The 72,089-nt window shown below is 34.6% G+C and overlaps 3 protein-coding genes and 2 long non-coding RNA genes across 14 annotated transcripts; 3 read left to right on the top strand and 2 right to left on the bottom strand.

Annotated features, from left to right (window-relative positions):
• Positions 1–28,823: 28,823 nt before the first annotated feature.
• LOC112277715 (uncharacterized) lies at positions 28,824–29,721 on the top strand. The gene is made up of 2 exons (XR_016501220.1): positions 28,824–29,228; positions 29,546–29,721. It is a non-coding gene; the product is annotated as an uncharacterized LOC112277715 (long non-coding RNA).
• A 7,996-nt stretch (positions 29,722–37,717) lies between these two features.
• Positions 37,718–40,108, bottom strand: LOC112277718 (U-box domain-containing protein 25). Of its 2 annotated transcripts, XM_024510364.3 has the most exons (4): positions 39,832–40,108; positions 38,722–39,644; positions 38,243–38,588; positions 37,718–38,076 (listed from the first exon to the last, which is right to left on the bottom strand). In XM_024510364.3, the coding sequence occupies exons 1-4, from the start codon at positions 39,904–39,906 to the stop codon at positions 38,071–38,073; spliced, it is 1,350 nt and encodes a 449-aa protein (XP_024366132.1). In that variant the 5' UTR covers positions 39,907–40,108; the 3' UTR covers positions 37,718–38,070. The 2 variants fall into 2 exon arrangements, with proteins under 2 accessions (XP_024366132.1, XP_024366131.1); XM_024510363.3 differs by having other exon boundaries at positions 38,030–38,588.
• Positions 40,109–47,030: 6,922 nt separating this feature from the next.
• Positions 47,031–48,586, top strand: LOC112277770 (uncharacterized). The gene is made up of 2 exons (XR_016501206.1): positions 47,031–47,726; positions 47,926–48,586. It is a non-coding gene; the product is annotated as an uncharacterized LOC112277770 (long non-coding RNA).
• A 383-nt stretch (positions 48,587–48,969) lies between these two features.
• Positions 48,970–56,023, top strand: LOC112277913 (mechanosensitive ion channel protein 6). 8 transcript variants are annotated; one of them, XM_073531520.2, is made up of 12 exons: positions 48,970–51,042; positions 51,314–51,403; positions 51,539–51,715; positions 51,832–52,056; positions 52,182–52,623; positions 52,853–53,304; positions 53,574–53,711; positions 53,849–54,091; positions 54,213–54,428; positions 54,608–54,639; positions 54,877–55,153; positions 55,412–56,023. In XM_073531520.2, exons 1-12 carry the CDS (start codon positions 49,834–49,836, stop codon positions 55,571–55,573), a joined length of 3,663 nt encoding a protein of 1,220 aa, XP_073387621.1. In that variant the 5' UTR covers positions 48,970–49,833; the 3' UTR covers positions 55,574–56,023. The 8 variants fall into 8 exon arrangements, with proteins under 8 accessions (XP_073387621.1, XP_073387622.1, XP_073387620.1 ...); XM_073531521.2 differs by having other exon boundaries at positions 51,167–51,403; positions 51,933–52,012; positions 52,187–52,623; XM_073531519.2 differs by having other exon boundaries at positions 51,167–51,403; positions 53,574–53,609.
• A 12,073-nt stretch (positions 56,024–68,096) lies between these two features.
• Positions 68,097–70,982, bottom strand: LOC112277639 (uncharacterized). Of its 2 annotated transcripts, XM_024510188.3 has the most exons (3): positions 70,818–70,982; positions 68,977–69,809; positions 68,097–68,581 (listed from the first exon to the last, which is right to left on the bottom strand). In XM_024510188.3, exon 2 carries the CDS (start codon positions 69,531–69,533, stop codon positions 68,979–68,981), a length of 555 nt encoding a protein of 184 aa, XP_024365956.1. In that variant the 5' UTR covers positions 69,534–69,809; positions 70,818–70,982; the 3' UTR covers positions 68,097–68,581; positions 68,977–68,978. The 2 variants fall into 2 exon arrangements, with proteins under 2 accessions (XP_024365956.1, XP_024365954.1); XM_024510186.3 differs by lacking the exon at positions 68,097–68,581 and having other exon boundaries at positions 68,822–69,809.
• Between the last annotated feature and the right edge of the window lie 1,107 nt (positions 70,983–72,089).

The following is a 72,089-nucleotide window of genomic DNA, read 5'->3' as shown; positions in this document are numbered from 1 at the left end:
CTTTGCTCATAGTGCAAGCTCTATCATGGTTTACTCCTTTGTTTGAGAAAGGATTGTCAATTTTGAACAACTTTGAAACTTTTTTGGAGGCGTATGCGATAGTATTTGGCAAATATGACAAGGCACAATGGGCTATAATAAAGATTTGGTCACTGCGACAAGGGGCATGCTCCATGTCAGTTTATGCATTAGATTTCAGACAATTATCGTGCGACATCAATTGGGACAAGGAAGCATTGATGAGTCAATTTTATTGGGGCTTGAAGAACGACGTGAAAGATTTGTTATTATCTTTTTCTGATCCACGAATGCTTAATAAAGCCATTAGTCAAGTTGTGAAGTGCAGTAACTGCCTATTTCAATGTCACCAAGACCAACGTTCAAGACAACATACGGCTCACCACGCTCCAACTATATCAGCAAGCAGCCTGAATTCACATTCAGAGATAGAAGACATACAAATTGACACGGTATGTGTCAAATTCCTAACTCTAGAAGAAAAAAAAGCAGCGCATGGAAGAAGGACTATGCTTGTATTGTGGTGAAGAAGGCCACAGAGTTGAAAATTATTCCAAGAAGCAAAATTGACGCATCGTCAGGACCAGAGGCATGTTTATTCAAGAAAACAAAGATGCCCAATCACAATAGGGACCGTGCGGCTAGACAATTCAATACCACAACAATAATTAGGTTCCTCTCTTTCCTCTCAGTCTGCCCATTACTCTACCATTCTTCTATCTTTTGGCCTTCAGAAATTAAAAACCTTAGCATTATTAGATTCAAGAACATTTGCTTAGTTTTTAGATGAAGAATTTGCTAAGCGTCACGAGATTCTTCTAATACAAAAATCTAAACCCATTCATGTAGAAGTAATAGATGGACGACTTTTATTGTCTGGTAGTGTCACTCATAAATCAAAACCTATAGAGGTGACGTTTAAAGACCATAGTAGTTACATTATTTTTAATATTATTAGAACCCCATCAAATCCTATTATTCTTGATTTTTCTTGGTTAGAAATGCATAATCCATCCATAGATTGGAGATTACGAAAGATGACATTTCCTATAGAAAATTTTGAGAGTAAGCCTATTAGAAGATTTCAAATCAAAAAATCCTTATTTATTGGAGCAAGAGCGTATGTAACATCGTTTAAGGAAGGCACACCATTTGTCATTTATGTGACTCCAACTAGCGGAGAGAAGATTTCGACAGCAAGTATACTAGAGCAATATAAGGATTTCGAAGACGTTTTTCAAAAGAAGAATGCCAACATGCTACCAAAGCATCGACCATATGATTGTGCCATAGACTTGCAAGAAAGAGCACAATTATATTTTGGCCCAATCTACAATTTGTTTCAGATGGAATTAGTGGAGTTGCGAAAGTATATTGACAAAAATCTAGCCAAGAACTTTATTCAACATTCAAAGTTGCTAGTTGGAATACCAATCTTATTTGTGAAGAAAAAAGATGGTTTGCTGCAGATGTGCGTAGATTATCGAGATCTCAACAAGGTGACAAAGAAGAATCATTATTCATTATCCTTGATATCAGGTCTTCTAAAGCAACTTGGGCATGCAAGGATCTTTACAAAGATTGATCTAAGAGGAGCTTACAACCTCGTACAAATCAAGGAAAGAGACAAATAGAAGACAGCTTTCCGTACAAGGTATGGCCATTTTGAATATAATGTCATGCCTTTCGATCTTATCAATGCTCTGACGGTCTTTCAACACATGATGAATGACATCTTTTGAGAGCATCTTGATGATTTTGTTGTCATTTATGTAGATGATATTCTAATATTTTCCAAAAATATAAAAGAGCATGAGAAACATGTTCATCTGGCCTTTGAAAAACTCCACGAGTAAGGACTTTATGCCAAATTGGAGAAGTACTTGTTTAACCAAACTGAGATGGAATTTTTGGGATTCATTGCAACTACAAAAGGTTTGAAGATGGACCCTAAGAAGGTAGAAGCAATTGTATCATGGAAAGTTCCAAAGACGATTAGAGATGTATAATGCTTTCTTGACTTTGCTAACTTCTATCGAATCTTCATCAAGAATTATTCTCAAGTTGCTGCTCCGTTTACTCGATTAACATGTAAAGACAAGCTCAAATGGAGACCTCTAGCAGAAAAAGCATTTCAAGATCTTAAGACGGCATTTACTATGGCTCCAGTCTTGGTACATCTGGACTTTATAAAGGCCTTCTATTTGGAGACCGATGCTTCAGATTTTGCTATGGGAACTATACTTTTGCAGATAGGTACAGACGAGAAGCTTCATCCAATTGCATTCTACTCTCAAAAGTATTTTGCTACCGAGATCAACTATGAAATCCATGATAAAGAACTTCTTGCGATAGTAGATTCTTTTCAAGAGTGGCGTCACTTTCTCAAAGCAGTTGCGTATCCGGTGACCATATATATGATCACAAGAATTTAGAGTACTTCATATCGGCTTGAGTTCTGAATCATCATCAAGCTCGATTGAATATGTTGCTATCCAGGTTTGACTTTGTTATTACTTATTGGCCTGGAAAGCAACAAGAACTATCCGATGCATTATCAAGGAGATCGTATCTAGTGCCAAAGATTGGAGAAGCAACGTTTGATCAATAGTGTATAACATTATTGAAGTCGAAACAATTCAGGCTTTGCTCTGCTATAGTGCCAATTAATTCTGACTTCCTCAACCAGATACATACTGAAACTATTAGAGATTCTGTAGCCCTTAATATCATGCAATGTGTCAATAATGACAAGTTCAAGGTAGAAGGAGATCTTTTATATTTTGAGAAGTAGTTGTATATTCCAAAGGGACCAACACGACTCCGAGTTCTTCAATCTCGATATGACTTTTCCGTTGCGAGACATTTCGGATTCAATAAGACCTTGAAACTTATTTCTTGAGATTTTTGGTCGCTCCAAATGTGGAAGGATGTCAAGGATTTTATCCTCTCCTATGACATTTGTTCAAGATCTAAGAACCCTCAGCATCGTCCTTACAATCTTCTTCATCCATTGCTATTCCACGTCACTTATGATCTTTAGTTTCCATGGACTTCATTACAGACCTGTCATCATCAAATTCATTTGACAACATCTCTGTTGTGGTAGATTGGCTTACAAAGATGGCACACTTTGTCCCTTGCAAGAAAAAATCATCAAGCAAAGACACAGCAAGGCTCTTCCTTGATAGTGTGTATCGATATCATGGTTTATCAGATGATATCATATCGGATCAAAGAATCTAATTCGTGTCAAAGTTTTGGAGATCTCTCTTTGAGATATTGAAGGTAGATATCAAGCTTTCTTCTGTTTTTCCTCAAATTGACGATGTCGTATTACGTGAAGTCTTGCTTGAGAATGCACCAAGCACTTGGCTGTGGAAGGTAAAAGAAAATTGTAACAAAAGGTCCTAACAATCCAATAGAATTATAGAGAATTTACAATTAAACGTTGTCGTGTTGTAACACGTCTATATGATGAAAATATAAATGAAGAAGATTTATTAATATTTAGTCACCTTGGATGTTAGAAGCGACGGCCAATTCCAGTGTAAATATTGAGAGGCGAGGTTCAGTCACCCCATTACAGTCAGCTGGGGCATACTCACCAATAACGAAATGCTCCATTCGATTCCAGTAATGGGAGTCAACAAGAAGGGAAAGGACCAATTCAACATCGGGTGAGCCTGGTTCGGAGAGCCAATTGGATCCAATTTCAGAAGACATCTAATCCAGGTCCTATTACGGGCCTCTTATCTAGTATGAGACCTGACTTGGTCGAGCAACCCAATGTTGTCCAATTACGGGGCTTCAATTCCGTTTCAGGCTGTTCCATTCTTTGTGCCATTCCGAGAACGTCCTTTCTATAAAAAGATCTCTTAAAGGCAAAAATAGGGAGGAGAAAATGGGAGTCGGCTATTCCAATTTGGGGAGTCTAAGGCGGAAGAATAAGATCTTCACAGGATAAAAGAGAAGAGTAGGTTAAGATTTTTTTTTTTTTTTTCTTTGAGAATCAGTTTTTTAGGTTGGAAAGCTAGCTTCATGCTTTCGGAAAAAGACAGAGAATTGGGATTTTTTTTATATATAGGGTTTTGGGGAGACTGAGAGGGGGGGTTGCTGAAAGTCAGTGTTATATTGGTGAACTGGATTTTTTTTCGAAGGAGAGGAAAGGCTGGTACTCTTGATTGTTGATGGAATGGCAGATACTTCTGTGGTTGAAATTCAGAGTTGTCTAGAAGGTTGAGTATGCTGAATGCATGCGTGGTTGTGTTAATCTGATTGTACAAATAGAGGATATCTACCAATAGTTTAAAGAGGTATTGGGAGTTGGCAAATTGGGGGTTGTTTAGGATTTCTATGATAATTGGGGACCTACCGACAGGGATAAGAGGAATATCGGTGAGCAGCCAAGGGACATCGGTGCGGATTGCAGCATAGCCTTACAATCTATAAGCGGGGTTGAACTGGAACTTCTTGAGTATTTGAAAGGGCTTGCAGAGACACTAGCGATAGATGTTTCACAACAAGTCGGAAGGATAGATTGAGGATCACAGCTTGCCGAAGTTCACGGTCTAGGATTAAGATAATTAACGATAAGGATAAAATAAAAAAACATAAAATAAATAAAATAAAATAAAAATAACAAAAGAGATTGAAGTTATATAGGGTCTCTAGGTGTTTTATATTGGAATTAAGCTTTTACATTGCAATCCGATATAGATTGTATTTGGGTAGTCAAGAATCCGATAGACTGCTTGAGTACTAGCGAAACACCATACAACCTCCTACAGCCAGACGCCCGGTACATTCTCAAGCAAGATAGCATGTAATATGACAACATTAACAATCGTAATCAAACATTAAGCAAGCTCAATTAAATCTTATTGAAGTTATAAAAGAAACACAAGGAAATCCTAAAGAAATATAAAATAATATTAAAGAAAACTTAGTCAAACTCTAACAAAAATCTAATAGAATCTTAAATTCTAACCAAAACCTAATCCTAATCTAACCTTAATTAAATCCTAGACAAACCCTAAATCCTAAACCAAATCCTAATCAAATCTTAATCAAATCCTAAACCTTAAACCAATCCCTAATTAAATCCTAAATCAAATCCTAAACTCTAATCCAAATCCTAATCCAAACCATAATCCAAATCCTAAACCTTAAATCAAATCCTAAACCAAATCTTAAATCCTAAACCAAATTTTAAATCATATCCTAATCCTAAAAAATCCTAAATCCTAAACCAAATCCTAACCAAATCCTAATCCTAAATCCTAATCAAGCCCTAATCCAAACCAAATCCTAATCACAGATTTGAAATTCAAATAACTAAAGATTGAACCATTGATTCTAATTAAAAATTTGCATACTTCTTAGAGTTTAAGTTAGCAACCAGCACACAAATTTTGAAGAAAATCGCACTTACCAATTAGTCGATGATCTCAAAATTCTGCTTGGATGTCGACTAGTCTCTCCTTCTTCAATCTTGATGCCAAACTTCCAATGCTGATATCTCCCTTTTCCACCGTTCGATTGCTTCCAAATTTTACTTGCATATAGAAAATCAAGTCTTCTACTGATAAAACAAAAAATCTCTCCAATCCAACAAGCAAATTGCTAGATATCTAAGAAAACCTTATTAGTCTTCAAAACCCTAAATTTCGAGACCTTAGCCTACAAAAACCTTTATATGTATTGATCTAGCCATTCGATTGATTTCAAATATCTTGTACACATTTACAACAAGCATACCAATAATTCTCTAAATTTTCACCCGTAAAAATACTACAAAAGACACGAAATCCAAACATTTGTAAACCGGTTTTATTTCTCAAAGTTCTGAATTCACAGAGAACATCACTCGCTTTGAAAATCCCTCAAAAATCCAATACTGATCCAAATGACACGAAATTACCTCTCAAAAATCCCTCCATAAGTCTTCTCTCTAATTCAGCTCTCTGATCTCCCAAAGAACCCTTGAGTCGCCGTCAGAGTACGGTTTTGTGCCTCGGGGTCTGATTTCGACCTAGGTTCATAACCGGTCTTCTTCGGGTATCAACTTTCGTCTTCTTGAGGTAATTTTTACTAATTTGCACTCCTAACTCCTCCCTATATATGCCTATATTCTTTTTTTTTCTAATCTACCTTGTTTTGTCTTATTTATGGCCTTACAAAGTAAATAAAAGCATAATTTGTAAAAAAACAACATTATCACCTTTAATTTTTTTACCCTTTGACTAATATCTATTTTTCCAAGATAATTTGCTACAATATTTTTGAAGTGAGATTCTCAAAACATGATATTTTTTTCACCCTTTCACTTGTTAGCTATGTTACATCATGACAATGGCCAAACGAAACGAGTGAATCAAACTTTGGAGTAGTATTTACGATGCAGCATCAACTATCAGCAAGATGATTGGACTGCATATCTATCATTAGCCAAGTTTGCATATAACAACATCCTTCATGCATCGATTCAACAAACACCATTCTTTTTTAACTATGGGTATCATTCGAAGCTTGATTTATTGAGTCCGTCAACTAATAACAACCCGACAGCTGAAGGATTTGTGAAACAATTATCGAAGCTTCAAACTACATCGAAGCTTAAATTGCAAACCGCCCAAGAAGCTTACAAGGCATCCGTAGATAAATTTTGGAATCAGGCACTTACTTTCAAAATTAAAAATAAAATATGGCTGCTTCGACGGAATATCAAAACCAAGAGGCCATAAAATAAATTGGACTACTGGAGATTGAGACCATTTGTCATCCAGAAGCAAATCAATCTAGTGGCATACCGTTTGGGCTTACCGGTTGCTATGAAGGTACATCCAGTCTTTCATGATTCTTTGTTGGAGCCTTATTGAGAGTCATCTTTTTCTGAAAGAGTGCAATGTCCGCCACCTAGTATTGAAATTGAGAACCACAAGGAATACGAGGTGAAAAAGATACTAGATTTGAGGCGTAAGTGGAGTAAATTGGAGTACCTAGTGCATTGGAGTGGCTATGATATCAATGAGCATACATGGGAACCAACAAAAAATCTTATCAATGCGTCGCAAAAAGTACAGGAGTTTCATGGACGCTATCCTCAGAAACCTAAGCCCTTTCGATAAAAGTTTTTCAGTGAAGTTCCTTCTCCTTGAAGTTTTTAATTTTTGGCCTTACAAAGAAGGGAGAAAATGAACCTCTAAAAGACATAGTTAGAGACTATAAATCTATAACCTGAGCCCATTCTTCCAGGTTTAGTGCTTGTATTTTTTGGTCTAATATGGATAGCCAAGAGATAGATACCATACCAATCATGTCTTCTCAACCAAGTATGTCACGAAGACGACCTCCAAATAAAGAACCACCTGTACCATGAAGACGATCCCAAGGTAAAGAATCGCATGTACCATGAAGACGATGGATGATATCTAGTAATAGGTCACTAGTGATTAAATTTGAGGTAGAACTTGCCTATGGTGATATTTTCGATGGAGTGTTTGCAGGGCATTTTTACAATGAAGATACAGAAGTTCATGCTTGGTTGAAAATCGAAGGCATAGGTCACTATTGTTGGTTACAAAGACCAATGAACTACTTACCGTACGAACAACAGTTGGAGTATATTGCAGACACTATGCGACAAATTTTTAACTTCTTATGTTGGTATTGAATCGCCATAGGAGTGCTTTTCACAGACCTCGAAGCTAAAGAGAGGTGTGATGTCAAAGATATATACTAAGAAGTTGTAGAAGATTCTAGAAGGTTCTATAGAAGCTTTGTAGTTTGTAGAAGTTACTTGAAAAGTTTTCAAACTCGTGGAAGTTGCTTGAAAAGCTTTCTAGCTTGTAGAAGCTGCTTGAAAAGCTTCTTAATTCGTACAAGCTTCTTAAGAAGCTTCCTAATTCGTAGAAGCTACTTGAGAAGCTTCCTAACTTATAGTATATATAGGAGTCGAGACTGAAAGGATCCTCAGTCTGAACAACACATCTCTTAGAGCCCTAACTCCTCTCTCTAGTGTTGTTCTTGTACTCATCTGATTAATCTAATTCTTGCCGATTCTTCTTGAGCTTTTTATTTAGATTCCCAGTTAGTACTCTAAATTCGTGACAATTCTATTCCACTTAATTACTTTCAGTTTTCTTTTAGTATGTTTGGTCTTACATTGTATTGAGATCTTTGTTATTATGGATTTGCTAAGGTTTTAGACCTTAAGATATCTGATCTTATTTCATTGGTATCAAAGCAAATGTTAGTCTATTCTTTGTTAGTGTATTGATAGCCACCATTTAATTGAAAGTCAATTATTATAACCACATTGGATATTATTTTACAACTATAATGAGTTACTTTAAGTAATCGATTAGAAAGAAAGAAGGCATTGCAATAACAAAGTTTAGCAAGGAAATTATAGTATGGAAAATATGGCAAAGCAATCTTAGATGGAAACTTGGATACAACACTTCTTAGGCTAGATAGCTACTCGACAAGGGCAAATAGAAGCTTCTATGACAAGGAAGTTGACATTTGCTAGGTTGAAATTGAGCATGCTTGATACATATTCAGGGACCTCAAGGCAAGAAGATATATATCAATGGTTCTTGAGCATGCGACAGTACCTCCAATTATTTGAGGCAAACACTAGCAAAGGAATTATATATGCCTGTAGTTATTTGAGAGGTGCAGCAGTCATTTGGTGGTGACATGAAGCTCAAAGCTATTGAATTCAAAGTAGATTTGGTGACTAAGAAGAGTTTGAGACTAAGCTTAAGAGTCAATTTAGATCCATTAATGTAGAGAACTTACATAAAATATGATGAAATTGTCAAAAATGTCAAAGTTCAAGCATCATCAAATCACCATAAATTTATAAACTTGAGGGCTACTAAGTTGATAAAGAAGTCGAATAAGAAAACAAGGCTCTTCAATAAAGGTACCAAGGACCAATATTGGGAATATTTTTTATTTTTTAGAGATAAACAACATTGTCTTGATTAACTATCAAAAAGGTTGATTGGTGTATCTAATGGATCAACTAAGAGGACAGCCATGTCGAGTGCTTATAGATTGTAGCTCTACAAAAAATTACATCTTAACAATAATTGCCAACTAACTTAGAATTAAAATAGAGTTGATTAAAGAATGCAATAGATACATAACAGATGATTGAAAGAACAAGTTGAGCAAGACAAAAAAAGAAGAAATCCTAAGGTTAAGTAATACCTATGCCTTAAGGGAGAAGTTTAAAATAAAAAAGTTAAATATGATATTATTATTAATATGCCATAGCTAGAAGTGGAGAATAAACAAGTCAATTGGTTAGCAAGGATAATTTCTTTCAAAGATAGAGGATGCATAGTAACTCTTTATGCTCTTATATTGAGTGGGATAGTAAAAAAATATGTGGCTAAGAACTTATTTGTAGGAATAACCTTTATAAAGAAGTAAACATAGCATAAGCGATTGATATATGTGATAGTTCTGAACCTTGTCTCAATGGTGGAAAAGATAGCCTAAAGAGTAAAAAGAATAGAACAATTCATACGTGAATATCATAATGTCTTTTCAACTGACTTACTTAGTAGCGTACCACCTAATCAAGGTGCCTTCTTTCAAATAGGACTAGTGCCTAAGGCCAAACTAGCTAGTTGATCAATTTATTGACTAACATCAAATGAACTTGATGAGTTGTAAAAGTAATTGGATGAGCTGTTGAAAAAAGATCTCATTCAAAAAATCATGCTACTATGGAGAGCACATATATTCTTTGTACCTAAAAAAGGTAGTAGATTTCAACTTTACATCAATTATCAAGGCCTCAATAAGTAGATTGTCAAGAATGCATATTCATTGATATATTATTGTATTACATGAAGTCTTGCTTAAGAATACATTGGGCACCTAGCAAATAGAAGAAAAATCCTAAAATCTGCTTAGATATTGGTTGGCCTCCTATTCCAATGTAAATATTGAACTTCTAGTGCTAATATTTTCTTTTAAAATCATTTAATTCTTTTCAAATTTTACATTTGTATAGCAAATCAAGTCTATTATTTTTTTACATAAATTTTATCCTAATCTAATTTGTAGATTGTTGAAGATCTTAAAAATCCAAACTGCTTCTTTAAGTCAAATTTCTAAGATTTTAACCTACTTGAAATTCAATAACCTTCAATTCAACTGTTTGATCAAGTTCAAACTTATAGCATATAATCTAAAAAATTATTTTTATAAATCTTCAAAATTTGAGTTAAAGATCTACTATCAAATTTTAAAAAATTTCCAAAATATAATATCCTTTTTATTCCACAAATTCTAGAGTCATTCAAAAAAATTGTAACTTTGCAAAGCTCTTGTAAAGTCGTTATATATTCAAATCACTCAAAATCAATGTTTAAAGAAATCCTTTCAAGTTTTTTCTCTAATTCTATTCTTTGATATGCCTGGTTTTGTACCTTAAGATTTGATTTTGATCCAAGTCAATAACTGGTCCTCTCTAGATATCAAATTTTATCCTTTTAAGTCAATTTTTGCTAAAATCAACTCCTAATTTCTTTCTACATATGCTCATATTCTTTGTTTTTCTATTCTATCTTATTTTGCTTTATTTATGGCCTTATAAAGTAAGTAGAAGCCTATTTTGAAAAAAAGTAGGATTTATATCTTTAATTTTTTTTTTTTGGACTATTGTCTATTTTCTAAGATAAATTGCTACAATGCTCTATGAAGTAAGATCTTTTATAATATAATAATTTCTTTACCTTTTTTATCTATTAGTCATATTATATCACAATAATATGTAAATGATCTTCTTGACTAATTTTGAAGTGCAACCATCTTTAGCAAATTGATGCTTCAAAGTGGTTATTGGCAAATCTTTGTTACCAAAGAGGATATAGAAAAGATGGAATCTCATATGCATTGTCGATATTTTGAGTGGCTTGTATTACCTTTCAACTTGACCAATGCTCTAGTTTCTTTTATGGATTACATAAATAAATTATTTCAGGACCTCTTAGATAAGTATGTGGTTGTTTTTATTGATAATATCCTAGTCTATAGTAAAATACTTGAAGAGCATGAACAACATCTATGAAAAGTGCTGCATCAACTACAAAACAATTATTTTTATTGTAAGCAATCAAAGTATGAACTTTAGAAGTTAGAAGTCACATTTTTAGAGCATGTCATGTCTTCTCAAGGCATGCACATGGAACATGATGAGGTTAAAGTAGTAGAGGATTGGCCAACTTCTAAAGATACTTCTGAAGTCTATTCATTCTGAAACCTTGCTAGATATTATTGTCATTTTGTTTAGTGATTTGCACATATTACTTCTTCATTAATAAGCCTATTGGAGAAGGATGCTCCATTTGAATGGAAACTAGAGCGGCAAAGCGCCTTTGATAAGTTGAAGGAGGCACTTGTTACTACTCTAATATTGCAACTGTATCATCTCAATTCTTGCCTCTATATATATCAACTAGGAGCCATGTGGTAATATTTTATAAGACCTCAAATATATGTTGACTTTGCTAAATATATGCCTTAATTTGTAAGATAAGTTTTTTATATGTATGCTATATAGTTAGCTTGTTCCATAAGCTACCAATATATATAGCACATGATTAACTTATTGATCAAGTTTCTAATCTATCAATCAACTACAAACATGTGTAAAGTCAAAACCACATCTATAAAGCTTTTAAGAAGCTTTTTTAGAAGATATAATAAAATCAATCTACATTTAATTATTTCTATTTAATCATATAGGTAATTATTAGAATAAATATGTATATTTGTGACATTATCTTTCCTTCTAGTGATGAATTTTATAAGGTGCAAACATCAGCTTTTATAGATCTTACTATTCTTTATCTTGATTTTGATAGATGTCATTAATGAAAAGCCTCAACATTCTTTGTTGTATTTATAAGATTCTTTGTTCACTCCCATACATGTTTACTAATATCATATCGACATCAATGAACAAAATATTCTAATCTATTTTGGCATTGCCTTAAATTTAAGATCTCTTCTACCTTAAATTTTTTATTATTATTCACTTCTATAGGAAGAGGTAGCATTTGCCTTCTTTTTAAGATATTCCCTGTCTTACATAGCTCAAGAAGAGACATGTTGTTCTACTGTAACATGACTATATGGTGAAAATATGAACAAAAATAATATTATGATTTGTGCTCTATCATCGTAGTTCAATAATAATTCTAAATATTTAAATAAGGCTTTTATGAAAGCCTCTTGGTTTATTTTTTTTATTTTAATAGCTACTAGATTAAAGATTGGTTATCAAATTTACCTTTTAGGTTGTAAAAAATTCTTCTAGTGCCTTAAAAAAACCATATATTAATAAAAATAAAATAGATTAAGTAAATATTTAATATAATCAACTCTAAAATGAAGTTAAAGATAGGATTGTATTAAAAAATCCGTTTGAAAGATTGAATTGATATTTGGAAACAATCGTTTGTAGATTGGGGTCAAAATTAGACTTCTAGCCACTAAAACGGCCACTTAGGATAAAATAGGAGAGATTTTTAGAGATCAAAGAGTTAGATCAGAGAACTAGCTTTAAGCTTGTTTCAAAGTTGTAAAGCTTGTTTTCATAAGTTTTGAGATGACTTTGCAATTTTTGTATAAAATCAGGATTTGTATTGGTGACTTTGAATTTATACAATAAAATTAGGTCTATTATTATTGGCTGATTTGTAAGATGCTTACATTTACAATTCAAATTTTGTTAATGTATAGTTGAATGGATGTGGTAATTGTGTATGAAATTTTGTGTTATTATAACAATGTAATTGAAAGATATTTAGATATTAGTGCAAGGAGGTATAAGAAGTTGGCAATTTAGGATCAGATAGGATTTATGTGATATTTGAAGATCTATTTATTGGAACAAAGAGAAATTTGGCATGATTTTATTAGATTGACGTATTAAGCTACACACTAATTTGGAATTGAAGTTAACAATTGGAGATGGAGAAATTGTTGCTCAAACTTCATTATCAACCTTTAAATTGGTAGCCAAGGAACATTAATGTGGTTCTTTTATATTTTTTTCATAATTTGTAAGTTGGATGGACTTAAAAAATTTTGAGCATGTAGAAGAAAAATTGTTGTACTAGTGTGCAAGATTTCATACTAATTGGATGATTAGATTAGAAATTATAACTAATTGAGACTTATTTCCTTGAATTAGGATTTAGAGAGAAAATTGGAAGTTAGAAAAAATGGCAAATAACAAGACAATTAAGATTTATATTGACTTGAGGTAATTAAAAAGAGTGTTTTTGAGCACTTTTCATTGGTTTTAAATCTTTTGCATTGAAATTCAAATTATTTCTTTTTTAAAGGCTAAAATCTATTATGATTTTTTAGATGTTTTAGATCTTGTAGTTAATCTTAATTATTAAAAAATTCTTGGAATGAAAAACTACTAGGTAGAGCTTCTCATTTGCTTTCATTTGTGATAAAATATCATCTAAAACAAAGTTTGATGCATTTGTTTCTATGAAGAACACCTTCAAAAAGTCAACGCAATGTAAAATTGGTGCAAAAATAAATGCTATCTTCAAGGCTTCAAAAGATGCTTCAACTTCTTTGCTCCACTTGAGTTTGTTTTTACATGTCAAGTATGTAAAAAAAGCTACAATTTGAGATAAGTTCTTGATGAAGATCCAATAGTAATTTACAAATTTAAAAAATATTACACATCTCTAATTGTTTTTAGGATCTTTTAATCTATGATAATTTAAAAGCTCTTAGGATCCATTATAAGACCATCATTTGATATAATGTATCCTAGGAAGTCAATTTGAGTAGTGTGAATATATACTTTTTCATCTTGGTATATAATCTTGTATTTCTTAATTTTTATAACACACAACAAGCATGAACTTCTTATTCTTCTATGTTTTTAGAATAGATTAAGATATAGTTTAAATAACATACTATAAAATCATAAAGAAACTTACAAAAGATATCATTCATTAGATATTAAAAAACAACTAGTGCATTTTTTAGTCCAAAAGGCATGACATTATATTTGAAATGCTCATATTTAGTTTAAAATATAGTTTATCATTTATTTCTTTCTTTAATGCATACTAGATTATATGTTCTTTATGGATCTATTTTTGTATAGATCTTTGCTTACTTTAATTCATTAAAAAGTCTTGAAATTAAGGAAAGAGGATACATATTCTTGCAAATTCTATCTTATCTTTGATAGCTAGGTGCCTAGTGCATTCTCAAGCAAACTTCACAAAATACAACATCGAGAAGCTTGCCACTTGAATATAGACATTGTGGTTTTGTTGAGGTAGTACAAGTGGAGGTATTTGCACATTTTCTTCCTCCCTCTAATTTTTGGGTTGTGCTCCCTTGTGCCTCTGCTTTTGTCCCTTTATTACCATGGATGGATGGACATTCTCGGATAAAATGCAATGTAGCAAGATAGTATCATCATCTAATAGGCAGATTATATAATCTACTTAAATGTGAATCACAGCCTTTGTAATTGGGTTCTTGACTGCAAAGCCAAGGTCATAAGTTGTACCAACAATGATGGCCATACAAAACTTTTGGTCCATACTACCTTTGTTCTGCCTATCTCTCCCTAGGACAGGGTCAAAACACTTCACAATGTCCCACGCACTACTCAAGAATTCATCAAGGACAGCCTTAAGAGTGACTTAGGTTTAAGCTCTAATCATTTAATAAACTACTTGATTGAATTTTATCAAAGTAATCATTAAATCCAAACAGTTCTTCAAATTACTTATTTTTCATTAATAGAAAGTATATGGAGAAGTACATTAATGTACTTTCTATTAATGTACATTAACTCAATGTTGGAAATTTAGAAAGTATATGGAGAAATATACACATCTATGTTTTACTGTAGCATATTGGAAGAAAAAAGTAATAAAATAAAATAAAATAAAATATCTTCTGAATATGATATACATATACCACAACCCATGCTGCGTGGTACGTAAATCGCAGTTCCACTCTCAAAGTCTGGAATGGTCGCAGTTGGAGAGGAACGGCAACATGAAACACGGTGGGACCCACTATTTCCACACTCTACACCCCGATGCGGAACTTCGAAAGGCTGGTGTCGAGATTCATGTCCACGGCCAAAGACGAATCCAACTTGCCCAGTGTCGTAAGTCTCGCATTGAGCGAGTGAGTGAGTGAAAAAGTGAGTGAACGAGAGTGTAATAGTTCGGAAGAATGAAGGGACGCCCGGTGAGCTCGATCGAGATAAACCCAGAACAGTACCGATCTTCCTCGACTGGAACCTCCGGAGCTGCTTCCAAGGACGATCGACTTCAGCACCTTCCGACTTAAACAGAAACCCCCCTGCAAACTCCACCCGTCGAACTAGCACGAGCCGGATCGGCGTGGGACGGGGCGCCCTTTCAAGCGACAACGGCGACAGGGGCGGATGGTGGCTCCTGGTCGCTCTCTCGAAGGACCCGTGGGGTGCAAGTCCCTCTCCTGACTTGTCCGCACAGCAGCGTCGTCGTCGTCGAGGCTGGCTTTATATTGTCGTATCGACGAAGACGACTCGGTGTCGGCTTCTCACTTTTTCACGATGAGTTTGGAAAGTGCAGGAGGAGGAGGAGGATGGGGAGGGGGGGTTTGTGCAGCCAGGACAGGACAGGACAGGCAGTCGAACTGCAGTCCACTGCAACACAACGACACCGCACCAACCTCACCATATGATTCAAGGGAGAATTGTAACACACCACACAGTTGCAGCCATCCATCCAGCCAGTCCCTCTCTCTCTCCCTCCATTACCTTCCCTGGTAATGCGTCAACACCGATTCCGCATAGACAGAGCCTTGATACAGTGCAGCCTCCCTGCAGCCCCCTGGCTTTGCTTCAAGCTCTGCTATACATTTTGTACTGCGTTGCTTAGCTGCTGCAATTTCAGCATCTAGAATATTATTGCAACAAACACACACACACACACAGAGAGAGAGAGAGAGAGAGAGAGATATATACATGCATACATTCAGAAACCCATCTTGTCTGCTGCAAGTTTTTGTCTCTGTGTTTTGTTTTCGGACAGCCTTGTTGTTGTTGTAGTTGATTCTGTTGTTTTGATTTGAGGTTTAACGTGTTTTGTGTGAATGTGGTGGATTCGTTTGGTGACTATGTGGGTGTGATTTTGTTGACGTGGTTGTGATAATGGTCGTGGTAACATCAGAACTTTTAAATCAATTTTCTTTAGTATTCCATTTAAGGAGATTTTAATAAATAATGACTAGGCAAAAAAAACAAAAACAAACAAACAAACGAAAAAGAAGAAGAAGAAGAAGAAAGAAGGATAGGGTTTTGAGTGGAGTATAACATGTATGAGTTGAAAAATAATTTAATGTGCAATAGACTGTAAAGAAAGATAATATTTTGAAAGATAATATTTGTTAATAGAAATACTGTTGAATTGTAACTTTTCAATCCACAAGTCTACTTTTGATTGTTTATTTAGTAAGAAATCTACTTTCAAGTTCTATATGTTTCTTCCTTTTTCAAAACAGTTTTCCAGTTCCAGTATTGACATCTAGTATTTTCAAATCTAACTGTTATATTATATATCTGATTTTTCTTTAAATCACCTTTTAAATTTAATCATATTTATTTTTAATAAAATTGTATCATTTGACTAGATACACCAACAATAACTATTTTTTTTTTAAAATAACCAAACTAAAACTTCAACTAACCATAACCAACTTTAAAGGAATAATTTTATGTTCATGCACAACATAAATAAATAAATAAAATTATAACTTGATTTTATAACACATCTACTTTATATGGTTTAGTAGAGTAATAAAGTAGAAAAAATTGGAAGTTAACAAATTTTAATTAAACGACCACACTTATGGTAGATATTATATGATAAAATATAAAATATATATATAATATATAATATATATATAATATATATATAATATATAATATATATATAATATATATATAATATATAATATATATAATATATATAAGAAATAATATGTTCAAATATATAAAGAATAATTTTATGAATTACCTATAATAAAAAAATAATTGTGGGATCTCATAAAAATATTGATAGAGAGAATAAATCTTGCTTTTAATTAGAAATTATTAATAAATAAAAATTTATTAATAATTTAATAATATATAAATACATACATACATACATGCAATTCTTTTGCTAAAACATTTATTTTACAAAGATATTCTTATTATGTTTAAAAATACAAGAATATTTATTTTGGTAATCTATATATATATATATATATATATATGTGTGTGTGTGTGTGTGTGTGTGTGTATGTAAATAAAGGTTTTTAAAACAAGGGGTGCCAAAGACATATAATTTAATAAAATTCAAAAAATAAATACATAAATATATAAGACATTGATCTTGTATTGAATTTAAAGTTTTAAAAAACATCAAACATGTGATGAAATTAGAAACCTTGGCATAGTAATATAATATATAAGATCTTATAATTTAGTAGTAATATACTTTAATTTAAATTTTACTGTATCTAAAATTTAATTTATTTCTAAAATAATAAACTTTAAAATTTTTTAAAAATACATACAATTATATTTTTTCTCTATATAATTTTATACAATAATATGTATCTTAAGAAATTCCAACCAAAAAAAGATATTTATTTAATTCATAAACTTTAGAAAAAAATAAATAAAAATGAAAGGAACCACTTGGTGGACAGCTTTCTTTTACTACATACATCCCCTCTTTTTCAAATGTAATATATACTTGTAAATTTATTATAGAGGTTATAAGCAACAATAAAAAATATAATTAATAAGACCTACAACACACACACACACACACACATATATATATATATATATATATATATATATATATATATAAAATAATAACAACAATAAAATAAAATATTGTTACATTGCACTGGTCTACAAAGATAATAGATTAAATCTATATATCATTTATTGTAAGAATTGTGGCTATTGTAATTTTTTTGCTTGGACCTTTTATAATAAATCTAAAAGAATATGTTACATTTGTAAAAGGAGGGTGTTCACCTAGAAATTTCTAATATGTATGCATTATATATGCATAATCTACCATATATATATATATATATATATATATATAATATGATTATAGTATTAGTTTGAAATTAAATAATTTTTTCAAATTTTATTTTAATATGTTTATAATATTAGTTTAAATATTTTTATTTTATGCAATTAATAAAAAAAATGCTAATGCATATCATTTTATAAATTGAAGTTTAGGATTTTTTTAAAAGGGATTTTCTTTCTTTTTCTTTAATTTCTCATAAAAATAAAATACAAGAAATTTTAAACGTAATATGGTTCAAATTTTAGCTTTATTTTAAATGATAAATAATTAAATTTTAAAATTAATTAGTTTGATAAATCTATTAGTTTAGTGTATTAAAATTAAATATTGTTGTATTACAAATTTTAACTACTTGCATATTGATTAGAAAGCCAAAGACATTCTACATCTTTATGAATATATAACTTTCAAAATATATCGTTTTTTGATTACACATGATTCCTTTTGATTATTAAAAAAATAACTAGAATGTTTTATCATGATTTAATTAATAAAAATATAAAGTTGAAACATTTTATAAAATAAATATTTTATTAGGTCCAAAATAGGACTATATAATAAACATTACTAAAAATATTTAGTACCTGATTATAAAAATAAATATGTATGCATATATATATATATATATATATATATATATGCATTCAATAAGTGTATCAATAAAGTGTGATTTAAATATTTTTTAAAAGAATTTAAAAATAAAAAATAACAATAAATTTTTATTAAAATTACTCAATATTTTAAAAACAGATTAAGTATTTAAAAAATCATCAAAATTTACTATATATATATATATATATATATATATATTCTAATTTAAAATAAACATAGAGCTCGTAAAATTCAATACCCTCTCTTAAATATTTTGGTACCTTGTAAGGCTCTTTTCAACCAAAAAGGTGGGAGTTCAACTAAGGAACTTAGGAATTTGGGAACAAAATCCCAATGACATTCCCAAGGGCAGCATCCATAATATCCAAGGATACCAAAATATCACTGTCCTCCTTAACATATTCTTACTCTTGAACTTCAAATACAAATCTTCAAAAACATTTATGTTGTAGAAAATCTAATGCATTTCCATCAATTCTTTGAATGATTTATTTATTTATCGTAATAATTAAAGTCTTGTAAAATAATAATATTTTTCAATTATTCTTTTAAAAGATCTATTTTTGTAAAAGATTCTATAATTTGTATAATATTTTGCAATAAAATTAGTTTAAAGTAATATTATCACGGTTTTAGAAATATTGAATCATTTATTATTTTTAATATTAACTATATTATGATTCTAATTAAAAATAGAAGATTATTTTAAAAGAACATATTATTTTTTCTGTTTATTCAGAGTTTTTTATTCAGAGTTTATTTCAAATAAACTTTTCTTTAAATTTATTGTATGATCAATGGCTTTTATGTTTTTATAATAGCTAGCATAAATATAGATGTACATACTTATAAATAAATATAGCATAAATATATAAATTATTTTTAAATTTTTATAGTTAAAAAGTGTTCTATCATAATTTAATATTTATTTAAAAGAAACAAAAATATTTTTTTGAAGCAAAAACATTCTATAATAAAATATAATTTGACTATACTAAATTTTATTTTTTAAACTTAAAAATCATTTAAAAATGAAAAATTATTTCAATCTTGGAAAAAAAATTAAATAGTTGAAGTATTTGTATAAAACATACAGTCATTTTATGACATTGTAGATAATTAAATAATTCTAAAAGTATTAGTTTAAAGTAGAATGTATGGCACTTAATATTTAATCATTAATTTCGAATAAATCACTAGTTTATTTTGATATTCGAAATTTCTCTGAATACATTTAAATGTATTGTAATATTTACTATTCTATAATTTTAAATTTATGGCAGTTACTTTGAAATTCTATGTATTTATTCTATATATATATATATATATATATATATATAATGTAAGCAACTTTTTTCTTACACATGTTTTGAATTTTAACTAAGTTTCTTAATGATTATATGTACATATACAGAATCAATAATGTTTCAAGAATTATACTGGTTGTTTTCTTTTAAAATGATAGATTCTTGTATATTAATTTATTTGAATTTCTGTACTTTTATACTTCTGTAAATTTTTAAACATATATTTTTGTAATAGATTTTGAATCACTTTTACATTATATCGTTAAAAACTTATAATAAATTTTGTACTATATATTTATTAATAATATATATGTAATTATGTTAGAATAAAAATTTATACTGAATCTCAATTTTTTTAATTATTAGATTTTTCTTTTAAATTTTACTATTTATATATGTGTGTGTGTATATATAGATAGATATATATATATATATATATATATACAGATTTTTTAAGTCTTTCTTTTTAAATAATTTTGTGCAATAAATTGAAAATAAATAGAAATAATAAGACTAAGTATAGGCAACAAAAATAATAGTACAAGACTGAATGGTGCAATCGTAAAATTTTAAATACAATAGTATGCCTATCTTTATTGGTGAAGTTCCTTCAATAGCAATCTTAATTAGATACAATTGTTTTGCACAAAAACTAATAATTACTTAGAATTATTTATTACTATAATAGCGTTGGAAAAATTTTGATTATTTTTAAACAATATTGACCATCCTAATGTTATTTACATCTTTTCTAATTAGATTTTATAATTTTAAATGATTATAATTTTAAATGATTTTCTAATTAGATTTTATAATTTTAAATGATTATAATTTAAGTATGCAACATGGTTATATAAGAAGTACGTTAGAAAATACACTTGGTAATATAATCATCACACACTCCTTCCACAGCATTCAGCTTCTCACTTCTCACTTCTCCTGATCGCAAAATCTGATTACAATATGTTCAAAATTACATTCAGAATCTGTTGAAGCTAGAGACACCTATTGTAACAGAAATGGGAGTCTGGGTTCACAATAGATGGTGCTCCTGGAGTCTAAAACATCATTCTTCAATGCTGCTCGGTGCTTGCAGTTGCAATTAAATAAGACCACCTTCGTCTTGCTGCCTCATTGTTTTGTTATCAAAGCATGAGAGGAGGGTTTTAGTTTGGCATGAGTATGCAGTAACTAGAGCGAGAGTACACCATGAAAAGGATCTCGTCAATCGTTGCTTACAGGCAGATTTGTCCACTACGTTGTATGCGTTGTGTCCTTCACTTCGAAGCATGTGGATGAAGTTTTTGTTGGTCATTGCGCTCCAAGGCTGTTGTCACAATTCGAGTGCAGTAATCGATGTTAGTGTGTGTGTGCGTTGATATATATATATATATATATATATATATGTTCTTGTGTGGGTGTGTGTGGGTATGTACAGAAATATATCAATGTGTTGAGAAACTCAGCTGTTTGGGATAGAGTGATTACTGAGACTAGAAAAACCTACCATTTGTTTGCTGGTCTGCCTCGTAATCGGAGGCTTCGTAATTTAGAGGACGTGCTGGATTGACCTTCAAGTTCCCTCTGTCCTGCTGCCTTGCAGCGATTTGGAATCTATCATAATACCCTGCTTCTATCCAATTGAGGAGGGCAGTAGAGAATTTAGTATGTGCAAACCTAAGAGCTTCAGGGAACAAGAGAACCTTACTCAGTGAAGGGAGTGTTTGTTAACGTACGTAATAACACAGTTGTTAAGAAATAGTCTCAGAAATGAAGTTCGTTAAACATTGGGCAATTGAAGTTGCTGAAATTCATATTCTAGAACAGCACATGAAGGTCAGATAATTTTGCAATTATCACCAAAACCAGAGGTACATGTGATATATCAAAACTTGAGGGGTATTCTTGATACTTCGAGAAAATTCAAGGGCATGTGTGATATTTGCCCTATTTAAATATAATACATAGTTTGGTTATTAAACTATTACAAATAATTAACGATTGTATAGTTACCATCTATAATTTTCATAAGATTGATTCATATATAAATACAAAATAAAGACTAATAAAAACTTTCATATATTTGGTTTGTTTATTTGCAATTGAAGGATGATACATAAATCTACATTTAGACAAATGACCAAGTACGATTTTCTAAAAAGATTCTTTAAATTTTTTATCATAAACATCAATCTTGGCTTTAATATTACTATTTTAGAAGTACTTTTTTATAAAATAAGATTAAAAAATAAATATATATATAAAAATTGGATTAAGCTACATAGATAATATAATTATTTTTGGTGATCTAAATAATTATTTAATTGAAAATAATTGGTAATAGAAATAATATCATCGTAATCTATAGGTTACATTTCAAAAAAAAACGCTATCAAAAAAATTAAAAATAAAACCATGTTAAATATGTTATAATTCTTTTTTGTAATTTTAAATAAACTTATTAATTGTTTTCTAGAATTATTTCAATAAAATAATGACCTTAATTATGGTGTTTGTATATTTTACTAAATTATTTACAAGAAAAATCAAAATCATACAAAAGGTTTATTTTTCTAGAAGACCTCATTAAAAGTTACAAAATTCTATAATCTTATATAGATTCTTACAATCTTTTGTAAAGGTCTATATAAAAATTAGGATTTAAAAAAATAAAATAGAAACAAGTTGAATCTTACATTAATGTTGCAAGTATATTTGTAAAAAAAATTGTATGATTCTTTTCTCATTAATAATTACTCTGAAAAAAAAATCGAATTTACTGGTTATAATACCTATATTATATTTGAACTTGATTTTTTAAAAAATAAAATTAACTTTGATCATATACACAATGACATATGTAAACATTTATTTTTATTTTAATAAAAGATAATACTTAGAAGATATAATCATGATTTTCTTCAAAAATAATTCACTATACTTGAATATTTAAAAAATACCAAAAAAAACATATATTTAATGTATTAATATAGTGTTTACTACTAGAAATTTTTATTTTTTAAAAAAATAATTATTTAAAATATATATATGGCATATATTTAGATTTTTTTACCATTTAAATTATGATAAACTATACTTGCATATCAAAGAGAGCTGGTTCAATTACATTAAATAAATAAGCAAAACAATTCTATACAACTACATTGCAGTATTTTGGTATTTCTATTTTAAAAGGAATTCCAAAAATAATATTTAAAGAAAGTTAAAGTATATTTTTCTATTCAAGTTCTACATAAAACATTAATTTTCTAAATATTTAATAATCCGTGGATTTAAAAATGTGTGTGTATATATAATTAGTAATAATTTAAATCTGAAATAACTAGTGATATTGGTGGTGTTGATTTAATTTTGTGAGTATTTTTTTAAGTTTTTATATTTTTACATTAAATATATGTGATATTTTTTAATTTTTAAATACTCAAATAAACTTTTCTAACTTTTTGTATTTTAGTAGTCACATTTGACAATAATATTATGGCTTACTTTGGATATTAAATCTGTTTTTTACTTTATTGCCTTCTGATATAACCTAAGATATAAGAAATTATAAGTGTGAGTAATTTCTATATATATATGTATGTGTATGTGTGTGTGTGTAAAAATAGCTAATGGTGGTAATTACAATGCCTATTCAAACACCTTTGTTTTTAAAATCATGAAATGGTTTTTGCAAAAATTCAGAAATGTTTTCTTTTCATGTATTAATGATTTACTGTGAATAAATCAAGTTTATTGCTCAAAAAAATTTTAAAAAAATAAATAATAAAAAAAAAAAATGGATATTTTGAGAAGCAAAAAATAACAGAAATCAAAATATTGAAAATTTAATGGTTATGTTGGATTAAATGATTAAGTTAGTTGCCAACCTGGTTATGTTGGATTAAATTGAGTTGGTGACAAAGCTTAATGTTTATCAAATATAATTTGACTAGATTAAATTTGAAATTAAAATAAACATACACAGATATACTAAAAATGCATGTATAACTTATTGTATACACTTATTTTCCAATATCAACTTCTAAAAAATAGTTTTTAAAATATATATATATATATTGAAATAGATAAGTAAGGCGTCAAATCAGAATACACAATATGTGAATATTTTTAAACCATTGTCATTTTTCTATCCCTACTGCTTAAACAAACTAAAAACCTTATTTTATTTTATTCTGGAATTTCTCTACATACACATTCCTATTTCATAATGTTACAAATTTTCAGTGCTTTAGCCATGAATTATTTTAAGGAGATGAAACCCAAACAAATCAAATGAAATATCAAGAGGTTTAGAAGTTGAAAAGAACGTACAAATTGCTCTACAAGGACTTAAAACTATTGCAAAATGGCAACCCGTTTCAGCAAATAAATTTCCTGTTCGTATCTCGACTACGAAATCCCCATGTTATCTATCTGAGAAAAATCGGTGCATAAACAAACTCCTCCCACTCAAAAATGAACTAATGATCCAATTAAAATGATCCAGTTAGCATTTTCACCGACTGCCAGGTCCGGCGGTGGTCGTCACCGAGCTAGCGCTGCGAGATCCAAAACTGGTGAAATCTCGATGACAAATATGCAGAAGCATGCGGCGGAAATCGAAGAAAACCGATGAATCCATGTGTGAGTTTAGCTGTATATATATGTATATATATATATATATATATATATATGTTCTTTTTTTTGCAAGTAAATTAGTGAAGAATCATGTGAAGAGGGTCATGGATGCAGCAACGAGTGCATGAGCAACATCGATTATAGGCTCTCAACCAAGTCGACGATGCAATACGCAATGTTCTAAGAGAGAGAGAGAGAGAGAGAGAGAGAGAGAGGGAGAGAGAGAAGTTCACCAGTCCAATGGCGGCGGCAGCGCTGCAGTGAAGATCCCGATCAGTTGGTGCATCAGTCGACTCTGATGCACCACGCATGCCATTGCTGTGGCCGATGCTGAAACTCGAACCGGGCTGCTCTTTTGGCTCCACAAAGGCTGCACTGAACACACATACCCAGCTCCCAGTCTGCACGTCGAATTCTGTTTTTTTGCAAGCACGAGGATCTCGTGGTGTGAGATTTTGGTACAGTGCCCCCGTCTACTGCTTGGGAGCACAATCCCCGAGACACAGGGCGACAGGCCTTCTGCATCAATCTCCAGCTCTTACTCTCACTCTCACCACGACAGCACCGTGATGTTGCAACACTGCGAGAGGATCTCTGTCAGTGTGACCTGATCGACACCACGATCGTTCCTTTCGCAGTTGCTGAACCATGACTGCGCCAACAGCTCTGCTTCGTGTGTTTTTTTTCCAGCTTGCCGGATCTTGTTTCCATGAATTGCATCGCCGAAACTGATCAGATCGAATCAGAATCGACCCTCGTAGATTCGATCAATTGCAAAAGGAAATTGTGGGGTGAGTGTTGTCCATTCTCCGCGTGCATTGAGCCGATACTTCGATGCTCGTCTAGTGGGTCTATCCAATGGTAGGCTTAAATCCTAAACCTTGGCTTATTCACAAATGTCAAATAATTTAGTACATAAGATTAGGAGCAAGAAAAAATGATGTTCAAAAAAGGCTTTACATGTTATTTTTTTAATAGATTTAATTTTCTCCAAAAAATAAAATAAGTGATACTACGTTGTTATGCAAATTATGAAGGGTAAGAGAAAATATATTATTAAATGTAAATTATTAAAAAGTGAATAAAATAGATTTAAAATAATTTAATTAATAAAAAATTAAAAATTAAATGAAAAATATCTAGATAATTTATTTTTTTTCATACTTACATGTGATATATATATATTATTTTATTACAGCACATATGTAAAAATATTTATATTTGAATTAATTAATTTGTATTAACTTCTATGTTGTTTATCTTCTACAATATGCTTTGAATTACTACCAAAAATACTGCAAATTTTACAATCTTTAAAATGAGCTTTAAAATCTATTATTGCATTTCATATAAAAAAATCATTGATATGATTAGAACGTAAAAAATAAAATAAAATAAACATCTAATTTTGAATCATAATAAAAAAATCAATTAATTTGGTTTTTCTTTATTGCCATAAATTATATAAAAATACAATACACATATGTAGTTAGAAATTAATTTAATAATAATAATAATAATAATAATAGAAAAAATATGTAATTTGGTTTATATTTTTATGAAAAAAATAAATGATAGTTTAGTAGAAATGTAAAAAAAATTAATTAATTAATTAATTTTCGTGATTTAAAAATATATGTAATCTATAATAAAAAAATGATATTACAAAACTTGTGACTAAAAGTTTTAAAACTTTGATTATGCACTTGAATTAGATAGTGTTTGTAGAAGAATACCATGTCAAATTGGACTTAGTTGATAAACCTTTAAAACTCAAAACTTGTTCTTTTAATTGTATTTAAAAGATAATCTCATTTTCTTTCTAAATAGAAAGTATACGCCTACTACTCTATATTGTAAGTAGCACATTACAAATCTAAATATTGGTTAAAAGAAATTATACCACTTTTCTGTCTTTTTGAAGAAATATGTATATTATTAATAATGGCACAATTAAATGATATTGCATTACACATATAAATTCTTTCAATTCAAAAAACAAAAAACTTAAATTCTGATACATTATCTAGTACAACCAAAATTACACTAGATGCTTTGATTTAACTATAAAGTATTTCTCAAAACCAAATACTTAATATTCAAAAATGTATATATAACAATGAAATAACATTAGATTATTACATTAACATGCATATAGAAAAATAAAGTAATAATACAACTTCATCATACTTCAGTTGTGTTCATAGATCAGTGTGAAAAATGAAGTGACAGAATAAGATTAATCAAAAAACTTATTCGAGTTTAATAGAAAATCTTTCAAGTTTTAAAAATTTGGTATATGGCAAAAACGTTTCCTGTGACTTTTGGAAACTTTAAAATTTTATAACCAAGGAATGAGAACTTTGAAATTCCAATTTTTTTTTAATTTTTAATTTTTATTGTTTGAATGATATCGAATTATGCTACGATATAACATACATGGAAACTTTCAAGCTATCTTGAAACATAATTTCCTTGAGGACTCTATTTCCCAATCACCACATTCAATGCAAAAGCGCAGATTAGTTCACACACCTCATGCACAGTTCAATTAAATTTGATTACACTGTTGATTTAGGAGGATACTACTTTTCATATATATATATATATATATATATATATATACATATATTTTATTCTATAACATAAAACGTTTTTTGAAAATGCAACGAAATACACTAACAAATTTTTTATTTTTATTTTTATTTTTATTTTAAAATCTTAGATCAATGTTCTAAACCTATGTAACTTCTTTTCACTCATAATTCAAACCCATGATTCAACTTAAATTATTGAATCCTACTCTACAAATGAAGATTCGCTTGCAATCATCCGAATTCAACCAAATTGAAGAGGAACATTCTTTTCCTCTTCGATTGTTGTCATTTTTCACAATGAATGTTATTTGCATTATTTATCTGACAAGAATGCAGAAGAATTTCATTCGTCCCTCGCCCTTTAAAACTTGTTTGACTGAGGTTGAAAAAACTTATAAATAGACCGACCAAGAAGGGCAAGTACATGTGATATTAATTTGTCTTATTCCTTTTTGTCTCCTTTCTCTTATTGTCTTTTGCTTTTTTGCCATGCAATGATCTTATGGTGGGTCTCACAAGTCATCCCGAAACAAACACAAGTAGTTTCCAATTCCTATTAATTTCTGGCACATTGTGATATATATATATATATATATATATATATGCTAGAATACTCTTTTAAAAACAAAGAATTTTATTTATCAAATGGGCATTCATTTATTACTTCAGGAAGAAAATTCATTATGTTAAAAAATACCTTTATTTAGTCAATTATTTCACAGTAATAAATACAGTAACCTTTTCACACCGTATCTCAATAATAAGCATGTAAAAATATATTTTATAAGAGATAGCCACCATGATAAAATAAATAAAGAAAGAAAAAAAGAAGAAGGGGACTTTCAAAAACTAACGCTCTATCAAGTCTACTATGCAAGCTCCATCCCATCTCTTTAACAAGGGTCAAGTTCAAAATTATTGACTTCTCATGCCACCCACCATTTTCTTTTTCCAAAACCCTAAAACACAATTCCCTTTATTCTCGAATATTTTAGTTATTATTTGGGTTCTTTCTCAAGAGATGGTGGTTTCGTCCAAAAAATTATCAACCATGTGGTTGAACTATACACTTTCAAAGCCTCTTTTTCAGCAACTTTGTAACCAAACTTTTTTGGTCTCATTACGTTGAATACAACATCCCATGTAACTAAATGGAACTACATGAAACCTCATGGAACTGTTGGGAACCATAGGGAACTATAGGGAGCTACAGGGAACTACAGGGAACTACGTACTCGTGGAGTACCGCGACGGGTTGTCAAGGGCAACTGATGCGGTAAACAGCGGCGATGCTACAAACGTCGCGGCGCGTCGTAACGCTTGGCGCAGTGAAGGCGGCATGGACGCCGCTTGTCGGAGGGGGGGAGCTGGAACGGGGGCCGCCTCACGCGTTGAAGTCAGTGCAATTGCATCGGAAATCAACGAGGGCGAGGATCGATCCTGTCGTTACCTAGTGTTCGTATGCGCCTTGTCGAATTCGTCACCCACTTGGAGCTTCACCTGACCCCAAGCACTGACCACGCTGCCTCCTACGCCTGGCCGCAATCCCAAGGACTTCTACAGGCTCTGGATCCATCCAACAGAGCGCTTCTCAACCTACCGGGTTCAATTCTACACGATGATCACACGTAAACGAGGGCTGAGCGCTGGACTCTGCGATGCCGATCATTGCGTGTCTAGCTTCCTCTCACTCGCTAGTCAACAGGAGCAGCTTCGGGAAGATAGACCGCTTTTCCAACACCAGACCTCTTCAACAAATATGTATGTTGGTTATTGGTTGCTTGATGGGACTGAGGACCGGACTCCAGCAATATGCCTCTGTTTACTCTTTACAATGAAGTTTCAGGGTTCCTTGAAGGCTTGTATTCTACTGGGTAGACAATTCCTCTACGCGGATTCATGTTATCATGTGACGTCTTGGTGTTAATTGTTGGGTGCGTGCAGTCTTGGGCACTGAGGGTTCCGATGTAGCGCCCCAAGTAGAAGTAGCGTGGTTTCTTTGATGAGCAAGCGTTACCGAAGCCGCTGATGCTGCAGCTACCTACTAACAGCACGGAATTCTCTTCAGATGCTGGTGGCAAAAAACTCCGCTCCGATGTTGGCTTTGCGGGTTTGCATTCACTCTTATTGGTCTTCTCGCACCAGGATTTGGTCAATCTTTGATGGTGTTATAGTGTGTTGTGTGCACCAGATAAGCTGGTTGTTCGTAAACCGCGGCTGCTTTTCAACTAAGAGTTCAGATCCGTTCACCAAATGGTCCCGATGTTGCGTGCAGCAAGTCGACGCATTAGTAAGGGGACTTGTTGAAACGTCAGTAAGGTAGCGCGCAACATAATTTCTGCGTAGGAGCTCCAGTGCTTTTGCATTTTCATCGCACAGAAGCTTAAGGCGGCGGAAGTTGTAAGTAACTGAGAAGCAATGTAGAACCATGAGAGACGACTCCAAAACGATTTAACAACTCACTTCAGGAACCATACGTTGGGCTGTGGTTATCATCTAACCATCACCATGAGGGGGTATATTCGCCTCGACCTTGGTTATCTGCCTCTTGCAATCTCATTTTGCGGAGTCTAGAATTCTCCTCTAAGAGCGGTGACTGCGTCAAGCGACTAGAGCACTACCTCCTGTTTTCTTGTCTTCTAAAACGTCTGAGCACCACTGGTGCTGAGTCCGTACAAAAGACTTGGATTATTAGAATGCGAACCTTTTCATTGAGCGCCTACATCGATGATGCGCAGTTGTGAAGTTTGGGACATGCAGCAGCGCATTGTGTTACAGCACTAGCGAAGCTAACGTTGCGCTCACTATCATAGAGTGTGGGAAGTTGTCTTCGTCTGTTTGTCTATATTCTTTTACGAAGCATGTCGCTTGAATCAATCTTTTAATTTTGCATTCCGATCTGGATGGCTAATTTCGATGATGCGTTGCATCGATGGTGGCTGAGTTGTCCGCATGACCCCAGGCATTTCTGCAAACGTAGCCCCATTTTCGATTATAATAGCTCACGCTAACTCCACATCTTCATTGCCTCGTTAGGTCGATACCGACAAAGTAGGGAAATATGATTTTTAGATTAAGCGTATACAGGAGATAGACATTCGAAGAGGAAAATGCCGCCTTTGAGAAGAGAGGAAGTTTCTCTTGCGCCATCACTGTAATCGTACACAGACGGCATCTCCTGTCTAATTCACGCAATCACAGTAATCGTACACAACCCTGCAGATCCTGTGCAATCTTGGGCGAAGTTGGACTTCTCAACGTCGGCAAGAGCATATAGAATCATGTCACCTTGTGTATGTTGAAAGAGAACGATCAAGAGAGACGCCTAAGGGAGTCGCCAGCACAGGACTTGCCCCAAGCTTCATCCAAACAACCTTATTCAAGTTCGCCAGCATTGAAGCACAGTCTTGAATCCATTCGCAACATGATTCTTTTTTTTCAGGTAGTATGCACTTATCACAATGCCAATCAATCGACTGCTTATTGTGGGAGCGACCTGTTCAGATTTATGTGTATGTCTTGTGATGGACAATTGTCTGAGTAGGAGACGACCCCTGGATGACGTGTGAGTATGTTGCTGGACGCGAAGCTCTTCTGCAGGGCAAGAAAGGCGAAGTTAAAGTCTACGTTGCGGACATCAGCAGCACTTTCTGCATGCAATTTTCGACGTTTCTGGAAGCTTTAGCAACTCGGTTCATGAAAGTTTTACGCAGGCTATCAACCATCATGGTTTTCTGCCAAGAAACAGTCCTGAAGGTGATGCAGCAAGTAAGCTAAGTCGATGCATTTGTTAAACTCGATGAACTACCTTTCGAGACTAACACAACTCAGCAGCCAGAATTTGAAAATCTGGATTTAAGGATATCAATATTACAACCATATCGAGTCGCTGCTTGAAAATGCATCCGTACTCTTCATCGCATTGAGTAAATGCCAACTGATCAGGAATATTAGTCATAGTGACGAACTTCTAACCTCTTTCTGAAATGCTGACACAAAGGCACAAACCTAAATCAGTCAATCTCCATGCATAATGAACTAGATAAGTCTTAGTCTGGTCAGTGGATGGGCATTCTTACACGACTTATTCCTAAGATTGACTGATCAAACTTACAATAATATGGTGAAGATCGTCATCATCCTGGGCTAAGATCGCCAGATATAGTCAGCTGCCTTAGCTTGAAACTAAGAGTATACTCGCTCTTATTTATGTTGTTAGATGAGAGACTATCCTAGCTGGAAATGCCAGCCCCTAATAGGACCCATATTACTCCCCAAAAATTTGCTAACATGTGACGTTGCCATCCTTGATACAGCGTCAAGCGATAAAAGACAGTTCCCTGAGATTCTCGTCACAAAGACATGGGCTTCAAACGCGCTCCTTACTGCTACAATGACGTCGACTACATTCACACACGTCGAAAAAGGTAATTCACAAACTTCATTTTGAAGTTTTTAGTTCGCAACTCGGTTCGTCACTACTTCTCTTGTGCACACCTCTCAAACCATAACCGCTGATTTACCTTTAAAATTCCATTACAGGTAGAGGCCTAATTAGAGCGTGCTTTACGCTTGTTGCATTCTCTACACAGATACCACAAAGGCTGAGGTCTTGACATCATTCACACAGATTACACCTCACCTCTAAAGAGAAGGTGGTCATTTTCAACACTACTTGGAAGCTCATCACAATCCCGTCACCTTAAACTAACAAACAACACCAGAAACAAGGAGCATTCATTCACCCAGTGAACCATTTTGTTTACAGAGGATATTCGATGCTTGTGATTCTATAAATAGTAATAATTTCAAAAAGATTTATTGATCTTTAACTCTTCCACTTTACTATGGATTATATGTTTTTAATCTTAATTCCTTTATTGATATGACGTATCTATCTTTTATTATTACCTTTGTAAATACATAAGCAAACATCTTTTATACAATACAATACTTCTTATTATTCCATCTTTAATCTTATTTCTTATGAAATGATATTATACATCAAAATATTTAGTTTTTGGATGGTGCTTTAGATTTTTGGTAAAAAGAAGACATTTTTAATAATTACATATAACAAAAGTTTCTTCAGATTATGCAAGTCCATTATCTTTCAAGAATTTATTTATTCAAATTGCACAATAGCTTGCTTCTATGTGCATTGGTTGGTTGTTTCTTGAAATTTCATAAAATGACTTCTATTCCAATAAAGAATATACTTCCTATTTTTAATTTATTACTATTTGCATCTCTAGTCTAATTAACATCACATAATGTTGCAAATCAATATCTTTATTACCAAGGTGTAATTTAAAGTCTATTGTATCTATTAAATATTTTATAATTTTTCTAATTATTATTTAATATAAAAGTATAAATTTATATATGTATTAATCTATAATACTTACAAAAAATATAAGTTCTATTTTTATAGCCACCATTGTATTGAGGATAAGAATTCAAAGAAGATATATAAACAAGTGAAATATGTATCAAAAAGAGATGACAAAACAAAAAGAAGAAAGTATGTATATTGAAGAAGAAACTAGAATGGCTATTGCTAAAGACTAGAATATTAGAGACACTTGAAATTAGACTAGAAGCAAGAAAGGAGTTGATAAGAATGAAGAAGGTTTTACTCTTACCTCTATATAATATCTAACTAAAAGCTAAGTAGTGACATTCTACAGGACCTCCAATACATGTCTAATTTGCAAAACATATGTTTTAACTTACAAGGCAAGTTTTTTATATGTATCGCATGTGGTTAACTTGTACAACAAGCTATAGCCATGTACAACATATGTTTAACTTATTGACCAAGTATTTAACCTATTAATCACTTGTAGACATGTGTAAAGGTGAAATTACATCTATGAAGCTTTTAAAAAAAACTTCTACAAGATATTATCAAATTTATCTATTTTTATTTATTTCTATGTATCTATATTATTTATATAATTATTAGAATATATATATATATATATATATATTTATAATACATTCTATACATAAATAAGTTTATTATTTTTTTTATGAAATATATTATATTTCAACTTTAATTTATAAAAACTCTTCATTTGTAAGTTTTATCAACTTTAAGATTGTTTCACGAGGTGTTCAAATTAATTTATACTTATTCATATTGAATTATTTTAGTACATCTTTAATATTCTTGCTTTAGCTCATTGAGATGGTTAAATTGATATAATCTCTTATAAATTAAGTTCCAAAGCAATAGTATACATCTTACATATTATTCATCTCAATTTGTTTTAAAATAGTCTTCAAGTAATCTTCTTTTTTTTTTTTTTGGCCAAAATGATTAAATCAATAGTATAGAGGATTACAAATAATAAAAAAATAAAATAATAAAAAATAAAATAAAATCTATACACATAAGAAATAATCAAAGTACTTCTTTGAAGAACCTTCACTAACAAAGAATAAGTCATTGCATTGATACCATGCTCATAGTATATATTTTTTTTAATCCGTACATAAATTCTTAACTTATATATAAAGTATTTTTTGGCCTTTTGTACAAATCCTTAAAACTAATTCATATAAGTTTTTTCTTTTAATTTTCTATTTAAGAAGGTTGTCTTTACTTTTATTTGGTATATTTTTAAATTTTTTGATACTCTGATTGCAATAATGGTTTAATAACAAGGGTATATGTCTCATTAAAATCTATACCAACTACTTGTAAATATCTTTTGAGAACTAATCTTGTTTTGTGCCTTACTACTACATCCATTATATCTCTTATATTCTTAAACATCTATTTACAACCAACATTAGATTAATTTGCTAGAAGAAAAGTCAATTTTCATGTATGATTCTTTATAAAAAAATATATTAATTTTTTTAATTGTCTTTTCTTATTTGATTGTATATAGAGTCTTTATGGCATCACAAAAAGACAATGTATTAATAAATAGAAAAAAATTAATATATTTTTTTCTTCCATTAAAAATATTACAACACTTTATTAATACAAATATTTTTTCTACCATTATCAAAGTATTGTAATATTTTGACAAAATAATATTTCATCTTATAAGATACAGACTATAAGATTAAATATAATAGAATATAATGGCTAGAGTTAATTATATTTTTTTCACAATACATAATTTAAAGCTTTATTTACTTCCAGTATCTATTTATTATTATAATGTATTTTAATTTATCAAAATCATATTTAATTATATACATTTTTTTTAGTTATTTTGATGTTGTATCATTTTATTATATTATGCTTAGTATACAAGATAACAAAATAAATCTATATATTTAAAATTTGTAGAAATAAGAAATAATAATAATAATATATAAATAAATAAATAAATAACTCTCTTAATAAATGATAATTTACTTAATATGAAAAAAATAATAATAGTTTATACATTAACAAAATATTTTTTAACTTAAAATTAGTGCAAAAGCTGTGTTTAGTAGTTGTACATGCATTTTTTGAATATTTTGTGCAAAAAAAGAAGAATCGTGATCAATGGGTCCTAAACTCATCTTTCATTATCAAAAAAATTATTTAGAGTTGTTTAGCTTTCAAGTCACCTTTCAAAATGATGTCTCTTCGATTGTAGGATTGTGCATTTGCCATTTCATAAATCATTTGGTTAAAAAAGCAGAAGAGTTGATAGAAACCAAGTGCTAAGAAAAAAGAAAATAAATAAATTCACAACACTAGCCAAAGTCATTTTGCTTAGATAACTTTTGCAAGCACATGGACAAGCAACACCTTATGAAGTTTTAAGAGTACAATATTACTCAACAGCAAATAGAAGAATCTTTTAATGTTTTCTAAAGATTACTTTTACAAAGTATAATAAATGCTTATTTTAAATGACATAGTGTTGTTAACAATAGAAGACATTGTTTAACAACCTTGAAATTAATTGTAAAAGTAATTATTCAAGACATATTGTTTAGTGACAAAAATATAATTTTTAAAAATATTGCAATAAAATTGTTTGTTTTTGTTCACAAAGTGCAAAACAACAATGTCCAAACCGTTATTTTCTACAATGTAATTATCAAGAATATAATTAAATTTGACTATGTCACTTCTTTTTTAGCATGTGGCCCATTTTTTAGAAGATTTTTTTTCTATAATCAAAGAGAATTGTTATTGTCTCAGCAATGCTACCAATAGAAGAACTTGGTCCAAAATAAGTTTTAAATGCATCTTACATAATTTGTACAGCATCATTGCAGTTTTTCTTTAATATCACAAATGAATGTTGGAAAATTTTAATTACCATTGATGTTTCTGTTGATGATTTTGGATACTCTCTTCTGAACACTTATATTTGTTTCTTACTTGTATTAGACAACAATAAACTTGTTTTGTTTCACTTTTTAGATATTATTTTCTTCAATGAATTACATAATGACAAATCATTATTCAATTTTATGGTGAAGCTTCTTGATGTAATGTACTTCAATTAGAGAGATAAAATAATTGGGTAATTAAGCAATAGAGCACCAAATATTACTAGATATACTAAAGAATTTTTACAAGAATTGAAGTTGTAGCAATATCCAACATGTTGTATTACATTTGTTGCCCAATGCATCAACTTAACCTTATTGTAAAACAAGCCATTATGGACATCATAAACTTACGTAGTTTTAATTTTTTAACAACTTTGGCACAAATAATTGGTTGGTTGTATTATCAAGAATTTCTCAACCATTGTGCAAAATCTAAGTGATTGTTGATAAACTACTAATAAGTTTCTTTGTATTTTTTTAAAAAATAGTATGTTACATATTTATCAAATTTTTAGTGATTGTTGTTTATAAAATTACATTCTATTTTAATGTTGTGTAGACAATGTTCATCACATTCTATGCTAATGCAAGCATTATTGAATGGTAGTATTGTTGCCTTTCAAAGTTAATGGATGATTTGCAAAGTCATATTGATGTTAATTGGAACCTTGAATTGAATCATCTTTCTTATGACATGTATATTATAGAAGACTCTATCTTTGAACAATTCTTTGCCAATACAAGTCCTTATCTTTTATATATCATATCATCAACATGGTAGCCAACATATGAAAGCCTCTTTTAATAAAGAAGATAAAGTAATTATCTTATATAACATTATTATTCTATACTTTGTTAGTTTAAATGGCATTGTAGTAATACTATTTAGTCATGAGAGCAACTCTTGAGGTGTATCCTTAATTCTTCCATGTCTTCTTATGGACCTAATCAATATATTAATTATTGATTTTGTGAATTTTGTCCAATCTCTCTAGACCTAATTGAAAACAACATATGATAATGCATTTACTCAATACTCATAGACATGTACAAGTTCTTCATTAGAATTGTGATGACTAAATCTATGTTAAAAGTATTGTTGGAAGTTAACTCAAATAAGTTGTTTCATCAAGCATGAATTTAATTGGTTTTTATTTTTTCCATCTTTATCTATTTGGTGGCAATATTGGTTGTATTATGTCTACCATGTCTTGTGTCAAAGGCAACTATTCTTTGATAGACTACTGACACAACAAGAACTACTCAAGTCTGATATGTTTTTTAATAGAAGATATGTTACACTCCAAACAATACCATGTGCTTTAGAAAGCAACCATACATCTTTATTAAGTGAAAGATCAACTATACATAAACATGTTTATATTTATTAAAAGATTTTTATGATGATGAACACCAATTCTCTTTTATGTCAATCATTTTGATATTGGTAAAAGAATATATTTTACTATTTTTGTCATTATGTACAATGTATACCAAAAATATTGCAATAATTGGTTGAAGCAGTATTTGCAAAACTATTTAGAGGAAATTATTTATTTATTTATTTATTTATTTTCTTAATCTTCTGTTCATTACTTGATTGCATTATTTTGATTTTAGAATCTAACAAATGTGTACACAAATGTCGAACTGATTTATGAAATTCAAGGATAGATAGTACCAAAAAAAATTAATGAAACGCCAGCGATGTAACTTGTTCAACGATGGCCATTTAAATCATTCTATAACAAATATAGTTAATCATAGAAATTATGAAGTACAGATCGAGCAATAGAAAAAAAATCCAACAACATATATTTAACATTATAATAAAATTTCGTAACTACATAAAACATCACTCGTTCTTACACAATTACTAAAATGTTCCAAAATCCCATTCGTTAATATCACAGAGAAGATGAGGCTTTAAAGTTGAAATTAATAAACTTAAATTAGGTTATGTAATCTGAATATTTCAATACATTATTGTTAAATTTTCAGGAAATTGGATCTCAACAAAGCAGTTCACACAATCAAAAAGATTGCACGCATACTAGGAATGGGAAAGTAAATGAAAATAATAAATTTGAAATCCAACACCATTACCGATGCCGCGGCTCACACCGACAAGCATCAACATAAAGCGCGCCGGGCGGTGTCGGCCGAACCTTCGTTCGGCGACGAAACATGGAAAAGCTTATTATGAATACGAACCTCACCGACAAATCATTTTCATGGGGATTTGCAAATGTTGCGGTGCCACTGGCAGTGGGTAAGATTCAAGGGGCACAACGGAGCGACGCTAGTCGCAAATATAGCGAGACTCCGATGACTGCCACGAACGGTTTCCTAGTTCGAGAATGTGGAGTTGGGGTGCGCAGTAAACGATCAAAACTGCACGCGGTGGGCGTCGATTCAAGCCTGGCATTGCAGATTCAGAACATTACATATGGTACACAGATCCTAAGAATCGCAAGGGGGAGGAGGGGAAGGGATTAATTTATGTACGAGAAACTCAGTAGTGGATGGCTTTGGTGACACCAGAGTCTGGGTTACAGGGATTTTGCATCCAGAGCTTGTGCAGCACCTTGAGGAGCTGGTTGGCTTTTCTCTTCGCACGAGCCGTGCAGTCGCTTTGGATGAGCAGCAGCAGTTTGGTTGGGGCGCCGTGCTCAACGGCGGCCTCTTGCATGGCGAGGTTGTCGCTGCAAATGGCACTCAGCGTTCCGGCGGCGTACTCCGTCCCTCGGTCGGAGACCTTGAGGATGAGCTCGACGAGCACGGGCACGGCGAGAGCGTGGTCGATTATGGCCGCTTTTCCTTCCTCCGTGGTGCTCAGAAGCTCTAGCGTTGCGAGCGCTTTCTCCGCCACAGCGGATCTCGCCAGAGGAAGCATCTCCAGGATGGATGCCACCGCGCCTGCCTCGGCCGCTCTGTTGCAGGGAAACATGACGAACGCGGTAAATTAAGTGCAATTTTGAAGTGGAATTGGCGAAAGTGAGAGTGGAATGGACTCGTGATGCACTACCCTATGGAAATTCGACAGGAATAGTTAGGATTGCTCACCGGAGTCTGTTCTCTCGTAGCAAGCACAATGCTAGCAATGTTCTTGTGGCCAATTTCACGAGCTTGAGGTGCTTCTCGTGCAGCAAGATGCTGTTGAGCCCCTCCAACACGCCCGGGCTGGCGCCCATCGTCTCCTTAAACCCCTCCTTCAAGGAAAGCCTCTCCAGGATCACGCACGCGTTCTCCCTTGCAAGCTTTCTCCCCTTACGGATATGCCACATCACAACCGTTAAAAACTCGGGAGTAGTCATCTGCTGCGTCGTGGATTCCTCCTCAGACAACACAGACAGAGCAGCGAGTGACTCCTCGAGCAAGGATGGGGCGTGGTTGTCGTCACCCAAAACACGAGCACCGCCGGTGCCTTCCGTCTCAGCCAAATTGCTCGACACAAGCAGAGCGATGAGAGAAGAAATAACACCTGACGATCGAATGAGATCCCTCGAGGACTGGCAATTCTTACCCAGCACGTTGTTTAAGCTACTGATCGTCATTTTTGAGCAATTCCCAACTTTGATCTCAGCCAACAGCTCCTCCAAATCCGAACCCCTCAAGTCAGAAGCATCTGAAGCGATGGAGGACCTGGCGTGAACAGAGCATTGGTCCGACGTCCGATCGGAAGCCGAAGAGGACGCATTGTCACCTTCACTGGCAGACGGGGAGCCGGGGACGAAACCGGATAGCGGGATGTCAACTTCTGACCTTTCGCATCGGCGGTATACATCTCCACCTTGCTGCTTCTGCGGCACATTGCAATCATTCGCCGCCCACACGAACGCTGTTTTCTGGCCGTGATCAGCACTGCCGGGAGGAGTGCGCGGACTCAACACCGAGCTGGCGCAATTTCCAAATATGCCACATATGAAAAGCTGTCCTTTCGCCTGTTGCAACCTCGCGTTCTGCTTCTGATTTCGCATCCCGCCACTCTTTCGATTCCCCAAAAGAACAACCAAAAAAATCACATCCACTGGGATTCGGAAGCTCTTTAAAACCCCTGCAACTACTTCAGCAAATCGATTTTACTCCGCAAAAACGCCACAATACCAACTCCCTCTACAACAACCCTGCTCAATATCACCACTCTTTTCAAAACTTCCACAGAAACAAAATCACCTCTTCATCCCCAAACTGGTGCGCTAACATACAGCGGCTAATCCGGATATCATAGAAGCGCAGTCGCGGCAGCATTCCCACCCTAAACCATCTCAGAACGAAAACACCGCAAGCTCCGCAGACGGTTCGAACTGCTCCTCGTCTCCACAGAACACTCCCACCACAAACAGCTTCCACCTTCAATCCAACCCCGAAAAACACTCCATCACGTCTTCAATACAAACCGTTGCCTCCACAACCTCCGGCTGGCATTCTCTCTCCGGTACTACACGAAATTCTTCCGCGTTCGGAGCTGCACAAGCTCAAGTAGAAGTAGTAGCAGTAGCATCCATGCAAGAGCCAATGATCGGTCTCAAGGAAGCGAGTCGAACAGCGAATTCTGAATCCGGACAGCTGGGTGATGCCGAATCAGACTCAGGGCCGCAGGATTTCACGCAACAAGTAACTCTCACAATCTTCCAGGAGGATTTTTTTTTTTTAAATGTTTATTTTTTATATTTTTTTCGTGTCTGTTTTTTATTTTCTCTTTTTTGCTCCTTTTTTTTGTGTTTTATTCTTTTGGGCCCGGTCTCGCGTTGTCTGTTGACTGACTCTTCCTCTTGCGATCCTTCTCACATTCCTCCTCGACTTCCTGTCTCACTGTCTGTCTGTCTGTCTGTCTGTCTGTCGGCCTCTGTGCAGAGCTACTGCGAGCGTGCCGTCTGGCGTCCTGTCAGACACAGATCCTCTTGATTGTCGCTCTGCAGCGCCTCCTCTTCCTCCTCCTTCTCCTCCACTTTCACCAAAATCCAGTTCGCTTCAATCCCCTGCCTCTGACATCTCATTCAGCAATTGCTTCCGTTGCAGATTGTTTTCGTAAATTTCATATTCCTAGTTCGGCGTCAATCGCAGCGGGGCTGTCTGGACACTGCGCCACGATCATTATGAACTCGATTACGAAATCATAAAACCCGAGATTCATTCGTCTCGGCTCAATTTCAATGACCCACAACGTCCAAATCCAGCTCCCCCCTGAGACGCCATTAGCTCCTCTCCCATTAATGATAGATCCTGTAAACCAACAAGTGTGCAGTCCGTCGCCGAGGCCCGAAACCTAAAATTCTTCCCTGCATTTTGAATCCAATGACGACTTCGACGACGACGATACCATTTCCTTCGTAATGAAGCTCATGCTTGTTCATTGAATCACCGCCCCCTGATTGAACCACACCCGTCACTGATCCCGTTTTTCGCAACGGGCCTGCATCGGTTTCTCCGTAACCCTAATTTTTTTATACTGCAAAGGGAAGAAAATAAGGAACTCTACATGACGCAAAATTCAAAAGGAAACGGTTTAACGAAAGCAAAAAAGACATGAAGGAAAAGTTAAAGTTAAAGCGTGAGGAGACCAGAATAGTAGTAAATGTACTCACACACACAGGTAATGATATGTGTTATTATTGAGGCATAGAAATAGTTATATTTTTTGTGAATTCTGGTCAATTTGTTTTGGTCTGCAGGCATCTCTTCAGGGCTATGATACACAAAGTGGAAAAAAAAACTTTGACTCAAAAAAGAATTTTTATTTTCATTAATTTTGTCTCCTTGTTGATTGTCTCTCATAACAAAGCCCTTCATTCTTTGTTATATACATGAGGTGAGAGGTAAACCCACCCCATCAAGCTCTCATCACACTTAATGTGAATTCCACTTAGAAGACTGCCTTGATGGAGGCTTTGATAAGATCCGTTTACCATGACCATATAAATATCACACATACTGGGACAAGTAAAGCAAAAAATAATTATATGGGTATAATTTCTTTTGTCTTTTGGCAGCAATAGGGGTGGTCAAAGCAACAGAGCTTGGTCACAAGGAAGGAAAAGGAAGGGGGGTGGTAGTTGTAAAGCTGGAATGATAGTGGAAGAGAATTTGCCCCATTATTGGAGCTTTGTCTTTAGGCACAAAATTTAGCACTTGCTGCCCCTTTGAGAGAGCAAGTGAGCCCAATCAGGCAGCAGAGACAGGCCCCTCATGGTGGTCAAACGTAGAGGCCATCAATGGTTCCCAAGGAGCTCATTCCTGGGCACAGTTGCATGATGAGGAGGAGAAGGGATGCACAGTCCACCTTTAGGTTCATTTTTTGTTTGGGAACTGATTTGCTGCATGCCACTAAACTGCCATCTTTCTAGAAATGCTCTCACATCAAAGGTATTGTTGTTGTTGTACACACTGATTGTAACCAACATGGGTGGTATCCCTTGGCCCGTAGACAAAAAAAACTTTTCTCAGCTGCCCGCTCTATCCCCCCCCCAAATAAATGATAATAATAATAATATGAGACAATAAGTCACATTGGGTCACACTTTGGTCAATGTTTGTACGTGGGGAAGCTTCAAGGTCAAGAGTCCATGGGAGTTGTGTGGTGGGGTGGTGGAGCCAGCCCTTTTCTTCTCTGTCAAAGGGAGCTTTTAGAAAATGAAATTTGGATGTGAAATTGGAATTGGTAGGGTTTGAAACTCAGGAGGGTTGTTGTTGCTGATGGTGAACTTGCAAAAAATCAATACAAGCCGAATGTGTATGCATGTATACATATGCAATAAGTATTGTTTTAGATATTTAAGATTGTTATATTAGGTAGGATAACAGAAAGCTTGCATGAAATAAACCAATTTGTCATTTAATATGAGTTTATGGGAATATGCACAACTTTTGTTGTTATACACAGTTGAATAGAGGAATCCTGGAGTTTGATGACTCAACCATTATTTAGCTTACAAATGTTTAATGCATGTGTTGCAGGTTTTTTGAAGAATATCAGTAAATTAGAGGTTTTATCTTGATGATCTTGTGCCAAACATAACCACTGAAATTTGATAAAATACTTTCACCTAAATTTAATAATTGTATTTGTGATCAAATTAATATTTGATTGCAGTGTCAAAATCAACTTTGGACTGAAAGATATTAAGAACCACTGAAAATGCAACATAAACAGTACAGTTAAAGTTCATTTGTTGTGATAAAATTACATGGTTATATATTTTGGATTTTAATAACATATCAATTTTTTTAAATGTATGTATGATTTGGATCCATAATACTTGCAGGGATTTTTAATGAACTTGTATTCCATTAGTTATAGAAATAGATTTTCATAAAGAATTTTTATACATAAATTGATTCCACTAAAAACTACTGTACAAGTTTTAGAATTATCAACATTTCACAACAATATGACTAAAAGAGTGACAAGCTAGTTCATACCACTATTTCATTTTATAACAATATAACCTTCACTGAATCAATAATACAGTTTAAGAATGTGCAATAATATGATGTTTTCAATATTTTCACATCATGTCTTTTACTATGTCTTGAATACCACAGCCAAATGACACATCATACAAGAGTTGTACAATAATCCATCATCAATTCAGTATGAGTTTTTCAGTATCGTAATCCAAGTCCAAGTTTTTATTATTCTATTATTATTATGATTTTTTAATCTTAACAGGACCATTGAAGACTGTTTCATATTACTATTATTATTATTATATACACATCATCAAGTCTTTGCTAAGCTATCAGCAGCTGGGACTGTCACACACTCTGCAGCTCACACCAACTCTACAAACAAACAAACAAACAAACAAGTGAAGAAGCAAATGGAAGCTCCTCAATGGACAGTCAACCCACTGACGGAACGCGAACGTCCGTCCAAGTCCAATTGATTGGGCCCGTCGTTCTCGTCCGTGTGAACGTGACGGTCAGAAGCAGACGAAGAAGTTGAGGGCTTTCACCGGCGGAACGGACGGCGGATCGTGACCACGGTTCCGTTCACTCACGTCGCTTTCGTGCCAGCCTGGTTCTTCGTCGACACGCCATATGGCCAACCAAAACTCTGGTCAAACGCTGATAAGAGCGTGCGGTCCAAGCTTCTGACTTCAGTTGGTGTTGATGACGAAGAAGAGGACGACGACGACGATGGCGACGGAGGATCGGATGCCTCTGTTTACGGGCGGACAGGATGGTGTGGTGCACTTTACGTGTGGATAAATGTTGGATTGATGAACTTAGGTTGGAGTTTACTTGCATACTTTGGCATGAATTATATGTTGCAGACTTGAAGTTTTGAGCTTTGAGGGAACTTATTTGACCGTTTAATGTGTGATTAACACAAGTTATATGTAGTGTGATTTGGTCGAATGTAGGTTGTAATCTACTTGTTCGAATCTTTTTCGAATTTTGATTTGTAGATTATATCGTTTAATAAAGGGTTTACTCATTAAAGAAAGAAAATCGATTTTAGTATAATGGTCAATTTAAAGAACTAGAACATGGAAAAAACTGATATATTGATATCAAATTAATTGCAATGTATAATGCATGTGAATGTCATTTTTTTAAATCAATGATTAGTCCACATCATATCTAAAATTATTTCAAAAATATTATGCATCTTGTATAATATAGTATTTATTTTCAACAAATGATGTGGGTCATTTTCATCATTCAAGCACCATGTCTTCGTAAAAATTATTGCCATCTCTCAAGGTCAACACCAGGTTGATGGAATTATCAAAGAAAGCATTGAACGAATTGTGGTTTGAAATCAAGGATGCCATATATATGTATATATATATATATATATATACATACATACAGAGATTGCATATATTCATAGAGCTTGTAATGCATATTTTACGGATTACATAGCTAATCTAAGACCCACAAATTTTTCTTTTTTCCATCAAAATTATTAAGGCTTTTTGTTAATTAGAATGATTGTGTTTGTTTTGATGTGTGGATAAAATGTACTTGAAAAATAAGTAATACAATTTTAACTTGAAATAAAACATTTTATTAATATTAAAATGAAGTGTGTTTAGGTTGTCCTTCTAACCTTGCATTTTCAGGACACAACAATAAGTTTAACATTAAAACTACATTCTATATATATACATATATATATATATATATCTAAGAAAATCATAAGTAAAACAAAAAAATGAATTAGTGGCTATCTTTTACTACACAACTTGAGTTTCCAAAGTTGTAAATAAACTTATTTTTAAACTTTGACCTTTCCAAATTAATTTGTCTTTTTTCATATACTTGACAAAACTTGCGTAATAGCATATCAAAAATTGGTCTTATCTTCTGGTTGCAATACACAAATGTAAATTATCGTTGTTTTTTAATACTATTAAACAACTCCAAAACTTTTTAGTTGTCTACTAACTTCCTACTAAACAAAATATTCTTTAAGAAAGACCTAAACATTGTGTGAAATGATTATTCTTATTATTATTATTATTATTATTATTACTATATTTGCATTATTTCAAAAGAATTTCAATTTCAAATTATAACACATACTTCAATAATAGTATATATATATATATATATATATATATATGCATACAGTTTTTTTCACGCTATTCAAGTTGTGATTAATGTGAGACATTCATCCATTGCTTAATTTCACTGTGCTAAGTTATTAGTGTTAATTCAATACTAGGTTCATATCATTATTACCTTGTCTTATCTAGTAATGTCTTTCAATGCCTCTCATAAAATCTGAGTTAATTAATATGATCTGTACTATTAGACCACTCTGCTAACAAATCAGTATTGTAATGAGAATGACTTTGTTTTGATTAACTTTCAACAAAATCAGGGCTGGAATAAAATGTGTGTGTGTGTGTGTATAAATCAACACATAAAAGATTGGATGACCATGTTGATAATATCTTGGTAATGTCCCAACCTTTAAATTTTTTTTGTTTGAAATCATCTTTTCGACATCTATCCATTTTTATATATGTATGTAAATATATGTATGTATATAAATATTTAACTGTATGGATATTAAGTTCTTAAAGCCCAAGAAATGGTAAAGTTAATGAGCCGTTGAAATTATGGTCTAGATCTTCATTCATTTTCATTCCATTAAGATGGATTGGCCTGGTACTAGAGAATAATAAAAACAGAAATTACTTCTGGATATCAAATTCTTAAACTTGGATTTTTAAAAAATAGTGTACATGGCAATACAGTTAATTTTGAAACAGTTGGCACCTTGGCAGAGAGTTGAGTTTGAATCAATACAATGTTTTCATTTCTTCTTTTCCTAATTAAATTTTAAAAAAATTGTGATTTTCTTTCAATCACAATGGATAAACAAGAATTCAATCACAAGGTTTTTGGTAAATTAATTATAATATATATATATATATATATATATATATATATATTTGTACTATAACCACAATACCTAAGTAAATATGCAAATGATTGAATATGTGATGTAAATATTTCAAACATTAAAATCAAGGTTATGAATGTACAGGTTTTTTTATGTCTTAAATTTCAGAAATTTTAGTTTGAAATTGAATTTGAATTTGAATTTGAATTTCAAGATACAAAGATTTAAGATTGATCTAGAGGTCTTTAATACTGTATGTGTTCTGTGATTTTATTATCTGTTAATCACTTTGGATACAAATATTACATACTTAATGAACTTAGAACTTGATTGGTAAAACTAATTTTGAATAAAACATCATAAATTCTATACCCATCTTCTTAAAATTTATTGTAATAAATATGTGCTTTTCTTGACATTTTCATTCATGTGAATTTTAGCTTTAATACATGCTTCTAATAAGACGAGATCTAACCATTCTATACCATTTTTTATTTATTTGTTTGTTTGTTTGTTTATTTATTTATTTTAAATCCCCATATTATTAAAATAAAAAGGCAAAAAGTAAAAAGTAAAAGACAGTTACACACTCTAGTTTTATAGGACTTTGAACGGTTTCCATTTCACCTTGTTTCAATTTTTTTACGTACAATTTCTTGACATATTTTAAAAGAAAATCTAAAATAATCGAATTACAGTAGGAGACCTATTTTAAAATTTTAGTTCAATAAAACCTCAAATAACAACAACTATCAATTTATTGCAAGAAGAGCAAATTAGGGTTCAGACCTCAGAGTCCACGTCAGCCATGGGAACGTCCCATTGCGAACGACTCACCTGAGCGTTCTCACAACGCGCTCTCTTCCACAGTCATCCTTCATCCACGAACGAATGATCTTTCATTGCCGGCACCAATGGAATGTATATCTGTTCATCCGTTTGCTAGAGCTTCGACGTGAGTGTCCGCACTTCGCCAGCTTGCTACGAATCGTTCAAAGGGCGGTCAGATTTGCATGAATTTTTGCACACTTCGTCGATCTATGGGTTGTCATATTACTGACCAGGGAGTAGGAAAAAAGCCTAATTTATGTACGGTGTTGGACAATCGAGGCCAGGCTGAGTCCACTCAATCTGCTTCGCATCTGCGGCATCAATGTGTTGCGGTCTTATATTCACCGACACGCTGCACTTATGCTTGGAATTTCGCTTGTGGGTTTTTGTTTATAATGTGGGGTGATGGAGTCCTGAACATGGCTGGTTTATTAACTGTGCGGTGTGCACCCCGCGGTTGCGAGAACGCCCGGGACTGAGTGGTTTTCGAGATGCTAATCTCGTGTTTTAGCAGCTTAGGGTTGTTAATCTTCACCGTGATAGAGCTAGTTTTCTTTTTCTTTTTCTTTTTCTTTTTTTCCTTTGGTCATGGTGATGTTGAATTTTTTTTGAGACTCTTGGACTTACTTAGCACGTTGATAAGGCAATGAGAACAATCGCGTACCGTTTTTTAGGTGCAAACTTGTGTGCGTGAAGAATTCTTTTAAACAATGGGATGCAATTCAAGCACCGGTTTCTTGAACAACGCAATGACTGTTGAATTCACGCAGTTGAATCTCATGAACATGAGATAATATGAGCACATGACGTCAGGGTTGTTGTTGTTGCTCATGGAGCGCAAATGTCCTTATTAATCAACATCCTGACACAATAAGTGCTCTTCTTACCCTCAAGTTCGTTAACTAAAGTTTTTGAGGTTTTTGAGGAGCATTTACTTGTTCTAGAGAGCGTTTGAGCATTCTCCACATCGCGTGGTTCTGTTATGCACCAGTGACATTGTTGCACAAGTAAACACTTACTCATTAAATTTGCTGAGAAACTACGCCCTGTGTCTTGCATGGCGGGGCTTCCAGGTGGGTACATGAGTACGCACTGACACACCGCAGAGGCAGGCGTCTTTTCCGTCTTTCCTTTGTGGAGACGGTGGATTTTGTCTTCGCTCCCATGCCTCTTCCGTTGCTCAGATCCGCAAGGCAGTCGTGCTTCATTAATGTGTGGACATATTGTCAGCAAGTTGAAAATCTTGTGTCGTAGTGCGAGATTTCAAGAAGTGATTAGCGGAAAATTTCAGACAACTGATCTTTCTAAACGTGCTGGTGAATGTTGCAGGTGAAAAAATCCACGCTAGCTGTTATTATGGACAAGTTTTCCTTTTACTTATTCAGAGTACTGTGATGAATCCTCACATGGGATAAAATTGCAATTTCAAATTTTGATTAGGCTCAGTCTACATCTCTTGAACCAATCTTTGCCCATCATGATATTCGCAACGGCAAATCTCATCAGTTCGATGTCATGATTTGTGTATCTCATGATATTGTTGCTTGAAATGTAAATCGAGTGTTTGATGCCCCGCTCATAAGTGAATTCTCTTGCCAGTTACCAACAGGTTCAAAATTTTGGTGGAGGAAAGAAAGAAAATGGAAATGCCATCTCATACTCTCTCGGCAGTTTGTTGCTATGCGGGTTTTCTGTAGAATAATAAATGGATACTCGCCGAAATGGCTCTTACTTCGGGACCTGTGTTCCACTGCTAAACGGTTTTCTAAGCATTCTTTTTATTCTTCTTAGTACCATTGCCATACCAAACAAATTGCAGCACTCCATGTTCTTTCTTGCATCCGCAGCAACCGTCATGTATTTTGCATCGTGATCTGGATCCAAATCAAGCTCTACGCCACCAAAGCAATCACTCGGTTTATGAAAAAGTCCGCAGAGCACATGTTTGAAGATGAGCACCAAACTCATCTTCAAACATAAGCTCATGGGTTGCTTCTGATGAGTTCATTACTCTAGTCTGATGAGATTCAAGTGTACCGTGTACCCATGATATCCGTATATTGTTTTTTTGGATACACAGATGGAGGGGCAGTCGCAATGAATATCTAACGTGACTGGACTAGTGTCTTGTACTCCATAAAAACAATCGTTAACTACATAGATTTAGGGTTGGTTTAGTACGTTCCTGGTGACTGTGGATACCGGAAGTTAGCCTGACGACGTCTTCAGATGCAGCGTCTTCAACTTCTCCTGAGTAGAACTGGTGTTGTTTTTCATCTTCAGTATGAGATGCTGCACTCACATTAGGTGATGCAGCTCCCACGGATGTTTGGTACCCACCTTTGGTATTAATTTGTTAAAGACAACTGTAATGACAGACGAATAGCAATTGTTCTGCCATTTAACCAACGGAGACCTCTGCGGTTTGCGAAAGAATCTGAGATGCTCATTCGACGCAATTTCGGCTGTTGAGGTGTTTCCTTCGATGGAACTCCCACTTTTCAAATTGCTGCTCCGCAATCACTCTGGGTTCTGCAATTGAGGCACTGCGACATAAAACCCGACGTTGCATGATTTGTTCAGTTTTTACTTCACCCTGGGTTACCCAACTTTGGTTTCTTGTACATATTGGCACGACTGGCAGTGTTTCCCTCTCGTGAAATCCGCAGAGCACATGTTTGAGGATGAGTACAAAAGTTGCGCAAGTGTGACCGGACCACTTTCCACCGGGTTTGGTGACAATACTCGGCTGGACTTGGATGTGAAATTGTTGCTGGGAATGGCACTTGAATTATTGATCTGGAAACGTAGGCAGGAGCACGATCATGCGGCAAGATGACGCAAGGATCCTCAATGTTTTACAAATAGCCGTTCTCAAAGAAATACGACCCGGCGCTGGCATTTTCCTTTTGTTGTGCATCATGGCTTGAAAACATTTGGATTACGCAGCTATCTTTTTGTTGACCTAAATCACCTCGTTCATGCAATTTTACTCTGCTCTTAGCTGCCCAGAATGGAAAGAAAGGAAATGGAAGTGTTTGTTTAGGTTTACCAGTTTTTCACTTCATCTTGGTTGCGACATTTATTTCTCAACGAGAATGGGGCGCATTCGACATAATGTATTGAAATTCGTACACAAGTTCAAAAAAGACATCTTACACGACACGACAGGGAGTCATGAACATTCCGGCACATCACGAGGAGAAGCATCACATGTGGATCCACAGAACTGGGATCTGTACTGGGTTTCGCACACTGACGATCCTCCGGAAGAATACCCTCGAGCTAAGCCGTTGAGAAGAGACATTCCGGAGCCGGAATTTCCAAGAGAACAAGCTCCTAAAAGTTCGATTGATTACCCATCTCAAGAAAAGCTCGACATCGTTGAGAAGGAACCATCCCACAGAACCAAGACTACAAATCTTGAGGGAAGGGATAACCGGGATGAGATTGATGTTTCAGAGAGTGCCGCAAGTCAATCTAATAGCATCGCCATGCAGAAAGAGGCAGAACTCCAAAAACCTATTGTCATGCAGGAAGGAGCGAACCTTCGAAAACCAAAAGCAACATTCAGTGCTATCATTGGAACAGAGACGACAGCATCAGAGTCACTTGCTGGAAAGACCGACGCCGCAACAGAGACTGCTGCTGACTCTCCTTCGCAACCTTCCAGTCTCTTTTCCCGCACTCGATCAATTCTAGACTTCCGTCCTGAAATTTTAAAAATAGCTATTGGAAAACTTGCAAACTTCCAGGGGTTGATGCCATCCCTGAAGTTGCTTGTAGTTAAGTTTCCTACTCTAGTAACTTCATCTCAGCCACTTAACAAGCCCGTGGTGCCCGCCACGCCAGTGAAGAAGAAACCCGATCGCATCCATTATGAGAGGACTCCCCTGGCAACTTACTCCCGAGTGAAGTCGCGTTTACAAGATCGGCCCCCGCTGGTGGCTGCATTTGCAGATGAAGTTTCCGTGCTCAGTCCTTATTCACTTGTTCCAAAGAAAGGATTCGAGGAAGAGGTGCCCAATAGTCTACACCCACCGAAGGCGACGAAAGATGTTCTTCAGAATCTATTAGACCTGTTACCAACTCCTTTTGCTGCACTTTGTGCCCCTGAGGGTCCACGCAAGCAATCCCTGACATCCATTCTTGGTGGGCGCGCTGCAAAGAAAGTGATGGCTGAGATTGAGGTGAGTACCTTCCTTGTTCCGCCATCAAAATCTCCTCGGCTCACGAAATTGAGAACCCAACAGCTATGGAGACGTGTTGTGAAGAATCTCAAATTCTAGGACGATTGTGGTGACTTGCTTGCAGCATGATCCTCTGAATGATTCGATGATACCTCGGTACCAAAGGTGGAAGAGGATCAAGAGCAGGACATTACACAACGTGCAGTGGTTAGCTCTGATCACAGCATGCGTTCTCCTCATATGCGCTGCGCACATTCCTCGGCTTGTGCAGATCAAGTGGTGGAGTTTCGAATTCTGGCAATGGCTAGCCCTCGGCTTCGTTGCCTTGGCTGGACGCCTCCTCTCCGGTTGGGGCGTTAAGGTATTTCCACAATATGATTCCACCTCCTCGCCTATTTCATTAGAATCTTGTATGGGGGTTAATGGCTTTCTTGACTGGGATCGCAATCTCAAAGTTTCGTTCACTGGAGAATTGTGGGCACAACTGTCAGCGTAGATGATGGTGATATTGATCGAGTACAACTTCCTCTTGAAGAAGCGCGTTCTTTTCTTCATTTTCGGTCTGCGCCGTTCTGTGAAGAATGCAATCTGGTTGGGGTTTATCCTTCTTGCCTGGACCATCGTGACCCGACACATTGAAGACAACTCAGGCATAATTCCTACTATCTCCAAGGTACCTAACCTATATGTTACCGAGTCTTGGCTTTTCTCTAGCGTGTTATATGCATTTACAATGAGTAAGAGTGACAAGATCCGGCACTAATCCTAATCCAGGGATAATGCGGCCAGCTCCTCATTTGCTCTTTCACAGCGTCGACTCTCTGGGTAACGAAGGTTCTGCTTGTGAAGATTTTAGCCAACACCTTCCACCGGACTGCATATTTTGACAGGATCCAAGACTCTATTTTCCAAGAATACGTGTTAGAAACTCTATCGCAACCACGGAGTCACAAATATGCTCGCAAACACGGTGGGTTCGGCGACGACAGGAGAGAGGCTGCCCCTGTGCCTAAAGTATTGTTTCATCCAAATCAATTTCCGCTTTCGAAATGCTTCGAGATTTTGAAACTTCTGCTGCAATGGCTCCTAGATTCTTCGTCTATATGCGCTACTGATTGATTGCGTTTCCAATGTATTAGCTCAGGACGGCTGCCAACTCCCACAACAAATTGGCACGAAGGGAGGCAAAGAAACAGGGGCGTATTGAACGTCAATACTCACCAACACCAACAGAATCCTCTTTAAAAAGAAGATTTACCCGTCCACAAGAATCAGCTTGGCAACCATACTCAGACACTGCACGCACTCTTACTTCAATTGCTGACTCCTTGGCCTTGAAAGTGCCGACCATCCCCGAGATTTTGTTAACAATGCCTTCCATCTTCCCCTACCCCAGTTTCCTTCCTCCATTCTCTTCCTCACCCAGCTCGGCCGAGACCCAAAAACCACTCAGCGTATCTCGTACTGAAACCCCACCCGGCACATTCAACCTGCAGCATGAGGTCAAGGATGAAGAATACCTTCAAGATGTGGAATCTTCAGTTCACCTTGCTGCGCTTGAGGAAAAGGACATGGGAGAGGGTACAGTCTTCTGTCCATTATACATCCTTCACCCTCATGTACATGATTCACAATTGAATCAATCTGTTGAATTATTCAGAAGTAGGTTGCTGAAATGCGGCATGTTGTTCAGTCATGATAAGCGAGGAATGTCCAGGAAGAGACTTGAATTTTACAGGTGATTCGATTAGCATGGCTCCTCCAGACGAGCATTTGTATCCTAGTTTATAATGACTAATATCTTTGGCAGATGAAGTAACTCATGAGATACTAGTAGAAGAGAATATTCAACTCGAGCAGGATACTCATTCAGAACAACAGGTCGTTCCACCCAACAAAGAGGTCGTTCCACGTGAGGTGACCTTTGAGAATGAAGCGCACACACATGAGTTTGTCGAATTGGAGCAAGATGTCATTCAATCCGAGATGGACCTGCAAGAAAAACAAGCTTTGCCGGTGGATGACGCATCTTCTGGTGTTTCTCCTCCCATTTCCTCTCATGATGTCAATGGCCCTGTAACTATTCCCGTGCTCAGTGAAGCTCCTATTCCAGAGCCAACCGAAGCGCTCACTCTAGTAGAGACTTCGAAACCAGTAAATGTCCAGATCTTCGAGATGGCCGAGGTTGAATTGGGAGATGAAACGGGACACAAGCAACAAGCATCACTGGCTCAAGACAAGATTCAAGTTCTAACCAAGGATGTGAGTAGTCACATGTGGGAAATTGGCTGAATTTTTTTCTTCATGATTTTACAAATGTGGAACTTGTCAGATTGAATGGATGTTGAGATGAGACTGGTTGCGAATGTCGGGAATTGATCAACTCTTCGGGAGGAATTGACTACCACACATTCCGCTTCTCCCCAGCATGTTACATGATCTTATGGCAATCATGCAACGAAAGTTTTTGTAGTGATTTAATGAGTGAAGAACTTACATTCATCTGTTATCTGGAATGGGGGTGGGCTCAGTCAGTGTCAGCGTGGACGTTGATGAGGTTGATGAAGGTAGTGCGCACTCGAAACTTGTATATGTACTCAAGGTCATCCTTGTTGAAACCGGATTGGGAGATAGACAGTATTCCTGCAGCCACAGCTGGTGCCAAACATGTTCGTTTCTTATTCGCAATTGTGCTTTATATTGTATAAACCTACATGAAGAGTTGATGAGACTTTTTGTTCGAAGGCTGATTTCAAGAGTAGCATCTAGTTTTTGAAGCAGAGGTGGTGATTTTTTGCATTGCCAGATTTTCAAAAATGTTGCGGAGCCAGGCAAACAGGAAATCGTGCTCAAGAATTTCATGAAATTCTTTTCTGCAGACAGAGCAACGCAAGCATTCTCGAGATTTGAAGTGACTGTGAATGGTACTATCACAAAGCAAGCGCTATTCAAGTGGGTCCTGGATGTGTATAAGGAGCGGAAATCTTTGTCGCTCACCTTGAATGACAACCGCAGCGTTATTTACCAGGTCAACTTACTTCTCGATGGGGTAGGAGAACTTTCACCCTTGGAGAATTGCTTACTTGCAGAATCACTCGGGCTACTGATAGAAAAGTTTTAAAATACAAGCCTTTGGATCATGTACACAAACAGGTGGGATTGTTGTGCAGGTTTTGATTGCTATAATTATTTCTATTAGCTTTCTTATTATGGGCTTCAACAACCAAGCTTTGCTGGCATGTACTAGCATACTCTTAGCCCCAGCTGTTTCAATTTTTGGCAACCTATGCCGGAATACTTTTGAGTCGCTACTTTTCTTATTCGTCGTGCATCCATTTGATGTTGGCGACCGGGTTTTAATTGGAGGAGTACCCCTGATGGTCGAGGTAATTTACAATCTGATTTTTTTTCTTCAGAGTTTTTTGAAATTTATCTCGTTGTTTTAACAATGAATCCCTTCTGTTCACTAGCTTCAGCCACAAGGGATGTAATGAACAATCTGGGCTAAGTACACATTGCAAACCTGTGATGGATTATTGCAAGCTAAACTGGGCATTGATTGCAGGAAATGAAAATCATGACGACGTCGTTTCTCAAGTGAGTGTCACCAAGTTTTCATTGGTTATCTATTAGTATGCCACTTAATCTGAGAGTTCCTTACTCTATTGAATAATGCAGTCCCGAATTCATTTTTAAAAAGTGAACATTACCATTTTATTCACAGTCATGTTGCTAGAGCTGTGATTTCTTTAGCTTATCTTACTGTATACCTCTTGACATGAAACCATGGAGACACTTTTTACAAAGAATATTAACTAATAAAAACAATTGCAGTAATTCCAGTGAAAGTGTCACATATCCTAATTTTATACTGATCAACAAGCCAATCGCAAATATTCATCGAAGTCCAGACCAGTGGGATGCTGTCGAATTCCACATTCTAGCAAATACTTCCCTCGAGAGAATATCCATTCTCAGGAACCGAATTGACAAGTACGTCCAATCTCTTCCTCAGATCTGGTATCCACAATGGCGGCTCATTGTGCGGGACATTGAAAACACCAATAAACTCAGGCTGTTAATGACTACACAACATCACATCAATTTCCAGGTGTGCCCACTGAACCTCCTGAGGCAACAAAATTACTTCGAAGTGGAAACAGTCTTACTTTTCCTGAAAAGACATGAATTATATGCTCATAGGCGGCAGGAAATTAAAATCAGTCCTCTAGTCATACTTTCTCATTAAATTTCTTCTGTTTCAGTGATGATTCGCCAGTGATAATCTGCTTCTCAACCTGGCCAGAATGAGAATGTGGTGTCAATCCGCTCAAGGAATTTACACGAATGACTTGGCTTTGAAGTGCAGGATGCGGGAGAGAGGACACAACGACGAAGTGATATGGTATTACATATTCAAGCATTGATGGCAGAACTGAACATTGGCTACGAATTCCCTCCGGGTCACGCCTTTGTTACCAAGCTGTCACTGGAAGATCCCTCTCTACTTGCAGAGTATTCGTTCAATTAGGTGTGTGGTTTGAGGAAATTTGGTGCAATGCTTGAATTCTTCCTTCACGCCTCACTGCAACAGATTTTTAATGTGTGAAATGTGATTTTCACTCTGACTTGGACTGTCAATTACTATTGCGATTAGACCTCCTAATAGGTTTGGCACTGTTGAGAATGTTTAGAAAGTCACAAGAGTAATAGTAAGTCATACACACAAGAGGGTTTCTAAGGAGAAAGAGCTTCACACACACAAATCTCTTCATCTGGTTGTGTCTCGTGTATACAAGAAGAGAAAAGAGGAGAAGATAAACAATACTTCTCTACTAGACTCTAAATACTGTAGCTATGGTAATTATTGTAGTCTACAATAAATATTATGGAGAGCACCGCCTACATTTAATGATCTCAACACTCCTCGCTCATCATAATATTTACATAATATAAAATTTGTATAGAATTATGATCTATACTTTTCTGTGATCTTGCAAGATCAACAATTGTTGCTTCATTAAAACCTTATCTAGAAAAACCTTATTTTATTTAAGGACAAAACTATAGATGAAGGAAAAAGAGTACAACATCATTTTTTTTAATTATTTAAAGAGCTCATTAACTTTCTTATTCAAGAAAAGCAAGTCGTCACATACCAATGCCATAAGTAAGTGGAGGATAGTTGCTTAATGGGAGAGCTTTGGTGAAGAGATCAACAAGGTTATTTGTAGATTCAATTTTCTTAATTATAAGTGTTTGATCAGTAATCAAGTCATGAGCATAACTAAAATACTTTGGATCAATATACTTTGTCCTATCACCTTTAATGAAACCAACTTACATTTTTGCAATATAAGTATTATTATCTTCATGCAAGATAGTTGGAGAATCATCATATGAAAATCCACAAGTTGTTTGAATGAATTTATCAATTGATTGCAATCAAATACATTCTCGAGATGCTTCATGTAAGGCAATAATTTTTGCATGGTTGGATGAAGTTGCAATTATTGTTCTTTTCACTGATTTCCATGAAATTACAGCTCTATGTCTTAAAAATACATATTTTGTTTGAGATTTAGCTGTTGCAATATCAGATTTATATCCTGCATCATAATATCCAATCAATTTTGGATCTATTGATTGTAAGTAGTATAATCCCAAGTTTTCAGTACCTTTTAAATAATGTAATAAATGTTTGATGCCATTCCAATGTCGTAGTGTTGGACGTGCACTATGTCTTACAAGAACACTAACTGCAAATGCAATATTTGGTCTTACAGATGTAGCTAAATACAAAAGTGCTCCAATCGCTGCGTGGTATGGATATTGGTCTCCCAATATTTCTTCCTCCTCCTTGCATGGACGGTATGGATCATGACCATCATGACCATGTCCAACCATTGGTTGTCAAGGACAAGAACTCGATAAAAAAATAATTCAAACAAGTGAGCCTTCAGTCAAAGAGAGATAACAAAATATATATAAACAAGTATATATATTGAAAGAGAAACTAGAATGGCTATTGCCAAAAGACAAGAAAATTAGAGACCCTTGAAACTAGACTAGAAGCAACAAAGGAGTTGACAAGAGTGAAGAAGCCTTCACTCTTGTCTCTATATATACTATCTAATTAGAGGCTATGTGGCGACGTTTTATAGGACCTCTAATATGTGTTGACTTTGTAGGACACATGCCTTGACTTACAAGGCAAGTTTTTCTACGTGTGGGCCACATAGTTAGCTTGATCTTCAAGCTAACAACATGTGTGGCACATGGCCAACTTGTTGACCACGTTTCTAATCCAAAAAGTCAATTAAAGATACCTATAAAGTCAAAGTAGCATCTATAAAGCTTTTAGGAAGCTTCCATATTAAATACTATAGAATTAAATTACTTTTACCTATTTTTACTTACTTCTACCTATTTGTATATGTAATTACTAACTTACATGATTATGTCCGTGATACTACCCCTCCTTCTAGGGACGAGTTCTACGAGGAGTAGTCATCATATGTTGAAGAAATCTATGATGCGACGAATTGTATTTACCACATACTCTGATCTTTGTTCTCTTCGAAGATGATTAATAGGGCCTCTCAACCATAGATAGTATCCCATACCAGGGCGGAAAGACCACTCAGTTATTTGATCATTGTTGAGGCCTTCGTAACTTCCTTCAAATAGAATATTTGGAACACCATCAGGAGTTGTTCCTACCTCTAGCAAAATCACCAAACATCGGGAGTCCCTTCCCAAATCGTGATACCAAACATCGGGAGTCCCTTCTCAAATCGTGATACCAAACGCGTTGTATCTCACCATCTATTCGAGGAAGAACATGTCGTTCTTGAAGATCTTCATCTTGATTGCGTCGTCTTGAAGGTTGTGACAATCACAATGTCTCATCCGGCAGGTCAACAAATGAAGACTCTTGAGTCGAATCCACTAGTTGTTGGTTCTCCATCTCCTGAGCGTCACTACTACAAAGAAGCTACGAACAAGAATTGAAAGTAGAATGTTATCTTGCCTAGATGTTGTTTCTTTTATAAAGAAGATTTTTATCTTGATTTTGATGGATGTCGTCGATGAAAAGCCTCCACCGCCTTTGTTACATTTACAAGATTCTTTATTGGCTCCCATGTGCATTCACTAATATCATATCCGCGCCAATGGACAAGATATTCTAATTTATTTTAGTGCTGCCTTGAATCTAAGACTTCTTCTACTTCAAATTCTTCATTATTTTCCACTTCTATAGGAGGAGGTAGAGCTTGTCGTCTTTTTGGTATGTCCACTGTCTTGTATGGTTCAAAAAGAGACACATGGAATACTGGATGGATTTTCATTGACTCCGGTAGATGTAAATGATATGCAACTAGATTGATTTGTGCAGAAATAGAAAATGGTCCCGACCTTCGATACTCCAACTTGTCACAAAGACAAGTGGTCTTGATATTGCGATGAAGTAGCCATACCTTATCACACAAGACAAATGATGGTTGTTCCTTTTGATAGACATCCGCATTGACCTTTTGTTATTCTTGAGCCTCTTTTAACTGTGCCTTCATCATTGTATGTAGCTCTGATAAATAAATTGCCAAATCTTTCACAGTAGGATTATCAACTTTTGAAAAGTCAAAAGTATCAAGTCATGGATGATAACCATAATTAGCAAAGAAAGGTGTTTTTTTTGTAAAAAAATGTATCGTGTTATTGTAAGCAAACTCTGCCAATGGCAAAAGAGTTTTCCAATCATCTTGTTGGTAATTAATGGTACATCTTAAATATTGCTCCAAAACTTGATTAACACGCTCCATTTGTCCATCAGTTTGAGGATGGAATGTCGAAGATAGTTTTATATCCACTTTAAGAATCTTGAAAAGAGTCCTGCCAAAATCTTGATACAAATTGAGTTCCCCTATCTGATATAATATCCTTGGATAATCCATGATAGCGATAGATATTGTCAAGAAAGAGCTTAGCTGTTTCTTCACCTGTGATAGATTTTGTACATGGTACAAAATGTGCCATCTTGGTAAAACGATCTACTATCACGAATATAGAGTCATACGAACCTAAGATTGGAAGATCCTTGATGAAGTCCATAGAAACAGAAGACCATGGTTGTTTTGGAATGGGTAATGGCTGAAGAAGTCCAAAAAGTCGATGAGAAAGAGTTTTCGATCTTGAGCAAACATCACATGATTGTACAAAATCTTTAATTGCCTTCCACATTTGAGGCCACTAAAAATCTCTAGATATCAGCTCCAAAGTCTTATTATATCCAAAATATCTTGCTGCTGGGAAGTCGTGACGAGCTTGAAGAACACATAAACATGCTTCTCCTTCTGGAACATATAGGAGTGCTTCAAAATAGAGTAGGTTGTTCTTGAATTCAAATTTAGAGGGATCATGAGATTTAGAAGAATTATTCTTGATATCATGAACAAGAAGGTCTGAAGACATACTTAACTGGACTTGCTTAAGAAAAGTTAAATCAACAATCAATGTTGATTTTATTGCTTGAAGATGAAATTGCTGTGGCTTCAAGAGAACCGTTCTTTGTTGCTCAAAAGCTGCATCTCCTTCTTTTGGTGCAAGATAAGAATGTCTAGACAAGGCATCGGACAAACCTTGTTGTTTTTCTGGCCGATAAGTGATGATGAACTCGAATCTTGATAAAGACATGCTCCAACGAGCTTGGCGACGATTTAATATGCATGTTGACATAAAATATTCGAGGTTCTTGTGATTCATATACACGGTGACTGGACTGGAATGGCCTTCTAGATAATGTCGCCATTCTTGAAAAGAATCCACAATTGCAAGAAGTTCTTTGTTGTGGATCTCATAATTGATTTCTGCTGCTGAAAACTTTCCTGAATGAAAGGCTACTGGATGAAGTTTGTCATCTGTTCCGATTTGTGATAAAACCGCACCCAGAGCAAAGTCCGATGCATCTGTTTCCATAAAGAATGCTTTGAAAAAATCAACACAATACAAGATTGGTGCAGAAACAAATGTTGTCTTCAAAGATTCAAAAGCAACTTCCGCTTCTTGATTCCATTGGATTTTGTCTTTACAAATCAAACATGTAAGTGGAGCTGCAACTTGAGAGAAGTCTTTGATGAAGATCCGATAGTAGTTGGCAAATCCCAAAAAACATTGCACATCTCTTACCGTTTTTGGGATCTTCCAGTCTATAATATTTTGAACTTTCTTACGATCCATCATAAGTCCATCATTTGAAATGATGTAACCTAAGAAATCGACTTGAGTAGTGTGGAATACACACTTTTCTATCTTGGCATAGAGTCATGCATCTCTTAATTTTTGTAACACATGACGAATATGAAGTTCATGTTCTTCTAGATTCTTAGAATAGATCAAGATGTCGTCTAGATAACATACCACAAAATCGTCCAAAAACTCTTGAAAAACATCATTCATTAGATGTTGAAAAGCTGCTGATGCATTTGTAAGTCCAAAAGGCATGACTTTGTATTCAAAATATCCATACCTAGTTCAAAACGCAGTCTTCCATTCATCTCCTTCTTTGATGCATACTAGATTGTATGCTCCCCGAAGATCTATTTTTGTATAGATCTTAGCTTGATTTAGCTGATCAAGAAGTCCAGATATTAAAGGTAGTGGATACCTGTTCTTGATGGTAATCTTGTTGAGTCCTTGATAATCAACACACATCCGCAATGATCCATCTTTTTTCTTCACAAATAGAATTGGAGCTCCTGCCGGAGATTTAGAATGGCGTATGAAATTCTTGGCTAGATTTTCTTCAATATACTCCTTGAATTCAGCCAACTCATTTTGTGATAAACTATAGATTGGTCCGAATGGCGGTTGTGCTCCTTCTTGAAGGTCAATTGAGCAATCATAGGGACGATGTTCCGGGAGTGTATTCACATTTTTTTTTTTGAATACATCTTGAAATTCTTGATATTGGCTTGGAATGCCACTTGAAGTCTTTTCATCAGTAGAAACGGGTGTGGCATAAATAATATATGGTGATTCTTTCATAGCAACATGTAAGAAAGCTTTTACACTTATAAATACGGGTTTAATTGAACTGGACTTATGACTCTCTACTTGATTAACTACACTGTTAGTTATACTTTTAGAGAAAGTAAGAGTTCGGGAAATCCAATCTATTTGAGGGTTGTATTTTTCTAACCACGATAAACCTAAAATGATTGGATTAGAAGGAGATCTAATGATATTAAATACTACAAAACTATTATGACCATTGATTATTACCTCTATAGGAAGGGTTTTGTGAGTAATATCTCCAGAACACAATAGACGACCATCTATGACTTCTACATGAACAGGTTTAGTTTTCTTTACTAAAGATATGCTATGTTTTTTAGTAAATTCTTCATCTAAAAAATACGCTGAGGCTCCTAAATCTAACAAGGCAGAGACTTTGTAATGTTTAGGTCTTAAAATAATATTTAATGTAAAACAAGGAGAGGGCTTTGAGGAGAGAATAGGACCTTTATTAGATGTTGTGCAAGGTTCCAGCCGCACGGTCCCTATTGTAGCTAGACAAACTCGTTTTCTGACATATTGTCTTCTTTCATAGCCATACTCCTCATTTTGTGATTGCGTCGTTTCTTTGGACAATGTTGAGCAGTGTGCTTTGGTTCTCCACAATATAAACATAATCCTTCTTGACGACGATGAGTCTTTTCTTGCTCAATAAGAGGTTTGAAACGTACTACATCAATTTGCATATCCTCTACTTCCGAATGTATGTGTTGAAGAGGTGTTGGTGTTGCCATTGAATTATAGTAACGTTGAGGTCCACTTGTATGGTTCTCAGATCGGAATTCAAAAAAGGCGATTGTCACACTTCACAGCAAAGTCAATTGCTTGACTCAATGTTTGAGGATCAGGTAAGTTGAGCATTAATTTTTTTATCTCATATTGCAATCCGTAGAGAAATTGGCTAATAAGTGCAGCATCATCCCACTTGATATCAGTTACAAGTTGTCAAAATTATGAAGCATATAATATTACTGATCGATTGTCTTGTCATAAAATATGGATCTTATTGGTTATAACACGAATTGCATTATGTTCTCCATACATGGATCGAAACTCCATCAAAAAAGTCTCTAGATTATCCAATATTGGATCTCGTCGTTCAAGAAAAGATGAAAACCACGATAGTGCTGAACTTGAAAGAAGCATACCAATGAATCTAACTTACGATCTTAGAGTTGGATAGCTTTGGGGTTGAAGTTCAATCACAAGTTTCACTTGATTGATAAATCCTCGAAACTTGGATCTGGTGCCATCAAACTTCTCGGGTATGACAATTCTTGGTTCTCTAACATTTGAAGGGCATTCCACCATAGGAAAAAGGACATGGTTTGGTGTAGATGTTGAAGCAGCTCCAACCATTTCTATATCTTCACTTCCTGCCAATCTTGTTGCTCCTTGTGGTGGTAAATTGAGTTGATGCATCGTAAGCATTAACTCCCTCAATTGTTCTTGCATTTGTGCCATTGCACTCTTCATTTCAACAAGTTTTGCCATGATAACACTTAAAAGAAAGAAGATGTCTAATATTTCTCAAGACAAATAGAAGAGAGGACATGAGAACAAAGAAAATACTAAGGATAATATCAGTTTAGAAGAGGGTAATCCGCAACTTCTAATATGCTTATATCTTATCAAGAAAAAGGGGTAATCTACTCTTAATCAAGATTAGACAAAGCTCTGATATTGTAAGTGTACTCTTGTCAATCTGTCAAGGACAAGAACTCAATGAAAAAATAATTCAGACAAGTGAGCCTTCAGTCAAAGAGAGATAACAAAATATATATAAACAAGTATATATATTGAAAGAGAAACTAGAATGGCTATTGCCAAAAGACAAGAAAACTAGAGACCCTTGAAACTAGACTAGAAGCAACAAAGGAGTTGACAAGAGTGAAGAAGCCTTCACTCTTGTCTCTATATATACTATCTAATTAGAGGCTACGTGGCGACGTTCTATAGGACCTCTAATATGTGTTGACTTTGTAGGACACATGCCTTGACTTACAAGGCAAGTTTTTCTACGTGTGGGCCACATAGTTAGCTTGATCTTCAAGCTAACAACATGTGTGGCACATGGCCAACTTGTTGACCACGTTTCTAATCCAAAAAGTCAATTAAAGACACCTATAAAGTCAAAGCAGCATCTATAAAGCTTTTAAGAAGCTTCCATATTAAATACTATAGAATTAAATTACTTTTACTTATTTTTACTTACTTCTACCTATTTGTATATATAATTACTAACTTACATGATTATGTCCATGACATTGGTGTGGACAATAAATAAGCATCAATCATATTAAATCTTTGCAAGTTTCATCTAATATATATTAGTTGGTAGAAAAAAATGTTACCATCTGTTAGATGCATAATCTGAAGACCAATGCAGAAAGTTATTTTTCCTAGCATTTTCATCTCAAATTCACGTATAAGTAGGTTTGTAGCTGTAACACATGCAGATGTAGTACCTACTAAGTTAAGATCATCAACATATACAACGATGATCACAAAACTAGTTTTATCTCGTTTGATAAACAAACAAGGGATTAGTCGATCACTTATAAAATTATTTGTAATTAAATAATCTCAAAGACGTTGATACCACATTCGTCCGGATTGTTTTAAACCATACAAGGCCTTACATAATTTAATACCACGATATTTTTTCAGAGCGGGTTGATTTAGAGTTCTTGTTTCTAAGCCAAATGGAACTTTCATATAAATATTTGTATCAAGAGAACCATATAGATATGTAATTACTACATCCATCAGATGCATCTCAAGGGTGGCATGAGCTGTCATTCCAATAATATATCGAAATGTAATTGAATCCATGACTGGAGAATATGTAGATTCATAATCAATGCCAAATCGTTGAGTAAATCCTTGAGCAACAAGATGAGTGTTAAAGTGGATTATTTGGCCTTAAGCATCTCACTTGCATATTAATACCATTTTATATTCCATAAGGCGAGATGTAATAGTGACTACAATTGGACCAAAGACTTTCTTCTTATGCAAAGAGGCATACTACTCCTCAATAGCAGTTTTCTATTTTGACCAATCTCAGCAACGCATCGCCTCTTCGATGGTTTGAGGTTCAAGATCGTCTTCCTTGTAAGAAAAGGCTTTTATAATCATATATGCAAATGATTCATCTACTATAATAGATGGTCTGTCCCAAATATCATCTGTAGCACAATACAAAATAGATAATTCTTTACTCAACTTCTTCTTATTCCTTCCAATTCCAAGATTGTTTTTCATAAGAATTGAAGGTACATTATGCATGGATATATCATCATGAATTGGTAGTCCTACAAGATGAGTGGCAATTTCTTGAAAAATAATACCAGGATTAGTTAATTTTATAGCTTTTTTCTTACGTAGTTGTTTATCTAGTCCACGAGTTCTTTTAGTTGTTGTTATTATAACTTGAGGTATTGTAGTCAATGGCACTGCAATCTGAGCAGGTACATTCTGAGCCTCATTAATAGGAACTCTTATAATTCTAGGTGCATCATTGAAGCCATCAGGTGTTTCATCCGCAATCCGTTTTAAATGCAAAATCTTAGCAACTTCAATTTTTGCAAAAGATGTCTTAGGATCGGGATTCATTGTAAACGTTTTTGGTGCTTTAAATATGAGTACTTTATTTTTTTGTTGATTGGATACTCTTTCTTGAAGAGATGGAAATACAATTCCTTCAAAACGGTAATTTTGCAAACGTGCACGTAATAATGTGCCAGTTGATGGATCAACAATATGAATAATGCTTGGTGAATCAAAACCAACATATATGCCTTCTTGTCGAAGAGCTCCAATGGTATGTCATTGAGGTTTTGATACTGGAATCCAAGTACGGCAACCAAATACTTGTAAGTGAGATATATTTGAAACACGACTTGAAACGAGCTCATGTGGTGAAACAAGTTCAAGAGAAGAAGGACAAAGGCATATTATTGCTGCAGCATGTAAAACTGCATGACCCCACATAGATGCAGGTAGATTTGCATGAAGGAGGAGTGGCCGAGTAATGAGTTGTATGCGCTTTATAAATGACTCTGCAAATCCATTTTGAGCATGTTCATATAGAACACAATATGTCAACTCGATTCTTGTTGCAGTACAATAGTCTTCAAAAGACTTTGATGCAAATTCTTTTACATTATCCATACACAATGTTTTTATAGGATAATCAGGAAAATGTGCTCGAAAGCGAATAAGCATAGATATAAGATTGGCAAACACCATGTTTCGACTTCATAATAATAAAACATGTGATTATTTACTTGATGCATCAACAAAGACCAAAAAATAATGAAATGGTCCTAATATTGGATTAATAGGACGACAAATATCACCATGCAATCTTTCACGCATTGGTGATAATTCTTGTGGAAGTTTCCAAATTGAAGGCCGAATAATCATTTTATCTTGTATGCATACACGACATAATTCCATAGAGTCTACATCTGCAGGCTTTAAATTGTGCTCAGTTATACATGGAATGATCTTTCTAAATAATGTGGATTCTGGGTGTGCCAATCGTCCATGCCAGAGAGAAACACGACTCTCTAAGATAGATGATGCAAAATTAAATATAATGGGAGGCCGAATCTTAATTTGGTATAAACCATTTTCTATAGCAAAAGCTTTTTCAACAACTTTATGGTTCTTCGTAAGAACCAAAACCTCTTTTCTATTTAAAGTGGCAGTCGAGAGGTGATAACCATTAATACGCACATCTTGATAGTTGATCAGACTCCGAGGTACTGAGGGTGCAAACATCGCATGTTTACATTTTATGATGGAATCCACTGATAATTTTACCATGGCTGTGCCCTCTTGGAAACAAAACGCATTTGCTCCAGCCATGGTCATCATATTTTTAGTTTGCCAAGTTGAAGATTTTTGAATAAAAAATTGTCTATCTTACAAGATAGTATGTGTTGTTGCAGAATCAATGAGCGCATCATTTGATTCATCATTAGAGGTTCTATCATTCATATAAGCCTCTAAGTCATCAACACTAATTGAATCCATGGACGCATCCATGGTATGAACTTCACGAGCCTTAGCTCATAATTTCTTATTTTCTTGGAATATTTTAATAAAATATTCTGAAGTACGGCATATATGTGCTAAATGTCCAATCATTCCACACTTATGGCAAGAATGCATCTCTGATTTTTGTTTTCTACTATAATTAATAGTAGAACGTTTATTCTTTCGATATGGGTAGAAATGGTCTTAACTATGACCACCCTGATACTTATGAGCATGTTTCCCATGTTTATATAATTTCTTCTTAGACTTTGAAATATTAAGTGCATGAGATTCTGGAACTATAGTTCCAATAGGATGAGCTTCCGCATTGCGCAAGAATAGCTCATTTTGCTTCTTCGCAAGAATTAGATAGGACATGAAATCAGAATGACTCTGAAATTTCATGTTCTTGTATTGTTGTGCAAGCACAGCAGATACAGGAGGAAATGTAGAGAGAGTTTTCTTAATCATTTCTTCTTCAAAAATGCTTTGTCCACATAATCGTAATTGTGAGACAATACTATACATTTCACTATTAAAAGCATTTAAATTTAGAAAATCTAAGACACGTAAATGTGTCCAATTATGACGTGTACATGGAAGAAAAATGGTCTTTTAATGATCAAATCTAAATTTAAGATTCTTCCAAAGTTCTGCAAGATCTTCCATTTTCAAATATTGATGTTGTAATGTAGGTACAAGATGACGACGAAGAAGGAGTGCTTTCCAACAAATAGCAGGAGGTATAGAAATACTTGTTGTAGGAGATTCTTCAAACTTAATGGCATCCGAGAGTTGTTCTGGAAATAAATTTGTTTGTGCCATTTTTGCCCATAATAGATAATTGTTTCCATCCATAATCAATGGTGGAAATAAAAGAGCTTGAAAATGTTGGGATGCATTGGTAATAGTTGGAACCATAGAAGAAGCAATTGAAGATGTTGAAACACTCATTATAAATAAATCTGTAAAGAAAATACAAGATCAAGTAGAAAAGTTGAGTAAAACGTACCTTAAAATATAAAATCAAATAAAATGATAAACTTGAATTTAAAAAAAAACAAATATATATATATATATATATATATATATATTTTAAAGAGATTATAGATTAAGGGAGCAAAACAGCAATAAGATGGCGTAACAAGCAGCGGTAGGGCGGCAGCAATAGGACAATAAGGTGGCAGCAGCGGACAGCAGTGGTGGGCGACGGCGGCGGCGGTCAATAGCAAGCGGCGGCAGCGGCGTTAGGGGGGCGGCGGCAGCAGCAGCTCGGCGATTGTTTGGTGACAGTTCGATGGCAGGAGGGGCGGGGCGCAATAGGGAGCAAGTTGGGGTGGAATTGGGCTGGATCAAATATTCTAAGCAAGCACGGCAGAGAGTGGAACAAGTGCTCTAAGTAAGCTAATGTATGAGGGGCCAGTAAGAAGAACAAGATCATGAGGCAGACATTGAGAAAGGGTAGCAACAGGTTTGAAGAGTCAAAGACTAGAGCAAAAAAATTGTGATAGTGTAGAAGAGAGTCGTGCTATTAACGTGTTGAGAATGTTTAGAAAGACACAAGAGTAATAGTAAGTCATACACACACACAAGAGTAGTAGTAAGTCATACACATAAGAGGGTTTCTAAAGAGAAAGAGCTTCACACACACAAATCTCTTCATCTGGTTGTATCTCGTATACAAGAAGAGAAAAGAAGAGAGGATAAACAATACTTCTCCACTAGACTCTAAATACTGTAGCTATGGTAATTACTGTAGTCTACAATAAATATTATGGAGAGCACCGGCTACATTTAATGATCTCAACAGGCATGATACCATTGAAGAAAGCCTACTCAACTTGCTCGCTCTTGGTCACAAAAAAGGCAAGACTACATGAAATAATGGTGTGGTAATGAGGCTTGATTGATGTGGCCCACAAGACTCTTCGAAACTACAAGTTGGGTATTATTAAAAGAGATGATCCATTGCATGAGAATTCCAAGTTCCACAAAGATTTCAGGTTGCACACAGTGATTTCCGTTTCTTTTTCACCTAAAGCTCTTCTTATTGTTGCCAATTTAAAACTTTGTGCAAGTCAGGACTTCCCCATCTTCGCAATAGACCATCTTAGTTGAAGAGTCTTGGATATTTGCCCAAAAAATCCTAATATTCCACAAACCTTCACTTCAATTTGCAAACCACATGGTGCATTATAATTACGCTCATCAAAATGAAAGTCTTTCTTAAAAGTCCCGACATCGTTATGAGTTTCGACATTTCATGTCCAACTGTCTTTGAAATCGGAAGATATGACTCGGGGTGTTAAAAGCCTAACACAGCACTATCTTCAAGCCCCAACAAGCAACTGCTAAGCTGGTTTTTCGAATCATTATCATTCAGATGCTCTAATCGCTAGACTTTGAAGAACATTTCCTGGAACAGAAGCGCAATTAACATGAACAAAATTAATTTAGAGCGCCATTTGAATGATAGCCACATGCCGAAGATAAAGTAGACACGTATTGCAAAGTGGTTGAAAAGAACAATTACCAATTACTCAACCTACAAATTTCAAATCTATTAAAACAGTCTGTAAGCCCGAATGAGGCCCCGTGAATCGACTGATGTGAACGAACTTATGTGACACGTAGTTTTGTTTGCTTGCAAGAGTGCTGGCAAGAATCAATTGTCACTTTGAAACAAGCTTACGATTCATCACCATGAGGGGATTCAATACAGATCTCTCACCCTGTAAAATAGCGAGATGAGAATGAAGGCTTATACCAATGAGATACAATACAATGAGAAAATAAGTCGATCTACAATACCTCTATGGTGTGATTTTGGATCCAGTCACGTGCTGCGCAACCCACCCCAAACCGTCCCAGAGACCCTCCCCTGTCAATGCACAACACGCTTGAATGTGCCAGTCGTGATTCTTAATACTGTGTAAAGACAGCGCATCACTTATTTCAGCTGGATTCATCGCATCTTTCAGATCCTGCTTGTTTGCAAACACAAGTACGACAGCGCCTTGAAGGTCTTCATGTTGCAACAACTTGAAGAGCTCATCTTTGATGATAGATATCCTCGCCCTGTCTGTACTATCAACCACCATTACCACCGCATGGGTACCTCGGTAATAAGTGGCCCAAGATGTTCGCAACCGCTCTTGGCCCCCAAGATCCCACACCTCAAAACGAATATTCTTGTATACAAGCTCTTCCACGTTACTGCCTACTGTGGGCTGTGTGACCACCACCTCGCCCAGATGCAGCTTGTAGAGCGTTGTTGTCTTCCCAGCGTTGTCCAATCCCACAACAACTATTTTGTACTCTTTCGCCGGAAACATGTAAAACCACAATCTCGATATGACCACCCCCATCCTGTGTGATCCTTAGTTGACCTCCTTTTTTGTACGAACACAAAGGACTTTCCAACACTAGCTCCACCAGTCTGGAGTATTATTTGCAATAAGAATTCAATGTCCACAAAAAGAGAGAATGTTGTTCCGATCATTCAGCCCTTGACATACAGCCCATTTGAAGTCCCGCTGTTTGCTAGCGCATTGAACTTTCAGACCGCTCCCAAGGAACCTGACTCAGTGATTATTTCTATTGTCGTTGCATTGAGGTCGAGCCAAATTGTGACCAAACAAATCCTGAAAATTTTGTGAAAACCAAACGTCAAACGGGAAAAGGGAAACATACGTCAGCAGGCAATACTGTATAAAATTGATACACTCATCGCAGAAAAGAGGACTGGTTTGCATCTTTCAAATGTTTACGATGATTATTCAGTGCATGAGAATGTCAAATAAGTAACCTACAATTTCACACACCCACCAAAGATATCAAATGCGGCCTGATTTTGTAATGACAATTTCAACTATACTCTTAAAAAAAAATTCAAGCTACAACTCTTCAAGTGTTTGTCGCGATAGGCCAGAAGAGTAAGCGTAACAAAATTCCGACTGTTCTGTTCATTTCTAGAAAACTTTCTCCAAGCTCTAAGATCAAAATTCCACAAAAAGGCAAACACACACATACATATATAGAAATGAACTCTATCATCCAGCTTTCTTTCTCATACTCGCCGCAGACAGAACACGGCTTATCTCTCTCAGAAAGAACCAAAGTCAGTAACGCCACATAGGACACCAGAAACAAAACTTGAAAACCCTCAGGCGGAACAAAAATTCAACGCTACGATTTTTTTCAAAACACGTCAACATAAAAGTGAAGGAAGAAGAAAAAAACAAGAAAAAAAAAAAAAAAGGTGAAATTTACGTCCTGCACGAGGCGGAGAAAGCTTCAGAGACTTCAACGAGGTCAAAATTCAGAAAAAACCAGAAATTCCGCAGCACATCATAAAGCCACGCAAACACAATCATCCCATGGTTCCTTGTCCATGAAATCCTCCAACGCACATATTCCCAGAAGAGAAATATCACCGAGGATAGACTCCACAATCGACACCCAAGGAAGAATTGAAAAAAAAAAAAAAAAAAGGCGTGAACCACCGCAAGCCATGCTCAGAATCCACCACCAATAGCGCAAACCAACCAAGGCCAACAAAAACGTCACCGCCTGAGACACAAAAAAATTGATCTCCGCTAAAATTCATACCGAAATCGACACACCGACGCGTACAAGATGATATCGCTTACCGACGATCACGACGAGATGGAGGAGCTGGTGACGATCCAATAGAAGCAAGAGCGAGAGAGAGAGAGAGAGAGAAGGGAGGAGCCGAGAGCTCCGCACGTCGCTCCCACCTCGATCGAACCCTAGAAAAAATTATGGCAAAGCAAAGCAAAGGGCTAAGGCAGTGCAATACCAAAATGGCTTGCAGCAGCAGAGCAAGCCAATTCCAGCTCTGTCATTTCCAGGGTGAGGAATGAACGAACGAAGATGAACGAAGACGAACGAACGAGCGAACGATGCTTGAGACGGACGGACTTCAGTAATAACGGATGTAGTTCATCATTTTGATGGAAGAATGTTATAATCTATGGATGAATGAATGAACGTCGACGCTTTCGACACACATCTCGTTGCGAGACCAATAATGTGCATGTTGTGCGACGTGGAGTGTCTCCATTGGTTGATTTTTCTTTTGCCTTTAGTGAGAAGTCTTTAAGAGTTGGGTTTTTTGTAACTAAATATATATTTTTTATTAGGTTTTGGTTTGAGAAAAAAGAAGGATGTAAGAAAATTTGGGATGGAATTTTTTTCTATGGGATATAATTAGATGTTCTTTGGGTGTTTTTCATAATGATATTATTGTCTCTTCATTTTTTAGAGAATAGGTATAATGGTTGTTTAAGCATTCTATTCTGGAAATTAGTGTTACTAATGTATTGAAAATATAAATGGAAATAATCAGATAAATTATAGAAATAATGTAAAAACAATGTGTTTTTATTATCTTCTTATGTGAGATTGCATTTTGATTCTCTATTTATTTGAACTTTGGCTATCTTATAGTATATTACGTGTAATTAATAATGTCTAATTTTAAAACAAAAAAAGTAAAAAAAATTCATGATTTTAAAATTTTTAATTATTCAAAAAATATATTAGATATTTGTTACAAGTACTAATTTATAGAAAAATATTACAAGATTACAAAAACTTGATAGAGTTTTATTTTAATTAGATATGTATAAATAATTAGTGCATTTTTCTACTTTTGTAATAATATAAATAAAAGCATGTTCAATACTTGAAAATAAGCATGTTTAATAGAATTTAAATTGAACAATATATTATAGAGATATATTATGTTATTTAAGCCATTTATTTCTTTGAAATTAATATTTTTTCAAATAAACTGACTTATGTGTATATATTAGCTTAAAACCAAAATTATCAACAAAAAATGTTATTTAATTTGTGAGATATAATTAAATTATCTATTTTTTAATTCTATCTTTGGT

Source organism: Physcomitrium patens, chromosome 26 (assembly GCF_059467195.1).
Source record: "Physcomitrium patens ecotype Gransden chromosome 26, ASM5946719v1, whole genome shotgun sequence".
Classification (NCBI taxonomy): Eukaryota; Viridiplantae; Streptophyta; class Bryopsida; order Funariales; family Funariaceae; genus Physcomitrium; species Physcomitrium patens.
This window is presented reverse-complemented; position numbering and strand designations above follow the sequence as displayed.

Coding starts and splice junctions, on each gene's coding strand:
- LOC112277639 (XM_024510188.3), bottom strand. CDS start 69,533: ATGGGGGTGGTCATATCGAGATTGTGGTTTTACATGTTTCCGGCGAAA.
- LOC112277913 (XM_024510758.3), top strand. CDS start 49,834: ATGCAATTTTACTCTGCTCTTAGCTGCCCAGAATGGAAAGAAAGGAAA. Junction 51,716..51,831: donor TAATTCCTACTATCTCCAAG/GTACCTAACCTA, acceptor TAATGCGGCCAG/CTCCTCATTTGCTCTTTCAC. Junction 52,624..52,852: donor GGAAAAGGACATGGGAGAGG/GTACAGTCTTCT, acceptor TATCTTTGGCAG/ATGAAGTAACTCATGAGATA.
- LOC112277718 (XM_024510363.3), bottom strand. CDS start 39,906: ATGCTGCCGCGACTGCGCTTCTATGATATCCGGATTAGCCGCTGTATG. Junction 39,645..39,831: donor ACCAGTTTGGGGATGAAGAG/GTGATTTTGTTT, acceptor GGGAATCGAAAG/AGTGGCGGGATGCGAAATCA. Junction 38,589..38,721: donor CTACGAGAGAACAGACTCCG/GTGAGCAATCCT, acceptor TCCCTGCAACAG/AGCGGCCGAGGCAGGCGCGG.